Source organism: Ictalurus punctatus, chromosome 16, assembly GCF_001660625.3.
Source record: "Ictalurus punctatus breed USDA103 chromosome 16, Coco_2.0, whole genome shotgun sequence".
In the NCBI taxonomy this organism is placed as follows: Eukaryota; Metazoa; Chordata; class Actinopteri; order Siluriformes; family Ictaluridae; genus Ictalurus; species Ictalurus punctatus.
Window position 1 is genome coordinate 11,302,086 of NC_030431.2, and position 68,863 is coordinate 11,370,948.

General features: G+C 38.5%; 1 protein-coding gene and 1 pseudogene across 1 annotated transcript; one reads left to right on the forward strand and one right to left on the reverse strand.

Moving 5' to 3' along the window:
- Positions 1-4,156: 4,156 nt before the first annotated feature.
- Positions 4,157-19,808, reverse strand: ufm1 (ubiquitin-fold modifier 1). Its single transcript, NM_001200613.1, is given in 6 exon segments — positions 4,157-4,800; positions 8,434-8,466; positions 10,259-10,298; positions 11,960-12,017; positions 19,608-19,664; positions 19,761-19,808. Coding segments are annotated over 6 exon segments (273 nt in total). The 5' UTR covers positions 19,763-19,808; the 3' UTR covers positions 4,157-4,717.
- A 19,638-nt stretch (positions 19,809-39,446) lies between these two features.
- LOC108276654 (cytolytic toxin-alpha-like) lies at positions 39,447-42,721 on the forward strand (annotated as a pseudogene).
- The last annotated feature ends 26,142 nt before the right edge of the window (positions 42,722-68,863 follow it).

Here is a 68,863-nt window from a genome sequence, read left to right on the forward strand (position 1 = left end):
TGTGAACAATTTTAGACATATTGTTGAGTGTTACAAGCTGGAAGGGTGAAGAATGCCAAACAAAATTGTTACAGTGATACTTACACAAGCTGTAACCCTTTTACCCAGAAAAGAATAGAAGAGTACGTTTACAGAAGACTGTGCAGTAATTCAGTTATATTACGAAGACAAACATAGACTGTCGAGCCTACCACATTCAGATATACAGTATGGAGGAAAATGTTCTCATAGGAAAAGTGATCACACCAATGTGATTTCTTAATTCTACCCCAATACACTGAAAACTAATAACAAATTAGGCAGTGCCTTGCAATGTTTAGCAACAGAATTCTGCATTATTTCAGAGAGTTTGTCAGGCAGAGTAGCTAAACATAGCCAATCTGACTTTGCCTACAAACATAGCTGATAGAGGTAGAGATAGACATAGTCTCTTAGTTAAGAAAGTTAATACAGAAGAGCCTAGCATGAAAAAATAGGCCTCAAAGGGATGCACCCTACACAAGGAGGGCCTCACACCGAAAAAGATTGAGAACCACTGGGCTAGGGTGTTCAGTGCATATGACTAATGGCAGGAGAAACAGGAAAAGCCACTAAGGAAGAGTAAACCTTTTTGTAACACAGAATATGATCATGCATAATAAATTGTGCAGTTCTTGGTCACCTGCATTTTTCACATCCATTCATTTTGTCTATTACTTCTTTGGACAGATTCTGTTTATATTGCTTCATATTCTAGCCAATGAAGCTCATGCTTGCTCTCTCACATTTGCAAGTAAAACTCTGAGTCACAGAAGAGATAGACAGCCCATAGGCTTGAATTCTTGGCACTGAAGTGGAATGTCTGTGAAAAGTTCAGCCAGTAGTTAAAAGTATAGATATATAACAATCCATTGACATACCTTATGGTGTAATTGGATGCTTGTGAACAAAGCTGCATCACTAAATTGGCACCTTCCAGGGATCAAAAACTTTGTAGTACATACAATGAACAGAAACCCGTTTATCCACTCAGTGAGACTAGTCGGGGAGCAATAATTTAGTTTGCTTGATGAAACTGAAGGAATTGAGGAATATGTTATTCCAGGATGCTTTCCATCTAAAGGTTCAGTCACAACAGATTATTCTTAAGATTTATGAGTCAACACAAATTAATGAACAGTATTCTTTTAATCCTGATGCTGTCAAAGTGATTTGTAAATGAAACTGAAAAGTGCAACTGAGTTAGTCCATAGTGTACAACAGTTTACATCATCAGCACAGGCTGCACAACTGGCTTTAGGAAGAGGAACATCCTGTCATCTCTAATGAGACTCCTTTTTATCATCTATTTAAAAAAAAAAAAAAAAAAAAAAAAAAAAAAAACACTCCTGTGATGGAACAAATGCAAAATGGATTGAGAACACTGCAGTTAAACAGTTGAACTGATTCAAGTTGTAGGACAGAATGCTGGGATATCAATTAACAATATAAACAGCTGTAGTTTATAGAGAAAGCTTAAAGACTAGGTATGAATATGTGCTGATTGAAGACTGCAGGACCTGCTGCTTGAATTTCAGTGCAGAATCATAGGACAGTACATTATGGGTATATACAAAAAAGAACAATAAAAATTTGGTTCAAAATTACTGACTAATAAACTTTGGTTGGAGAACAGGTCTGCTCTCTCAAGCACACTGATACAATATGCTCTCATTACACTATGTAGAAACCTATTGTACCTGCACGATGAGGTGCTACATAAAAACAATGCATCTTTGCTGTTTGATTTTAATTTCTTTGGCTTCCTGTTTGTGGCTTGAGATAGGATTTGGTGACAACACAGATGGCTATCCAATACAGTTTGAAATGCTTTTTGTTTTCTGCAGACTGGCACCATTTGTCACACTTCTGAGTTTTCTAACAAACTGTGTAGCACTCACAAACAGAACATGATCTCACAAAAATTTTCAGATGCTGTATCATAATGTTCGCAATTAAATCAGTGTACAATCTCATAAATATTCAGCAGTTTTATGCTATTGATTTGCATGATTGAGCTCCTAGAGTGGACCTGAATTTTATGCAAATCACAGCATGCTTATGCACATACAGGACATTTGTGCCTGGCAATCATGTTTTTTTTTATTATTATTCTTTTTATTCTTGCACAAAGTAACAAGATAAATGTATTGATTACAAGCACTGAAGTATTGAAAAAAGAACTAAACACCATTGTGTGGCACACATTACTTCTAATATGCGTTCATCTAATCAGTGCAGTACAGCTGTTTTTTTTGGTTTTTTTTAAGTGTTCTATTTGTAGAGCACAACATTTGCAAACACCTTAGCCGTGTGAACGTCTCATTCCATGGCTAATGAAAGAGCCACAGCCAAAGCAAAGGCAGACTGAGTGAAGCGATGGCTTCTTAAACGCAACAGGAAGTACATTAGAATAATAGCAGTCCTGCAGAAGCTATAATGGCCCACTTTTTCTAAGTAATGAGTGGAAGGCAAAAGGCACTGCTCACATTCTGATTAAAACAAATGAAAGATCCATTATGACAGGCTATTGAATATCAGACCCAGCCATTAATGGAGGGTGACAGTGAACAAAAGGAAAAGAAATAGCAGGACATTGGCATTTACCAGACGACAGTGCACTTATACGCCTTCGTATGCCATACACCTTGAGCTGTAATGCATGCAGAAATGCTATGGAATAAAAAAATATTATATTTGGTCATTTATTTATTGAGGAAAATAATCCAATATTTTATATTTGAATGGTAAAAGCATGTGAACCTCTAGGATTAGCAGTCAATTTGAAGGTGAAATTAGGTGTTTTCAATTAATGTGATGACAATCAAGTGTGCATGCACCTGTTTTATTTAAAGAACAGGGATCCATCAAAGCCTGATCTTGTTTGGGGAAGTGTATCATGGTATGAACAAAGGAGATTTCTGAAGTCTTCAGAAAAAAAAGAGTTCTTGATGCTCATCAGGCTGGAAAAGGTTATAAAACCTGCTATATATAGTTTGGACTTCACCAATCCATAGTCAGACAGATTGTGTAGAAATGGAGGAAATTCAGGACCACTGTTACCCTCCCCATGAGTAACAAAGATCAACAAAGATCGCTCCAAGAGCAAGCTGTGTAATCGTCCACGAGGTCACAAAGGAACCCAGGGTAACTTCTAAGCAACTAAAGGCCTCTCTCACACTTGCTAATGTTTATGTTCATGAGTCCACCATCATGAGAACACTGAACAACAATGGTGTGCTTGGCAGGGCTGAAAAGCCACTGCTCTCCAAAAAGAACATTAGCAAACTGCAGACAGGCAGCAAAGATCACATGGCCAAGCTAGAAGGCTAATGGAAAAAATGTTTTGTGGATGGATGAGACCAAAATAGAACTTTTTGGTTTAAATGAGAAGCATTATGTTTGGAGAAAGGAAAACACTGCATTCCAGTATAAGAACCTTTTCCCATCTGTGAAACATGGTGGCGATAGTATCATGGTTTGGGCCTGTTTTGCTGCATCTGGGCCAGGACAGCTTGCCATCATTGATGGAACAGTGAATTCTGAATTATACCAGAAATTTCTACAGGAAAATGTCAGGACATCTGTCCGTAAACTGAATCTCAAAAGAAAGTGGTTCATGCAGCAAGACAACGACACTTAGCACACAACTCATTCTATCAAAGAATGGTTAAAGAAGAATAAAGTCAATGTCCTGACCTTAATCCAATAGAAATGTTGTAGAAGGACATGAAGCAATCAGTTCATGTGAAGAAACCCACTAACATCCCAGAGTTGAAGCTGTTCTGTACTGAGGAATGGGCTAAAATCCCTCCAAGCCGATGTGCAGGACTGATCAACAGTTACCGTAAATGTTTAGTTGCAGTTATTGCTGCACAAGGGAGGGAATATTACACATGTAATATTGGATAATTTTCCTCAATAAATAAATGACCAAGTATAATATGTTTCTCTCATTTGTTTGAGTTCTCTGTATCTACTTCGAGGACTTGTGTGGAAATCTGATGGTGCTTTAGGTCATATTTATGCAGTTATATAGAAAATTATAAAGGGTTTACAAACTTTCAAGCACCAGTGTACATACCTTTTAGACAATATACTGTGAAGCATAAAAACACAACGCTGTTTGATAATGGAATTAAACCATTTATAATATTTTTATTCCTCTCTTAAAACCTGTTAATTTGAGCAGAGAATGTTTCTGCAAGAGTGCTACAATTTTATTACAGCCAACATTTCATGTAGATTTGAGAACAAGTGGACCATTTACCAGGAGCTCTGAAAAATAATAAAACAAAAATAACAATTTTGATGTAATCTGACCAATGTTACAAACCTCAGACATAAAGCTACTGACTCAAAGCAGACATCAAGTCAGAAATACAGCTCACATACAGAATGTAGTATAAAATTAAGTGAATAATGTGCCAAAGCCAATGCTTTAGCTACTAAGTAGAACGAATGACTTGTGGTTATCTGAGTTAATGAACAAGCTGAACATTTACTGGAAGTCTTCTGTCCAATAAGCATGAATCACGGAAGGGGCAGTTGTGGTGGTGGGGTGTTATTCCAGATGGCTGGATGACTGAGATGGGTCTTTGCTGCTCCTGCTAAAAGGAGCTAATTTTAACACCTCAGGGCTGGATAATAAATACACAAGTATGTTTGTCATCCAAGATGAAGAATAATCCCTAATCGCTCAGACACTCGAACATCTACCAGATCCAACTCGATCTCGAGGAATGATTCGAAGCTCCGATCCATGTTTGAGGAAAACATTTCCTATCAAGTAGGAGACAAAAATAGAAAGATGATTAATGATCATTCATGAAAAGTTTCAAGTCAGAATATACAGACTAAAATAAACAAGAATAGATATTTTACCAAACTTTTAGTAATGTGGCTTTCATTAACCTTTTATTCAATATTATGAAAATTTTGTAAAAAGAGACCTTTTAATTAGAAAAAAAAAAGATCTTAAAATAGATTTATATGCTTAGCTAAGGTTAGAGAAAGATGATATGATGGAACTAGACATTTGCTTAAATTACATAATATAATGTGTGCGTTTCAGCCTTTAATTGATTTAGTGTTTATATGAATTTGATATCACAGTAAACTAAACTTATATCAGCTATAGCTCATTATCAGCACATGTCTATCTTCTCTGTTAAATATGTAAATACCTATTTTATATTACTGTATATATAAAAGATTTAATAGGCATATCAGTTCCAACATTTGATCTCTGTGACTTTCAGTATGGTGTGACAGGAAAAGGGAAAAAAGAAAAGAAGAAAAAAAACAAAAACAAAAAAAACCCCATGAGTGAGCGACTCACCCAAACTGGGCAAATGAAGTCTGTGCTCAGAGCCTACAGTATATTTTTTGTTTTTCGCACCATTCTGTGTAAACTCTATAGTTTGTTGTGTGTGAAAATCTCAGGTGATCAGCAGTTTATGTGGCTGGAATACTCAAACAGCCCATCTGGCACCAATGTCCATGCCACGTTTTAAAGTCTCAGAGTTCACAAGACATTTGGGTTTGAGATCAAAAGATGATTACAAGACAACAGTTTAAGATTTCAGGATTGGTACTTACACCTAGATGTGTTAAACAACAAACCACAGAACCTTTTGTATCAGACCACCCAATTTGTAGGTGAGCAAAAGTATAGGAACAGATAAGTCTTGAATTAAATTAAAGTAAACAACAGTTAATATTTCTTGCATATCATTTGCTTGCAATAACTGCATCAAACCAGTGACTCGCTGACATCGCCAAATTGTTGGTTTCAGTTGTGTTTTGGGCATTTCTCCCTTCAGTTCCTTGGGTTATGGTCTGGTGATTCACTTGGCCAGTCTAAAACCTTCCACTTTCCCCCGATGAAATCCTTTGTTGAGTTGGCAGTGTGTTTTGGGTCACTGTCTTGCTGAATGATGAAGCTCATCCCAATTAGATTGGATGCATTTCTCTTTAAATTGGCAAACAAAATGTTCATGTGAACTTCAATTCATTCTGCTGCTACCATCATGAGTTACATCATCAACGGGGTGGCCCATTAGGTGTCTGTTGCTCAGTACACCAGAGGTTTCTTTCTTTTTCAGGACATTCCAAATTGTTGTATTGGCTATGCCCATGTTTGTGAAATGGCTCTGATTGATTTTCCATCTTTTCTCAGCTTCAAAATTGCTTGCTTTTCTTCCATAGACGGCTCTTGGATCTTCACGATGGCTTATCCTTTTTAACAACAAATGCAATCTTCACAGCTGAAACTGAAGGCTACAGTCAAGAGTAGACGTGCAGAACTATTTATTGTTTAAACAAATCAATCTGACAGGATATACCTGAGTAACAAGAAACACTGGTCAGTCACATGTTCCAATATTTTTGCTCACTTAGAAATTGGGTGGCCTTACACAAAATGTGCTATGTTCTATGCTGTTTAACACATCTACATATAAATACCAGGAAATAAAAGCTGAAATTCTAAACCATATTTATTTTTTGATCTCAAACACAAATATCTTCAGTCTACAGCGACATATGTACTTCAACATACACTGATGTATTTTGTATCACAGTAATGATCTCAAAACATTCTTTTACACTGACAGAAATCGAGGGCACAACTTTCAAGCAAGAATGAGATGTGCGAAGAGCTTCCGGGGGGTGTCAGTTAATACTGGAGAGATCAAAGCACCTACACAACTGTCAATCATTCTAGAATGTCACGTACCCCAGTATTAAAATGTGGAGTTGATACACAAAATGTGTAAAGGCTGGCAACTCTGAATTAAATAATCCTTCATAAAGTGTTCTACAGTTGTACAACAGGTTTATTTACAAAGCCAATACTAGTGTAAGGTAACTAAAGCACTACATTTATTATGGATTAAGTGCTATTGGGCCCAATAAAACCTAAATATTAAAACATGTTTCACTGGCATATAAAACACATGGATACATGCTGGTGAATTTCATGAACTCAACCTTCTGATAAACAGTGCTCAGCTAATACAAGATGGGTTATTGTGCCTCTAACATGAGTAAAAGCTATGTCTTTTAGAGTCTGAGGTCAAAACAACCTAAATGACATAGCACCAGTACAGAGTTAATGGTCTCAATTTGAAGGATCTCTCTATGTTGTTATTCCCTAATTGCACTGTGCACATGGGTCAGAACACTGGAGAAAATTAAACCATCTTATCCAGAAAGAGCCAGTGTGGGTGCAGGTATTCATTCCAACCAGGCACAAGCCACAACTGAGTCAAGATCAAGTGATTAAACAGGTGGAATCTGGAGTGGCTCCTGCTTGATTTGAATGAAAACATGCACCCACACCAGCATTTTGCATATGGTAAATTTGGTAATTATTATAATAATAATTAGTATAATTATGTAGAAAAATTCTAGAACATTGACAGGACAAGAAGAGCTTGTAAAGATATTAAAGAGTAACAGTAAAGGAGTTACAAATAAGGGTTTTTATGTGAATTCATCAATAATTGTAGTGTCCCGCCCCCATTTAAGCGAATGTGAAATGTAGCCTTAAGCCAAGATGAATGCAGTGCTTCCAATCTTTTTGCTTTGTAATGCGCTACATGCACTTAGGGCTATGATGTATTTCTGTTTTTAAATACAGCAAATCTTGCATATTTGGTAGCATTGTTTACATTCGGTAATACAGTACCGCGAGACAGCACGTCTAGGATCCCCCCCCCCCAGTCTTACAATCAAATCATAGTGTTATCCTAATGTAAGCTTGGATGTTTGTTTCTATTAATAGGTATTTTCTTTTATTTTCTTTGTTTATGTATAATGAAGCATGCAGTGTGATATCTGATACAGACCTGCATGTATCTAAAGTATAGAATAGCAAAGAGACAGTAAAATTTGAAAAAGGCCCCAATTTTTCAGTCAAACCAATTGTTCAACAAAGACACCTACCAGCCTTTACTTCAAGCTTACACAGCTAACACTGCAAAAACACATTTTCTGGAGGGCCATTTTATGTGGGGGTCCCAACAAATCAGAATAGAAAAAATGTAATATATAATTCTGAGAGGGAAATGATCTCATAACATGAGGAAAAGGCACATTGCCTGCTCAGAGCACAGCATCAATATTCATTTGTAATATGTGAAATTTACATAACAATCCCTGTAGAGAAGCATTCTTTCAGAACATCATCTGGTCTTCCTAAATGACAGTAGGGAGCTAACAGAGGCCTGTACCCAACAGACTAAACAGAAAACCCCATCTGTTTGCATGAGCTAAATTTTAAAACAGATAAAAAAACAGACTTGAGAGGGAAAGAAATCCATTTCTATATTGGCTTTGCAGAAGAACTTGGTCTGCAATTAGAAAACATGGAAGGCTTCAGACTGTGCAACTCCACATGATGAGACAAACCTGCTGTTTGTGCTGGATTGATTCCGATGCCATCTGCAAAGAAAAGAAAAAAAGCAAATCATCATAATGGCATTTATGTGCAAAAAACTATCAGATTGGAAAGCAAACAATATGTCAGAGAAAGACAAATTGCTGAGTACCATTCAGACTAGGGCTGCATCAACTAATTGATAATTAAAATATATCGACAACGAATTTCATTATTGGATAGTTGGGTCTGTGACGTCACTGTGGATAACCCCTGTCAGGGACGTCACTTCACAATGGTGAAAAAAAAAGCACAATAAGTCTGACTAAAATATTCATTTTGATCAAATATGTTGTTTGACGCTATATTTAGAAACAAAAGTAACTGTGTATTTTTATCAGAGCAGTAACTGTAATGGTATTATAACATGTAATTATATATAAATGTAAGAAGTGTCAAACATTTACAGAATCAAGTAACACGTTACTGTGTTCAGATGAGTGAATGTGTGTTACTGCAGAACATTCAGCCTCTTACCAGTTAACACTTAGTTTGTGCTTTTGTTTTTCTTTTTTTTTAATTATTTTTTTTTTTATAGCATTTTTAATATAGTGATTTACCTTCTGCTTTAAAGCTTGTGGACAATCAGTTGTTTTTTGTTTTCAAAATACAATGATGAAGGACAACATTGGGCAGAATGCGAAATAACGTTATTTTTCGGGGGAAAAACCAGGAAATAGAAATCGGCCTTTCAATCCAACTAATCTATTAATTGAAGAAATAATCGACAGATTAATTGAATATCAAAATAAGAGTTAGTTGCAGCCCTAATTCAGACAACTGACTCAACCACCTCAAACATCATGGTCAAGCCATGTCAAATTAAATCAGGTATTATTACATCCATCCAGAGCCTGCGGCTCTGTGTACTCTACTACATAAAATGCCAGAAGTATAATAAGTATAAGACTGGGGTTATACCTGCTGTATAACTACTCTGCAGCTAAACAAGCATCACTGTGCTTGTTTATCTACCTCTTGTAGGATTAATAGCTCTTACCACTAGGGGACAGGTCAGAGTCAGACATACCTCACTAGCATTGGAATAGATTTTGCACAACAATGTAAACAGTGAAGATGCCAGGACTTGAGGAACTGTAACTTCATGTTTCCCACAAGTAAACCTGGGAGGAGCATTGGGTGTGGTGGTAACAGTAAAGGAGGTGAAGATGATGGTGGGGATAATGATGATGGTAGCCATGGTAGTGGTAATGGTGGTAATATTGATAATGTTGTGGTGATGATAATGAAGGGGGGAATGATGAATGTGGTAATGTTGATGGTGATAGCGTGGTAGTAATGATAAAGTTGGTGATAGTGGAGGGGTAAGGATGATGGTAGTCATAGTAGTGATAATGGTGGTGGTAAGGATGATGGTAGTGGAGCTAATAATGATGATGGAGGTGGTGATGGAGATAATGATATTGGTGGTAATGATGGTGGTGGTAAGGATGATGGTAGTGGTGGTGGAGGTAATGTTAATGGTGGCGAGTATGACAGTGGTGAGGGTGGGGGAGCAATTTTCAATATACAATCGCAACTAGACTAAACCTGGCAAATCTTCTCCATCCCTGCTAATGTTTGAGGTTGTCAGGTTGTTTTCTCTCCTTTTTGTTTCTATTAGGTTATTTCTGCTCTCCTTTTTCCTTTCCTTGACCCAAAATGTGAATAATTTTCAGAAAATACAAAATACACTAAAGTGTTTCTCTGAAGTATGACCTTGTGTCATTATTTCTGACCAGACTTGATACATCTTGAACTCTTAAGGCTACAATGAGGAAAAACATTTCTACTCACCATTTGTAATAATGGCACTGGTAGCGGCAGGCACTTTAAACTTTAAAGGGGAGATTGAGAAAGAGAGTGAGAGAGGGATGTGTGAGAAAATTGCTATACATTCCAACAACCACTCACAAAAAAGATAAATACTGCCAATAAGCACAGCATGGCATCTCGCAGACAGAGCAAAACAAATAATCTTTGGAGGTAATTTGAGGTCTCTGGTAAGACAACTGAATGAGAGACAGAAGGATACAAAAGATGTTCTCACGGTTTGATAGAGAGAGCAAGCAACAGAAAGGGAGCGAGAGAGAATGAGCGAGAACAGGAGGCAGTTGGAGAACGTGAACTCTCAGTCAGGGGTCTCAGAAAACACACCAGAAGTCACAATGACATTCTCATGTGAAGCTGCGGCAAAACGACAAAAAAGGGTGATGACTGCCTGCTGTCTGCCTCTCGCAGAATCTCAATTCAAACTAATGCATAATCATTCGCAAAACATTCCTGTTTATTTAGGGAAGTGTGTGTTTTAGTGTGCAGCAGGGAAAAAATATAGTCACATTGTGTTACTCCCTAGGGAGAAAGAGCTCCAAATACCGTGCAGAACTGTGGCACTGCAAGAAATCAAAAGAAGCCAGTATAGAACAGATCAAGTGCAGAAATGATAGCTGCAATCACGAGGCTTTGTGTCGTATCACAGCATCATAAAAATGTTTAAAAATCAGTGTGATGCTGGTCACCCACGATTGGCCCTTCATACTCTCAGTGAAGAGACAAACACTATACAGAGTAGTGTCAAAGAGACAGCAAGGAATTCAGAAAACTGTACAAAAAAAAAAAATACGAATGGAGAAAGCAACAAAGATGTGACACTACTGAGGAGTTAAAAGCAAAAGTGACAATTAGTGCTTGTACTAATTAGTTTGTGCATTTAAAATGTCATCAATAGATGCCAAACCGACTTTTTACACTTGTTCCAGAGAACACACATTTGCACATTTGACAAAGACTGCTTGCTAGCCATTATAAGAAGAGTACTTTTAGAAAGACTAAGGGGAATATAAGGGCAAATCAGTGAGTAAGGGATGAAAAGGAGAAAAGAGGCACAGCTCCACTTAATCAATAGACAAAAATGTTATTTAAAAAACAAAAACAAAAAACAACCCAAAAATAAAAGCAGAAGTGTACTGTTTGATTGTTGGAGGACAGCTCAAAGCTTCCTGTGTGTGGAAATGTTTATTGCATTTAAATGTAAGAAACTATTGTAAAAACGAAACACTGGATCATTAAGCTGAGAGGGATACAGTCAAGGCACCTACCAAGCTCAGCCGAAACAAATTAAATGAATTGAATTTCAGGATCAAAATAAATGGTAGGACTTTTAGGTTTTAAAACATACAAACAAAAAACATGACATTCCCACATCCCATTATTAGTTTTCATATTCAATTCTTTGGATAGAGTGATCCAAGCATACAGGAATTCATCAAAATAATTAAAAAAAAAAATATGTTTGGTCTTTAAGAAAGAAAAAAAAAAAGACACTTAAAAATATTGTAGTTTATCTCAAAATTGCTTGCTTGCAAGTTTCTACAGCATAATGGTACAAAAAAATTATTTTAAGGATACAAGTATTCCAGTGTATCATTGTACAGTTGTATCCTCACACCCAATAAAAATAAAGAAACTTAGACTGTAGTAATGAAACATGATTCTTACCTCTTCTGCTGCAAACTTCAACACAGCTGTGAACGGCGTGCTTTCAGGTACACTTAAACTGAAACAGAGAATGGGAGGAGTAATTATCAAACTGTATCTTCATAATGATCAGTGACCACTTCATGTAAAGAGACATTAAATGAGGGCAGCACGTAAAAGTACACATAAGAAAAATTAAAAGATTTAAAGTACATAAATCAACAGCTAGACCATGAGGACATTTTTTTTATTGAGCAAGACCCAGTTGTAGAGCATATCAATCAAGTGAGAAATTCTATGTAACAGCAACATACATGCATGCATACACATTTACCTTAAAGTAAAAACTATGTAAATAAATAATGGACTATGGCAAAAACAGGTTGCACACTTGACATCTACAAGTTTAGAGAGAGTGAAGTTATAGCTGGAGTAAACATTACTGTTAAAATGACAAAGCATATTTAACAATTTTGATTAGCTTAAATAACCACAACCAGCTCAAGCATAATAATCAGCTCGATCAATCACAACCAGTTCAAATAATCTCAGCCAGCTCCAATAAATCACAACTGACTTGAAAAATCACAACCATCTAGTGCAATCGCAACCATTTCATAATCACAACCAGCTCACAATCAGAACCGGCTCAACCATCTGCTCAAATGATAAACATCATCTCAAGTATTCACAATCAACTCAAATAATCCAGATCAGATCAAATAATAACTGACTAACTCAAATAAACATGATCATTTGGAATAATCTTGATCAGATCGAATAATTATGATTAAGCAATTATGCAACAGTGTAAGGGATTTTCATGATATGCAACAAAAACCTACTTTGATTTTTCATAATGTGATTAATTAGTTTCTGCTCCTATTGCCCATAGAAACAGATAAAAAAAATATGACCCTGCAATAAATGATAATATTGTAAACCAAAGTATTAATCATTATTAGATGTTCTACTACAATTGTGGGTAAATCTCCTGGGGTCCGGTGTTGAAAATGACAACTAATTACAAAAAAGCTTTACGAGTTACTCTTTTACTTTGTTTTAACTGTTTATAAAGAAAAGATTAGTAGAAAAGTTTCATTCTCAGGTTTCCATGATCTTGCACGTTTCAAGAAAAGTGAGGTACAAAATATTTTTTGGTGTGAGTTTTTTTTCAAGAAATGTGCATTGCTTGTGAAGGGTTCTTAAATTTTAATGATTGCACATGATGTGTAGCAGGAGAGATCAAAGCAGTGTTTTCTACATTTTTGCCATCGTAAGCGGACTCTGTCTCAAATAATAAGACTTCGGCAGATGAAATGTAGTTTGGAAGAAAAATATCAGCAGGAGCTTCTACAAGGTGTTTTGAGAATGCAAGAAGGCACTCTCACTCACACACCACAAATTGCTTAATTTCATTGTGTTTTATATATTCATTAGCAGTTGTTATGGGAGCAATGTAGTGAGGAAATGTACAGAGAAGTAGCTCATCTATACACTCTTTGAACGTTGGAAAACCATGGAATAAATATGCTTTCCACACACACAGTGCTGTGAAAAACTATTTGCTATATCCCCATTCGGATTTCTTCTGTTTTTGTGTACATCTCATACTAAATAGTTTTAAATCTTTAAACAAAATACAACATAAAACAAAAAGGCAACCAGAGTGAACACAAATGACAGTTTTTAGTTATTTATTTATTTTTTATTGAAGAAAAAAAAAAATCACTTAGAATGCAGTTTCACAGATTTGGGGAATTAGTAACTACAGGGGCAGATACATTTTCATATTTAAAAACTGGATTTAGTGTTTACTCAGGTTGCCCTTGTTTTATCTTAGATTTTGTTTTAATCTCTGAAACAATTTAGTATGAAACATACACAAAAACTGAAGAAATCAGGATGGGACAAATACTTTTTCCACAGCATTGTATACTCTGTGTGTGTCTCTGTGTGTGTGTGTGTGTATACACACACAGTATCTCACAAAAGTGAGTACACCCCTCACATTTTTGTAAATATTTGATTATGTGACACCACTGAAGAAATGACACTTTGCTACAATGTAAAGTAGCGAGTGTACAGCTTGTATAACAGTATACATTTTCTGTCCCCTCAAAATAATTCAACACAGAGCCATTAATATCTAAACCGCTGGCAACACAAGTGAGTACACCCCTAAGTGAAAATGTCCAAATTGGGCCCAATTAGCCATTTTCCCTCCTCGGTGTCATGTGATTGGTTAGTGTTACAAGGTCTCAGGTGTGAATGGGGAGCAGGTGTGTTAAATTTGGTGTCATCGCTCTCACACTCCCTCATACTGGTCACTGGGAGTTCAACACAGCACCTCATGGCAAAGAACTCTCTGAATATCTGAAAAAAAAAAAAAAAGAATTGTTGCTCTACATAAAGATGGCCTAGGCTATAAGAAGATTGCCAAGAGTCTGACACTGAGCTGCAGCACGGTGGCCAAGACCATACAGCGGTTTAACAGAACAGGTTCCACTCAGAACAGGCCTCACCATGGTCGACCAAAGAAGTTGAGTGCACATGCTCAGCGTCCTATCCAGAGGTTGTCTTTGGGAAATAGACGTATGAGTGCTGCCAGCATTGCTGCAGAGGTTGAAGGGGTGGGGGGTCAGCCTGTCAGTGCTCAGACCGTACGCCGCACACTGCATCAAATTGGTCTGCATGGCTCTCATTCCCTTTCAGTCAATTTGAAAACTACCAGTGATAAGCATATAAAATGCTGCTAATATAACAGAAAGGTTAGCAGAAGAGGTAGTGGTTTCAGCATACCTGTCTGCCTGTTGAAGCGAGACGTATCGCGATCGAGTCATGACAACGAGACTATCTGATGGCAGACTCGAGTCAGACAAATAAACAGGAACATTCTCTGACTTTCGTGTGATTGATTTGCTACTGTTTTGTGCACGCTCTCGTGTTAATTTGAATTCAAATGCTTTTTACATAATAAAACTGTTCATTAATTAATGTTGAGCGGGGCACTTTGTAAATGGCCTGAACTTATATAGCGCTTTTATCCAAAGCACTTTACACTGTGTCTCATTCACCCATTCACACACACACACACACACCAATGGTAGCAGAGCTGCCATGCAAGGCGCTAACTTGCCATCGGGAGCAACTTGGGGTTCAGTGTCTTGCCCAAGGACACTTCAGTATGTGGAGTCATGTGGGCCGGGAATTGAACCACCAACCCTACGATTAGTGGACCACCTGCTCTACCACCTGAGCCACAGCCCCCCACTTTTGCACATCCCTGGTAAATACTCTCCTTGTGTAACAAAGCAATAAAACACGGACAATGAATAATTAAAGCATACATAATTCACGATACTGTATTATAGTAGTGTACTCATTGTAATGTTATTTTCAGGAGATCAGGTTTTCACAACAAGGGCAGTGTTCACATGTTTTTGTTGATACAAGTTAATATATAAAATGTGTGAATATTTGGTTTAACTAAAATGCCATTGACTAATATTCAGTGCCATTTTATTAATGACAATGAAATATTGACTAAATTTAAAGAATATTTCTGACAGAAGACAAAAACTATGACTAAAAACAGTGTGAAAGTTAACACTGGAACTGGCCTGAGAGTCTAGATTAAATCTTTTGATTTAAAAATTTTATGCACTTTAGTTTAAAAATAAATGCTTTTGTTAACAGCCAGGTTAGGTCTTTGCAATAAACAAGACTTTACATTAAAAATCTGGTGTTTACTAGCATTTTCCCCCCTAAGTGAAATAATGTCCTTAGAATTCAAATTTAAATCGAATTTTGGAAATATTTACACGACAATTATATCAGTGGCATAAAATGTTCTTAAAATGACAATAATATTGTTTATTGCAATTATTTCTGGGACAACATACTGTCCAAAAAAAAAAAAATTATCGTGACAGCCCTACAGTTTCAGTCGGAAGTTTACATACCCCTTGCAGTATCTGCAAAATCTTAATACTTGTAACAAAATAAGGGGGATCATAAAAATTTCATTTTTTTATTTAGTACTGTCCTGAATAAACTTTCACATAACATGTTTACATATAGTCCAAAAGACAAGATAATAGCTCAATTTATGAAAATTACTCAGTTCAAAAGTTTACATAAATGAGTCTTCTCCTATAATGTCTGATGGGGTTGGAGAATACATGGCAAGGGACCAGAGACCATTCCTCCATACAGAATCTCTCTAGATCCTTCAAATGCTTATGGACTCTCCTCTTGAGTTCACCCCACAGGTTTTCTATGGGTTTCAAGTCAGGGGATTGGGATGGCCATGGTAGGACAGTAAACCATTTGTGTGTTGATTTTGACTTATGTTTTAGATCATTGTCCTGCTGGAAGATTCATCCACGGCCCATTTTAAGCTTTCTGGCAGAGGCAGTCAGGTTTTCATTTAATATCTGTTGATATTTGATAGAGTCCATGATGCCATGTATCCTAACAAAATGTCCAGGTCCTCTGGCAGAAAAACAGTCCCCAAACATTAAAGCGCCACTGCCATATTTAACCGTGGACATGAGGTACTTTTCCATATGGCTACCTCTCGGTGTGCGCCGAAACCACCTCTGGTCTTTATTGTCAAAAAGCCCTAATTTGGTTTCATCAGACCATAGAACCGGATCCAATTTGAAGTTCCAGTAGGGTCTGGCAAACTGAAGACGATTGAGTTTGTTTTGGAGGAGAGTTGAGGTTTTCATTTTGAAACCCTTCCAAAACAATGATGTAGGTGACTTCGGATTGTAGTTTTGGAGACTTTCTGACCCCAAGACGCAACTAACTTCTGCAATTCTCCAGCTGTGATCCTTGGAGATTTTTGACCACTCAAACCATCCTCTTCACAGTGCACTGAGACAATATAGACACATGTCCAATTCCAGGTTAATCCACAAAATGTCCAGTTGACTGGAACTTCTTAATTATTGCCCTGATGGTGGAAATTGGCATTTTCAATGCTTGTACTATTTTCTTATAGCCACTTCCAATTTTGTGAAGCTCAATAACCTTTTTGCCACACATCACAGCTATATTCCTTGGTCTTACCCATTTTTATGAATGACTAAGGGAATTTGGCCTGTGTGTTACCTCATATCTATACCAATGTGAAACAGGAAGTCATTGATGAACAATTTTCTGTTCCTAGTCACCCAGGTGTACTAAAGATTTTTTTAATATCAATGGGAATATACTTAAAAATATATAGGGGTTCCAATAATTGTTGTACACTTATTTTTAACAAAGATATTTTTTGGTGTGTGGATAAACCCCTGTTGTGTTTGAAAGCAGAGTATTTTTTTGTGAATTATTTGAACAAAAGATCAAAAAGTAAAAAAAAAAAAGACTATTTTTCACATCCTTCTTTGCTCATATTAACCAAGGGTGCCAATATTAGTGGAGGGCACTGTACACACTGTGCATTGTATTAGGAAAACCTGTACACCTGCAAATTCATGCAGTTATCTAATCAGCCATCATGTGGCAGCAGCATAACACAACGCATAACCTCATGCAGATACAGGGCAAGAGTTTCAGTTAACGTTCACATCAACCATTAGAATGGGGAAAAAAAAATTGATCTCCGTGACTTTTATCATCACATGGATGTTGGTATTAGATGCGTTGACTCTCGAGTTTACACAGAATGGCGTGAAAAACAAAACAAAAAACATTGAGTGAGCGACAGTTCTGTGGGTGGAAATGACTTGTCGATAAGAGAGGTCAGAGGAAAATGGCCAGATTGGTTCGAGCTGCCAGGAAGGATACATTAACTCATAATCACTCTTTACAACTGTGGTGAGGAGAAAAGCATCTCAACATGTAACTTTGAAGTGGATGGGCTACAACAGCAGAAGATCACAAACAAAAGTCACCTGGTCATTTTCCAGGCTTCAACTGTCCAATTTCAGTTTGACCCCATGGTAGCCTCAGATTCTTGTTCTTTGCTGACAGGAGTGAAACCTGATTTAACCCATCCACAGCAAGGTTTGATGTGTTGTGCATTCTGAGATGCTTTTGAGTTGCTATAGCTCAGACCAGTCTGCTCAATCTCCTCTAATGGGGGGTGGGGGTTGAGGGCTCAGAGAGATCGGAAGTGAGCTCAAATTTTTTTCAAGAAGAAAAAAAAAAAAAAAAAACTCAGACAGGGCATTATTTGGGTACTAGGTGTATTTTATTGCTTTTCAAATAGAATGTGCATAAATGAAAAACCCTGTGTTCTCTCTCTCCCTCTGTATTTTCTTTTTGCTGGGGAGGGTCCTGCAAGCGTGAGGTCTTGCTTTCCCGCTGCACTCACACCTCTCTGTGTCTGCTCTGTTCAGTGAGAGTCTGAGAGCCTGAGACTTAACAATGACTACGTTTACATGGACAGCAGTAATCTAATTATTGACCTTACTCTGATTAAGATAATAATGTGATTAAGGTGTTTACATGAGTCGCTTTTCGAATATTCCTTTCATGTACCCGTTTTACATGTGATAGAACATAATTAGATTAACAGCCCACGTCATTATGTCACCGCGCCACGCCGTCCCTCCAGAATTTCACGTATCAACATACAGGTCGTCTTCGTTATGGTACCATACACAGTTTTGGGTGTTTTTATATAAAAAAAAAAATACGAACGCTTTAAGTGCAGTTAATTATTTGTAATGCTATACGTGCTAATAGACAAATGCTTGAAGCCGTGGGCTGCGTCTCAAACCGCGTACTTACTGTCTATATAATAGCCGAGATACATGTATTTTTCCCCACTACAGGCCTATAGTAGGCAAGTATGCGGTTTGGGACACAGCCGAACTCTCTTGTTCGCCGTAAAATGTTGAGAACTGCCGTGTGTGATCGTGTCCTGTCACAAACTGCGGTGAAAACTCTCACACGACGTTCATAATGTGATTAAGGTGTTTACATGTCTGTAATACACGTCCATAATGCGACTAAAACAGGAATACTCCACCCGTCTTAGTTCGATTAGAGCTTAATTCGATTATGACCTTAATTAGTTTAAGGTAAGTAAAAATTGCTGTTTACATGGTAGTTTCTTAATCGGGTTAAGAGTGGATTATTGTTGTCCATGTAAACGCAGCTACTGTCATGGATAACGACGCGCCCTTCTTCCCAATTGACATAATTGGTATGTGAAGGAGTTTAGAATGCAAGACGAATATAATGCAACATGTTTTGCTCTGTGTTACGACATGCAGACCCTCTGTTCATAGGATGTTTTTTGTTTGTTTTTCGCACCATTATGTGTACCCTGGAAGGTAAAACACACACCATACTGGAGCAGAGCCGTTGTCCCTCATCACAAGTTACATTTCTATCTAGGACTGCAGAAGTGTTGGCCTAGTATTCAGATATTTGTATATCCCACCTCGCCATAATATTTAAACTAGAAACGCCAGTACAACATATAACACCTGTTTAGCTACACCTGGCGTGTTAGCTAGCTGCTTAGATCTGAGTAAAATCAAAGACCGGTACAAGCTGTCACATGTATCAGTTGATAGATCAATAACTGGTCGAGCAAATAAATATGTGACACCCGGAAAAAAGTTCGGACAGTAAGAAGTGTTCACCGATTGGTTTAAACTAATGAATTAGAATGAATTGAGCTGAATACTGAGCTCTCACTTACACTTTGTAGGGTAACCGAGGATCCGACGTCAGAGTAATTTTAAAAGTTACCTTAGACCTAAAACATAAACAGACACATATTCAGTTCTGTATAGTTTCCGCAAATCACAGAAATCCTTTAATCGCACCTATTAAATAATATAACTACACTTACATGATTTAAACTTAAGAGAGCAGGGCAATGTGTTTATGCCGAACCGGAAGTAGGGAGGTCCTGATGTAACACGTCAACCTACGACGAGGGTAATGATTTTTCTTCTTCTTTATTATTTCCCTCTTTTTTCTTCCTTCTCGACATATTATTTACTTACTTTGAGAACGGTTTAAGCGCACTAACACAGCACACAGCAAAATAAAATAAAAATAAAATAAAAATCTCCGCAGCTTTTGTAATTACAGTCAGGCAAATTCTGGAGATACCCTAATCATCTACCGTAAATATTATCTTATGAGTCGCCTTTAAGAGAAAATCAGAAGTACAGTCAGAACATTTTATACGAAATTAGCAGACCCTCCAAGGCAAACAGATATGTTTTAAAATTCAGCTCAGTTCAATTCAGTTGAACGCTTTAACAATAGACAGTTCTCACAAAGCATCTGTACAGAAATTCTGCTGTACATTAGATCCCCAGGGCTCTGAACACTTATTACATACGGATTTTTTAAATCATTATATATATATATATATATATATATATATATATATATATATATATATATATATATATATATATATATATATATAATGATAAAAAATATATATATATGACATTTATTTTTTAAATAGAAATTGATTACATTTCCTAGAAAGTGGTTTGGGGAAAATATGTTTTTAATAGTGTAGTTTTTTTTTTTTTTTTTAATAATAATATATATATAATTTTTTGTGGGGTTTTTTTTAGTTGTGGTGACATTTTGTGTATTCTGTGAGCAAAATGAATAACTATTTGCTTTTCTGTTATGATAATAAACCTTTTTTGGTTAGCCTTTCATGTTATTATTTTTTAATTCCTCCTGTGGTCTTAAATACAAGCCTATATGTTTCATTCTTAAGTGGTCATTCATAAAATTTTGCTTAGCATTTCATATATCTAAAAACAAAATGAAAAAAATTTTTTTCCAGTGACTAATGAATCATACAGATTTTAAGAAACGTAGGCTACATAACAAATAGCCTTCCTTGTTCGTCCATCATAGTCGATGAGGACCACACAGTATCATCAGTTTAAGTGGGAGTGGGTTCGGATATGGTTGATTAGTCCAATCCCAGCCCGGAATTGACGGCTGCAGTGGGGACATGGAAGATCAGACTGCCGACCCGGTGAAGAGGAGATACTGGCCTTGGACTTGAGAAGAAGACGTTTCTCTGCAGCATAACGCAATCTCTTTTGTTTGTAGGCTGTGCACCATCATGAACTCGTCTGTGCCACGCCGAGTGATCACCGGTGATGCTCTTCCAGTTTTCAGGATCTATGTTACAGTTCTTGAGAGAGGCCTTGAGGGTATCTTTGAATGTTTTCTTCTGACCCACAAGAGATCGCTTGCTGTGATGAAGTTCGCAATATGGTTTATTCTTTTTCATTTGGTGCAGATGCTGTTTCTCAGACAGCAAGCTTTCTTTTTCTTTCATTCATTCATTCATTCATTCATTCATTTATTTTGCAAACTTACACATTTGAAACTATTAAATGTGCTAAATTTAGGAAAAATATTACCGCCAAACTAATGAAAATTAGTTTAAGCCATAAAATCTTTTAATCACTCAACGTATAAAATAGATTTTACATAACTATATAAACTCACTTTTTTACTTGATCAATATTTTCTTGTATTAAAACATCACTGCGCCACCTATATATATATATATATATATATATATATATATATATATATATATATATATATATATATATGTGTGTGTGTGTGTGTGTGTGTGTGTGTGTGTGTGTGTGTGTGTGTGTGTATGTATGTATATATATGGAGTTGTTGCTTTCAGAACAGGGGATTAGAATTTCTATAATCAAAGTTAGTCAACCGTGACCCTAACCTATGTACAGTCACAGTGAGCATATAAATCCCTTACCAATTGAATGATCATGGAATTCTGATGGGTGTTTGAGACCCAAAAAACATATATATATATATATATATATATATATATGTGTGTGTATATGTATATATATGTATATATGTATGTTTTTTGGGTCTCAAACACCCATCAGAATTCCATGATCATTCAATTGGTGTATATATATATATATATATATATATATATATATATATATATATATATATATATATATATATATCTAGCTAGCTAGTTAAAATTTCAAATAAACCTGGATTTTATTAGCTTGCTTCATGCAATACCACCCTGTCTAATATAATAAAAATGGTAAATACTCTTAATATTATAGAAGAAAGATTTAAATATTTGCATTTACAAAGTATACTTTTCTTTAACAGTTTTCTGCTGACCCCTTTGCTGAATTTGGGAAGATGTTAAACAACAACAACAACAATAATAATAATAATAATAATAATAATAATAATAATAATAATAATATAACTATATTATATCATACTTATTTTCCTAGGTAGGTATTTACAGTTATTTGTGCACATGCAGTAACTTGGAATGTAACACACCTGCTATCTGTGAATAGAGCATGCCTGTCTGTAGGGAACATATTAATGCACCCTGAATTATATTTTCAATGAGGATGGCTTTAAATAATGTAACTAAGCAGTAGCAGTGGAAGTAATAAATTGTTTGGTTTTGGAAATTGCTAGGATACATTAGGATACAGCCTACAAATAGGCTGCATATTTTAAAGGACACATCACATATGGAGATACATATATGTATTATACTTTAATGATGTCACAATTTATGCCAATATAGCCTAACATTGATGCTATAACCATTTTATATTTCCTTATCATATAATACCAGTATATTTTCACTCCTATGAGCTGCTGTCATATTGCAGTGAAAAGAGCAAAAATGGGACTGTATATTTAGAGGCAGTGTAGAGATTGGCGGTAAGGGATTTTGGAAGCACAATCATAATGAGTCATACTTTGAAGGCAAGTGCCGCTGCCAGAAACATCAGGGCTCAGAGCCAGGAGCCTCCCTGGAGGCTGTTAAGAAACACATTTATAATAGTGATTCTAAACTCAGTTGTACTTGGCATTGAGAGTCATTAGTTTATTATGTACATGTTGTGTAAAATTTCACCAAATTGGCCATTAGAAATTAACCAAGAGTTGTATAAATCGTAAATGTAAATCCTTAAATGTACAGGTATTTCTATGCTCTTTTTAAGATCATAAGGTTTAAGAACATGCAAGAGCCAAGGTGGGTGCCATGGGGACTGAAAACAGCAGATGATTATGTGGAGCTCTGGTGACTGGATAAGGTGACTGCATATGAGGAGGACCAAGATGTCTGCTGACAAGATTAGTTTCTCAGATACTCTGAGTAATAGAATGAACTGTTTCTTCTGTTCCATTCCTTATGAGGTATGGCAATCATAGGAAATCTAAAATCTTGAGTACACACAACCTAGTAGTGCAGACTGAGGTCAGTCTAATACTGGCCTAGAACAGTAGATGAGAGAAGAGAGGAAGCTGATCCTGAAGGTGAGAGGCCTATGATCACGATTTGTCTAATCTCCACCAGCAGTTTAGGCTGAGGGGAGTTTGGCTTGCAATATGTGGGCAAATTATGGCCTCAAACTAGACACTTTCAGTGGTGGAAATAAGTATTGAACACATCAACATTTCCAATGAGGCTATTCATATGAAATTTTCACCAGACATCAGTATTAACTCGAGAAATCTGCACATATAAAGAAATCCAAACATTAAATTCCATAATTAAAATTTTATGTAATAAAGAGGAATGACACAGGAAAAAAGTATTGAACATGCTAACTGAAATTTATTTAATACTTAGTGGAGAAGCCTTTGTTTGCAATGACAGCTTCAAGACGCTTCCTGTATGAAGAAATTAATCGGCCACAGTATTCAGGTGTGATTTTGGCCCATTCTTCTAAACATATTGTCTTTAAATCTTGTTAAGTTGGATTCAAGTCAGGTGATTGATTGGGCCATTCTAACACCTTGATTTGTTTCTCTGAAACTAATTGAGAGTTTCCTTTGCTGTATGCTTTGGATCGTTGTCCTGCTGGAAGGTCACGTCTCATCTTCATCATCCTTGTGAATGGCAGCAGATTCTTCAAAAGAACCTCCTGGTAAAAGGCTTCATCCATCGTTCCTTCAATTATATAAAGTCTGCCAGTGCCATGCGGTGAAAAACAGCCCCACACCATGATGCTTCCACCTCCAAACTTCACTGTTGTTATAGTGTTTTTAGGGTGATGTGCAGTGCCATTTCTTCTACAAACATGGTGTGTAGTATGGCAGCCACAAACTTAAATTTTGCTCTCGTCTGACCAGACTACACTCTCCGAGTATTTCATAGGCTTGTCCAAATGAGTTGTAGCAAACTTTAAACAAGTTTCGACATGCCTTTTCTTTAGTAATGGAGTCTTGCGGGGTAAGAGTGCGGAGAAGCCTTGACAGTGGAATGCATTGCCTATTGTTTTCTCTGTGACGATGGTACCTGCTGCCTCCAAGTGTTTCTGGAGCTCTTCCTGAGTGATCCATGGCTCTTGGGCTACTCTTCTGACTATTCTTCTGACTCCCTGGTCAGAAATCTTACAAGGAGCTCCTGTCTGTGGCTGGTTGATGACGGAATGAAGTTACTTCTACTTGCGCATAATGGCCTCAGTGGTGCTTATGGGAGGATTCAGAAGTTTTGATATATGTCTGTATCCTATTTCATCAGTATGTTTCACAACAATAAGGTTGCAAAGGTCCTGGGAGAGCTCTTTGCTTAAACCTATCATGAGATGTTTCTTGCGTGACACCTTGGTAATGAAAAGCCTTTTTATAGACCATCAATTTACTAACCCAGCTGAATTTAATTTAATTGATTTACGTTGCCTGGGAGAACTGCTTTTTCTTAGCATGTTCGAATGCTTTTTCTTAGCATGTTCTTAACGTGTTTCTTCCTGTGTCATTACACATAATGTGAATTCTTTATATTTGTAGATTTCTTGAGTTAATACTGATGTCTGGTGAAAATTTCATGTGAATAAAAAATGTTGATATTGATATTGATATGTTCAATACTTATTTCCCCCACTGTACACTGGCCTGCTCCTGAATGTATTCAAAGGGAATCCCACCTACCCCAGCAGACACTGTTGGCCAATCAACAATGTTCCTGCAGAAGGTTTGAACAATCCAGGCCACTCCTGCACAAAGTCTGACCAATCCAGCCTACTCCTGCCGAAGGTTTGTCCAATCCAGCCTTCCCATGCAGAAATATTGTCCACTCCAGCATGCCCATGCAGAAAGTCTGACCAATCCATCCTGTTCCTGCAGGCCTAATGAATTTTGTTCTATATCCAAAATATAAAAAATAAGTTTAAATTCACAGCAGTCCTCGCTAGAATAAAGCAGCTACTGAAGATACTAAATGAATGAATGGGTAGCTCAATTTACACTGTACATGCCCAGATTAATCAGTGTTGCAAACTCAAGCTCCTGATTTGGAAAAGTTGTTCCATGCCTGCCTGAAACAAGACATTGAATTGACTTAAACAACCACAGATATAAGAATTCTAGATTCCCCTTTGATCTAAGATGATACATGTGCACCTCAATCCTCTTGATGAGTATCCCTATTGACACTCTCTTTATGAGTATTTGGTAATGCCTTATGGGCTCTCTAGCATCACCTTCATTTTCCAGTGCCTCATCAATGATGTTCTTAGAGACATGCTGGGAAGATTTGTTGTCGCCTACATAGCCAACATCCTGATTTACTCTCACTCTTTAGAGACCCATGTGCATAATGTTTGGCAGGTTCTTCAGTGACTCCTGCAACATCAACTTTACATCAAATGGGAGAACTGTGAATTTCTCTGGCACCATTTAATTTCTGGGGTACATCTTTAACCCTATAAAGGTCACCACAGACCAGGCCAAGGTGACTGCATTGACTAACTAGCCAACACCAAAGACAATAAAGGACCTACAGAGATTTTTAGGCTTTGACAATTTTTTATCAGTGCTTTATTTGAGGGTTCAGTACTATAACCCATACTTTGACATCACTGCTCAGTAAGGGAGCCAAACACCTGGCCTGTATCCCCTCAGCAGAGAACTCCTTCCAGCAACTCAAAACAGCTTTCATCACAGCACCAATACTTAAACACCACGTTCCTTTGTAGCTCTTTGTTTTCAAGGTGTATGCATCCAAGACAGGGGTAGGAGCAGTCCTCTCTCAGCAATTTGGTAAGAAGCCCAGGTTACTGTACACCCACTGGCTTTTTTCAAGGAAATTGTCCTCAGCAAAGCAAAATTATGACTTTGGTAAGCAAGAATTGCTTGCAGTCAAACTTGCCTTGGATCAGTGATGTCATTGGTTGGAGGGAGCTGAGCACCCATTCATCATCTTTACTGACCACAAGAACCTGGAGAAGCTCTGAAGTACAAAACAATGGAACCCCCATCAAGCACACTGCTCACTTTTCTATGCAAGAATGAGTTTCACTCTCCCGCAATCACACTTTCACCTATGCATGCTACCAAGCCGAGAGAGGGCAGTGAAGAGCCAGTTCTTCTACCATCTTGCTTTTTGGGTGCTGTGGACTGGAAGACTATCCAAGCCATTGCCTGCATAACCCAAGTGCTAAATTTCTTGTTCTTGTCCTCTGAACCGAATGTTTGTGCTGAACAATCATCTGGCAAATCAGGAGGTCAGGTGATTCCTGAGAACCAGGGAGATTGGTTCCAGTTTCTACCATTGGTGGTGTATGCTAAGAACTCCCTACGGTACTCTTCCACTCAGATAACACCATTCCAGTGTGTTCTTGGGGTACCAGCCTCCCCTGTTCCACTGAAACACTAACCAGACAGATTCACCAGCAGTGGATGGCTGAATTCATAGGAGTGAGCAGGTATGCGAGTATGCACACAAACAACTTGAACAGATAGCCGAAATCCACATAGCCAAAGCCGATCGACACTGAGGGCAGAACCCTTGCTATCAGCCAGGAGATTGGGTTTGGCTGGCAAGCCAAATACATCAGACACCCCCAACCTTTCAGAAAACTAAACAACAGGTACATTGGTCCATACAAGATCCGCAAGCAGATCAACCACATCACCTAAAAGCTTGATCTCCCACTACACTGTTGTATTTCACCCACTTTCCATGTCTACCAATTAAAACCAGTCATTCCAGGACCATTAGCCACTAACTGTGCTCTCAGCTCTGTCAGGACCACAAACTCACTCAAGAACACACTGCGGCCAACAAATATGGCCGCTCTGGAATACACTTCCCAGAAACCATGGCAGCTAACTCACTCCCAATCACCAGACTTTTGATCACACACCTGATTTCAATCAAACACACTCATACACACACACTATATACAGTAAGATACTCTCATTCACTATATTCTCCTCAAAGTGAACATTCAGTTTTACTGTATCTCATATCTGACTTTACCAAGCCGTTTTGCCTGTGTATGTTCTTATAGCTTTTTGATATATTGCCTTTCTCTCGATCCATTTGTTTTGTTTTGCCTGGTTTATCCTGTTTAGACATCGCTTGACCCACACCTGTGTTTTGACTTTGACCTTCCTTACGTTTTGGACATCTCTGCCTTTGTCCTTATTAAAGTGTTTAAACTGCACTTGCATCCATCCCTGCTCGCAGTTCCTGACACTAGAGAGGTGAATTTATTTATTTTTAATATTTGGTAGTGCATGTGCATTTTAGTTTTGCAACTGGACTGGCCATTGTCTTAAATAGTCAGAGAGGTTATGCTTATCATTGTCATGGATATCCCGGAAGGGACTCCAGACTACAATTCCCAGCAGCCACTGCACCACACCTTCATGTCACATGACCACCTGGACCGGACCTTCATTCTTGTTAACGAGCACTTACGGGTATTTATAGCCACAGTTTGCACTAAACTGGTTGCCTTATGTTTGTCTTTCTCTGCCATCGTTTCTGTCATAGAGTTCATGGTCTTTGTTTGATGTTTTTTCTTTGCCTTAGTGCAGTGGTTTTCAAAGTGGGGGCCGCCAGAGGGCACGAAAAATAAATAAATACATGATTTATATATATATATATATATATATATATATATATATATATATATATATATATATATATATATATATATATAATTCCTAATGTAATATAATGTAAAGATGTAATTATTCATAAAAAAAGGGGGGATATATTCAGAAGTATGTATTTTTAATGTGTTTTAAAGACATCTTACAAAAGGGGGGGCTTGGTCAAATGATAATTCCATTTGGGGGGCCTTGTCTTGCCCTGGAAAAGTTTGGGAATCCCTGCCTTAGTGTTTTTCCACATGTTCATAGCTTCTTTTGTGTTTGTTTTCATTGTTATTAAACTCTTTATTTGCACTTGCATCTGTCTCCGCCTCCAAATCATGACAATCATGATGTAAATAAGATGAGGCTTACATTATGTTACTTGTTCAATTTATGGTGACTATGTTGCTGTAAAGGGATTTTTACATGAAGCTTAAATTTTCTGATTTGTCATCATGTTATTGCTGTTTCCAGCTATATAAAAAATCATCTTTGAATATCTGGTCTGATTTATTATTGTCTATTTTTAATACATTTACATTAGCCTACATCCTATGTTTCTGCCCAAATTCCCAGCAGTTAGACTCAATGAAATTATTCGCAGTGTGTGTGTATTTTCATTTAATCAAGAAATGTATGTCTCTGTAACGATATATGAAATTAGTTAAGATAACCCTAGGGAGCGAGGTAAGTTCACGTGCTGGACCCTGGTCTTAGCAAGGATTTTTACCTCTACCCTGTCCCAAACCAACAAACTACCAGCCCCACCTTTTTATTAGGGGCACCTATGTTCCTTTATGTTTGTTAGCCTATTTTTGTATGTTGCTTTTTATATTGTGGACTTTGTCTTCTTAAAAGAAATAGGTATAGGCATTTTTGTCCTGAGTCTGTGCATTTAAAATAAATAAATAAATAAATAAATTGCCCGTCCTTTCTATAAACTGCTCTCCAAAGATTGTGCCAGGCTTTGCTATTTAGAACTTGCCTGTCGCTGTCATAAATACACCCATTTAACAATAAACTTATAGTGAAAAATTATTTTAATGAAGTTAACTCCCTGTATCTAATGTATGTAGGCTAGCATAACACTATTAATTAACTCATATGATATATAGCCAAGAACAAATGAGTTATTCTTCACATATTTTTTATTAGAAACTGGGCTGAATGGATCATTAAACTACCCTAATAATGAGTTTGAAGTCTCCCTCCCCACCGTTCCCTAACCATCTTTCTCAGGCTTGTTGCTGTAGTGATTGGGAAGGTGGTGGAGACAAACATAAATATAAAAGGCAAACAGCTGTGACATGACTCAGCTACCTACCAAATAAGGGGCCATACTTCAGCTGTGCATGCTGAGCTTCTCTAAAAATAAGCTCCTTCAAACCTACACATTTTATTCCTAGCTTTCATTTTATGTTTTTTATTGTTGTGTGTCTTGAAGCTGCACCCTTCATGTGTATTTTAAGCAAAAAGGTAGAACAGTATAGCGTTTTGAAATGCATGAGAACTCTGAGTTTAATTCATTACAAACTCTATTTTAGTATCTGGAGGCACTGCACAAATATAGGAATTGTGCAATAAAATCGGATAAACTGCCCCATTCATCTACCTCCGCTAAACAAACTAGCATTGTGTCACAAATCTAGTACACAGTTATGTGCTAAACCATTATTGAGTACAAACAGTAACCAGTTTTCCTGTTATAGTCTTCTGGATATTATAGAGTAGTAAATACTTTGAATGTAAGGTCAGAGTTTTCAGTTTGAAATTGAATGACAACAGTCAAGACCATGGCGGAAAGTTTTTATGGGAGACACAGAGCTCTTACATCTCTGTGCATGAAATCACTATATTTTATAGTTTGACATGGAAACCTGACACACAGAATGTTTTGGCTTTGACGTGCCATCTAGTGAATGCTACATTAAATCCCCTCTCTCTCTCTCTCTCTCTCTCTCTCTCTCTCTCTCTCTCTCTCTCTCTCTCTCATATATATATATATATATATATATATATATATATATATATATATATATATATATATATATATATATATATATATGTATATATATATATATATATATATATATGTATATATATATATATATATATATATATATATATATATATATGTATATATATATGTATATATACATATTATGCAGGTGATTGTGTGAACAATGCTACTTGCCCTGCTTGCTGCTGTTTCTGCATGGTGTAAACCAGTATAAACCAGGCTCCTCTGCACCTGGCCATATTACACCACCCCAGTGTGGATTATTTTACTATAACACCTTCCCACAACTATAACACCTCCCACTAGTTTGGTAAATCAGTGCAAGGAATATTCCTTTGGTTTTGATCCAGAATTAATTTTATGCCAAATGTTTCAAATAAAATAATAGAATCCACAAGCAAAATAAATATAATACATGCAAATAGAAGTAATGAGAATCAAATCAAAATTCATTTTTCAGAAACATTACCTCTGATTCATACTCTCATTTTGCTTTAATGTTTTTTTCTGATGCAGTTTTTATGTTTCTGGAATCTTTCTTTGGATACAGGCAAATTTACACTTTCTGCATTCCTACACCTTTATCTCATTATTGTAATAATTCTTTATACTTATGAAATGGTCCCAAATGCCAAGTTCACAGGCCATTATTTTTAAAACTGCTAAAATAAATTTTCATAGTAAGATTTTTTTTTATATACACTGATCATAACATTAAACCACCTGCCTAGTATTGTGTTTGTTCCCCTTGTAGCACACCAAAACAGCTCTGACCCTTCAATGCATGGACTCCACAAGACCTCTGATGGTATGCTGTGGTATCTGGAACCAAGACATTAGCAGCAGATCCTTTAAATCCTGTAAGTTGCGAGGTGGGGCCTCCATGGATCAGACTTGTTTGCACAGCACATCCCACAGATGCTCAACTGAATTGAGATCTAGGGAATTTGGAGGCCAAGTCAGCATCTTGAAGTCTTTGTCATGTTCCTCAAACCATTCCTGAACAATTTTTGCAGTTTTCTCTGGTCTGACAGGAAAAAGAGAAGAGCTCCTAGAGCAGCTTGACGTACTGAAGAGTGATGCTTCTGCAAACACTAAAACACTCAAATGCTCCGCCTACTGTCCCCAGAAGAGGTACACACCATTGCTCATTTTAAACAGTTTATCATCCATTAAAAATATCGAAGCAATTGCAGTTAGCATCTTTATAAGGCTGTGAACACATGCACCTGCCTACCTTGTTCCAAAGATCTGTGTGGTCATATATGTAGGGAGATATTGCATACCTTCTTAGGTAAAAAAAAAAAGCAAAAAACAAAATGTTTTGACAGTGTTCTGCACATGAGGATCAAATGTCAGACTGGCATCAAAAATAACTCCAAGGTTCTTCAATTTACTTTTAAACTCCAAAACTAAGCCATCAATGGACGGAATTGGGATAGTTGCACAGGGTAAATTATATTAGAAAGTAAAATGAGATATTCTAGGTGTAGAATGCAATATTGAATTGCTTAACAATATTTATGTATAACATACCTAACATTTTAATCTATGTTGTATTGCAAATAAACTGTATTTTCCATGAACTGATGTGTTGCTGGTCTTTACTGCAAAGTTCTTGGGAATCTACACAATGAGAAATCTAACAGATCACTTCCAAAGAAATCTGGACAGATGACACAAGAACAGAAATGGTTTATCCAAAGTCACAATATTAAAACAGAATAACACCCAAGAGACTCTTTTCCTTTATACTGGGAAATTTCACAGGACACATGCTTACATGGAAATATGTAAAATAATTATTCCTTCTAGTTTCAGACATAAAAAACAGGTAAATGGCTGAACAAGGGTGATATAGTTTTATACTTATAGGGTTTATAGATATAATCATTTTCACTGATAGTTCAGATGCTCATGATTATCCTTGATATAGTTCGTGCTATTCTTTATTGTTTTTGCAGATTGTTATGGGCATGGTTACACAGCCTGTCAAGATTTATTGTTTTGTTTTTTGCTATATAAACTATATTGCCAAAAATTTGTGGACACCTGACAATCACACCCATATGTGGTTCTTCCCAAAACTGTTGCCACAAAGTTGTACGCATAGAATTGTATAGAATAGCTTTGTACACTGCAGCATTATAATTTCTTTTCACTGGAACTAAGGGGCCCAAACATGTTCCAGAATAACAATGCCCTGTGCACAAACCCTGTCCATAAAGACATGGGTTGCAAAGGTTGGAATGGAAGAACTCAAGTGCACGGAAAATCATGTGCAAACAGCACAAGACAGTACAATAACTACTAAAACAGGACAATAGTTACAGTACAGTGTAATGCTGGCCAGTACACAGCTTTAGTGTGTAAATGTCAGATATAACAGGTAGTGCAAAAGATTAACTGTATAATAAAAATGATGTGAATGCAAATATAACATACTATATTATTCAGCAGATAAACTTAAACCATATATGGACATAGCAGTTTTTGCGGTGGCAGCCAGGAAGAGATCATAATAGTGACAAGAAATTAAATATTGTAAATATCGTTATAAATACAGTAGCAGCAAAAAATGCAGGTAGTCAATACAGACATGTGCAAAAACTGCGAAGGGAGTGATGGTGTTTAGTTGAGTGTGTGTGTGTGTGTGTGTGTGTGTGTGTGTGTGTGTGTGTGTGTTGTCAGTCCAGTCTCTGAGTATTGAGGAGTCTGATGGCCTGGGGGAAGAAACTGTACACAGTCTGGCCGTTAGGTATCTTTTGCCAGACAGCATGAGGGTGAAGAGTTTGTGTGGGGACATCTGCAATGCTGGTGGTTTTGTGGATGCAGCGTGTGGTGTAAGTGTCTATCAGCTGTCTTCACTATCCACTACAGGGTCTTGCAATCCCAGAAGGTGAAATTTCCAAACCAGGCAGTAATGCAGCTGCTCTGGATGCTCTCGATAGTCCCTCTGTAGGATGTGGTGAGAATAGGGGGTGGGGGATGGTCTTTTCTCAGCCTTCACAGTAGAGTCTACTAGAGTCTACTTCAAAGTAGAGACACTGTTGGCTTTCTTTGTTATGGAGCTGGTGTTGAGGGACCAGGTGAGGTTCTCTGCCAGGTAAACACCAAGGAAGTTGGTGCTCTTGACAATCTCCACAGAGGAGCTGTTGATGTTCAGCGGAGAGCGGTCACTCCATGCTCCTAGGTTGTGAGCCTGTGTATTAATTTATAGCAACACAAAACAAAACAAAACAAAACACAAAAAAACATAATATTAATTATTATAATTATTAAAAAACAAAAAACAAGTATTACTAATAAATAAGCTCAAGATCAAGTTTAGCCTGACCTGGCTGGTTCCTTGAGTACCTTCATTATTATTATGAATGATTTAGTCTGCAGAACACAATATGCTGTAAAGGTGTGTGAAATGTACATGTGAACATGGCCACAGTGGATTTAAGGAGTTAAACTGGATTATTACTTTCCATTATTTTTTATAAAATATTATCATGATGCACTCAAAAAAAACATTTTTGTGTTGTATTGTAAAATTCTTGAAAATTTCATATTCACTAGAGTCATGATCCTTTTTTAACACCCAAAGTCTAAGTCAAATTTGTATCTCTCTAACTGTCTGTCTGCAGTTCCTTTTCATTCAATTCACAGCTCTGGAGCCTGAAGAGGAATACACTTAAAAAACTATTTAAAGTTATTATAGTTTTGGTCTATAGTGAAAGAACAGATGGCTTTATTCAGCTTTATTCAGTGGGTCTTAGAACAAAGCATTCTCCTTAAATCTCTGCTGGTCAACTGATTTTGGATTAGGAAAGTTAGCCACACCCACACCATTAAAGGTGGGCGCATCCTCTGACATGGAAGAGGAGATGGAGCAGAATTCAGCAGGAAAACTGTATTATATTTTCATTAAAAAAGCTGACAAAATATAATAATATGGGTATGATATGATAATGGTATAGAATTAGGTAGAAAGTGGAAAAAATGATAAGAATAAGAAGCTGTTGAATAAGAAGATGGTGAATAAGAAGCCAGCTTCCACCTCGTCACCTAGTTAGCTTTTTAAACTACTACTTAACTGGATGTAATGAAGACACTTGTATGATAAAGAAATTTGTGCAAAAACAATTCAGTAGCTACCCATTATTTTTGTCACATTTTTTAATGCAACTACAATACAGTTTCCCTGCTGCTGAGCACTCAACTCCATTCGTTCCACCATGTCAGAAGATGCTCCATCGTTAATGGGGTAGGAGTTGTAATGGTCAGTTAGTGTAACTGTAGCTAGGCTTTAAGACACTTCTCTTTTATGCTGTGTGTGACAACCTGCACTGCGTGTGGGTAAGGAAAAGTAACTGCGTCTTATTTCCTTATGTTTATTGTAACTCTTCAGAGTGTTTTCCTTTGTACTCTCCCTTACTCTCATTCATGTATGGACAGAGTGTACTGTTTGTGGACCATTTGTTAAGTGTGTGTATACCAATGCTGCTGCTTTCTGGCTCACTGTTTTCCCCAAGCTCGGCCATTTCACTCTTATTTTTCAGTCTCTGGGCAACCCTAAAACACTCAAGCGTTACAGCATGGCTAACCCACAGAGCACCTCCCATTCCAAAATCAGATGACCAAAAGAGATTTAAGGTGAACGCCTTATTCTAAGACCCACCCCCTTTAAAAAATGTGCAAAATGAGAGTATGAATCAGAAGTAATCTTTTTAAAAAATTTATTTAGATTTGTTTGCATTGCTTGCATTTGCAAAATATTTAACCATTTTGATCATTAATATTTTGCTTGTGGATTTTATTTATTTATTTTACTTTTGGTACAAGATTAACTCCATATTTTTAGTTACTTATGTTAAAAATAAATGCTGTATGCTACTAACATAATAAAATGTTCAAATGTTACTGTCCTAAATTATAGCTCTGGAGTTTAAAAAAATATTAGGGTGGTCAAATCTTAGGGCCACAAAAAATTCATATTGTCCATTTGGGGTCATTTGCCCAAAAGGTTTAGGACCCCTGCCCTAGCCCCTAAGCCTATAGGTAAAATACATTGGAAAAGTTTTCAATAGCTTACACGAAGTCCAAATAAAAGACATTTGGCTTTCAAATGTATTTGCATTTGTATCTGCTCAAAACCAGTTTTGAGTTTTCCATTGTTTCATTCAGGAACCATAGAGGACAGGTTGCATCCCACACAAGTGGAAAGTTACAAATGTAGTCACAATGTATAAAAGCAAAGGTGACAAATCACAATGTGGCAACATTAGAGTGATCTCCATCATGTCAATAGTAGGTAAAGTGCTAACCAAGATAAGACTGAAAAATGCATATAACATCCAAATCTGTTCATTTCCTTATAGATTTATCTATGAATACAGTGAATAGAAAACTTTAGTGAAACTATGACTGCCAACAAAGACCTTCAGGATCCTGTAGCAGTTCCATGAGGAAATGATGACTTTTGCCTGACATATGACCCACAAGGATATAGAGATACTTGTCACTGTATTATACAACATCTTTGTGTTACAGTGTGTTATCACATTTGATCAAAAACCTGCAGAGTGACTATGGCATTTACAGTGCATCCGGAAAGTATTCACAGTGCTTCACTTTTTCCACATTTTGTTATGTTACAGCCTTATTCCAAAATGTATTAAATTCGTTATTTTCCTCAAAATTATACAAACAATACCCCATAATGACAATATGAAAGAAGTTTGTTTGAAATCTTTGCAAATTTATTAAAAATAAAAAACAAAAAAAGCACATGTACATAAGTATTCACAGCCTTTGCCATGACACTCAAAATTGAGCTCAGGTGCATCCTGTTTGAACTGATCATCCTTGAGATGTTTCTACCACTTGATTGGAGTCCACCTGTGGTAAATTCAGTTGATTGGACATGATTTGGAAAGGCACACATCTGTCTATATAAGATCCCACAGTTAAGAATGCATGTCTGAGTACAAACCAAACCAAGAAGCTCAAGGAATTGTCTGTAGACTTCCGAGACAGGATTGTATCGAGGCACAGATCTGGGGAAGGGTACAGAAACATTTCTGCAGCACTGAAGGTCCCAATGAGCACAGTGGCCTCCATCATCCCTAAATGGAAGAAGTTTGGAACCACCAGGACTCTTCCTAGAGCTGGCTGCCCAGCCAAATTGAGCGATCAGGGGAGAAGGGCCTTAGTCAGGGAGGTCACCAAAAACCCGATGGTCACTCTGAGAGAGCTCCAGCGTGTCTCTGTGGAGAGAGGAGAACCGTCCAGAAAAACAACCATCTCGGCAGCACTCCACCCATCAGGCCTGTATGGTAGAGTGGCCAGACAGGAGCCACTCCTCAGTAAAAGGCACATGACAGCCCACCTGGAGTTTTCCAGAAGGCACCTGAAGGACTCTCAGACCATGATGAAACAAAGATTAAACTCTTTGGCTTGAATGGCAAGCGTCAGGTCTGGAGTAAACCAGGCACCACTCATCACCTGGCCTATACCATCCCTACAGCGAAGCATGGTGGTGGAAGCATCATGCTGTGGGGATGTTTTTCAGCAGCAGGAACTGGGAGACTAGTCAGGATCGAGGGAAAGATGAATGCAGCAATGTACAGAGATATCCTTGATGAAAACCTGCTCCAGAGTGATCTGGACCTCAGACTGGGGCAAAGGTTCATCTTCCAACAAGACAATGACCCTAAGCACACAGCCAAGATAACAAAGGAGTGGAGTAGCTACAGGACAACTCTGTGAATGTCCTTGAGTGGCCCAGCCAGAGCCCAGACTTGAAGCCCATTGAACATCTCTGGAGAGATCTGAGAATGGCTGTGCACCAACACTCCCCATCCAACCTGATGGAGCTTGAGAGGTCCTGCAAAGAAGAATGGGAGAAACTACCCAAAAATAGGTGTGCCAAGCTTGTAGCATCATACTCAAAAAGACTTGAGGCTGTAATTGGTGCCAAAGGTGCTTCAACAAAGTATTGAGCAAAGGCTGTGAATACTTATGTACATGTGCTTTTTTGTTTTTTATTTTTAATAAATTTGCAAAGATTTCAAACAAACGTCTTTCACATTGTCATTATGGGGTATTGTTTGTAGAATTTTGAGGAAAATAATGAATTTAATCCATTTTGGAATAAGGATATAACATAACAAAATGTGGAAAAAGTGAAGCGCTGTGAATACTTTCCGGATGCACTGATTGTTGACTTCAAACCAGATAGCAACTTCTTTAACATTAAAAAATTACAGACAACAACTAAACTACATACTTGTCACCAGAGGTGGCACTCCTTGGCAAGACCGTGCTACGTCTACTGCTAATAAAGGAGGAAACCAGAGTACCCAGCGGAAACCCCCACAGCACAGGGAGAACATGCAAACTCCGCACACACAGAGCCACAGGAATCAAACCCCAACCCTGGCGGTGTGAGGCAAACATGCTAACCACTAAGCCACCATGCACCCAAAAACAGAATACAATGATTTGCAAATCGCATAAACCCATATGTTATTCACAATAGTACATAGTGTCACAATGGAAGCTGAGACAGAAGCAAGTGCAGGTTAGGTAGTTTAATACAAGAAGTACAAGTCCAAAGGATCAGGCAGAAATCAATAAACAAAGACAGGCAGAAGTCAGGCAATCAGACAAACAGTCCAAACAAGGCAAGGCATGGACGAGGTCGAAAACAAGAACAAAGTCAAAACCAGAATTTTCCATTTATTCACACACACACACACACACACACACACACACACACACACACACACACACACACACACACACACACTTTTCAGCTTATTTATCAGAATGTTGGGAGGACCTGTGTGTGTGTAAATAAATGGAGAAAAATGTTCTAGGTATTTCAGAGTTGCTATAACACAAACATGTGGGTGATTTGGAATTACTGAACGATAGTGTAAAATAAATGTAACAAGATTTGCTTACAAAAGTTTCTTATTTTGTATTTTTATTTTATTTATTTTATTTGTATTAAGACAGTAATAAACTATTGTCCTCTGAGGCTCTCTGGCAAGACTGCTCATTTACTTAAAATCATCGATGGTTGCTAATTTTTAAAAAAATTATTATTATAAATGATATTATTATAAAGTACATCAAACAAGTGCTTTCCCATGAGAACACCTATACACTTATAACTGATGTTTAAAAATAGGGCAATATGAAATCACAGGACAGTGGGTGAGAGTGCCTATATGTTATTATAATATATATATATATATATATATATATATATATATATATATATATTATAATTAACTTTTTAAAATGCCCAGTGAATTATCAGAGGGTATGTACTTGAACATAGTGAAATAATGATGAATTTGACTGATAGAGATAAATTCCTTCACTTTACATAGCCCTTTTATAGACACTCAAAATGCTTTACATGGAAGGGAGAGGTATCTACTCAAACCACCAACAGTGTGTAGCATCCCCCTGGACGATGCAAGGGCAGCCATAGTGTGCCTGAACGCCCACCATACACCAGCTGTTAGTGGGGAGGAGAGTGATGTAGCCAATTCGGGGATGGATTATTAGGGAGCCATGATAGATAAGGGCCAATGGGGGAATTTCACCAATACACCAGGATTATACTCCTACTCTTTTATGAGAAGTGTCCTGGGATTTTTAATGACCACAGAGAGTCTCATCCAAAAGACCTAGGTGTTTTTACAGTATAGTGTCCCCTTCAATTTACTGGGGCATTAGGATCCACACAGACTACAGGGTGAGCACCACCTGCTGGCTTCACTACTACCACTAATACCACTTCCAGCAGCAACCTTAGTTTTCCCCAGTAGGTCTCCCATCCAGGTACTGGCCAGGGTTGACCCTGCTTAGCCTCAGTGGGAAACCAGGCAAAAGCTGCAGGGTGATATGGGTCTGGCATATGTGGAATTATGGCTAATATACTATTCAATTCAATTAAATCTTATTCATACAGCACCTTTAACAGTAGGTATAAATAGTGACAAGGCAGCTTTATATTAGATTCACAGTATATTCATATGTAGATCCTAATAAACAAGCCAGAGGCCACAGAGCCAAGGGAAAACTCCCTGAGATAAAATGAAGAAGCAACCAACCATATATTAAAAGACTGTAATAAAATGTGGAGTTCCTCTAGGCTCTGTGTTGAGACTGCTCATTTACTTACATATTTTGTTTTCAAATATCCCTAATCAAGTGCTTTCTCAAGAGAACTTCTATACACTTATAACCCATATCAAATACTTTTCTATGTAAAGACAATCTGTTTTAATACTATCTTGGTAAATGTACAGTAAATTATTATATAAACAACTGAAGCACTGAGTTGTAATAAATTTTTTATAAAATCCAATTAAGCTTAACTTACTATGAGTGTCATATCCATGGCTAGATATTAAAAAAAAAACTAAAATAATTCAGTGGTTTGTATGAGATAGCTAATAGTTCTTAAAAGTTCATGCAATGTACAAAATGCTTAACCATGTTGCAACTAATCAACATCCTTTAGTCAGGAAGCAAGTGTTAAAATGAGGAATTGGATCTCAGGATTTCAGCAAAGCATGATAGCATGTTAGCATGAATCTGCTTGAAAAACACAGTCTGTCTATTGGAACTAATACTCTGGTGATTCAACTTGGGAAGGACATGGAAGCTGTGAATCCTGAGGTGCAAAATCAGTGAACATGTGTCCTCCATCATTATCAGCATGTTAACCGCAGCCACCTTGTACCCAATTATATTCTGGACTGTAAGCCTCCCAGTGTATGGGAAGTAACCCCATTTCCTCCCGAAGTCCAGAATGGTTCTCACTGCATAAGCAATGGAGGAAACAATGCTTATTTTGCTTGAGAATTGACATCTGCAGATTGCAAACTGTGGCATACACAAGCTCAAAATTCCTCATTAGACTCAAATTAATCTATCACCTCGGGCCACTTCCAATGGTTTGGGTTTAATGGAAACAGTCTGGGGATGATACTCACTAACAGAAGTTGTAGGATTTGCAGTCTTAAAGTGGGTGGATCAGAATCAGGCTTAAAATAGGTTATTTGCTGTAATTGGTAGTGATTTTTTTTTTAACTGAGTTAAAAAAGTTATCAAGACTATAAATGTCTGACAAACCACAGATAAAATATAAGGAAGCTGGTTAAGATGGTGAGACTGGAAAAATAATTTAAATTATTTCTCTGTGAGAAAAAACAGACTTGGTGAGATAACTCTACTACTCTAGTAGTAATAGTACTCTACTACTATCACTGCTTCTAATATTATTAATTTTAGTGTGTTTTATATTATTAATGTTATAGTTATTATTATGCTGCTACAGACATTGTTTCTCTGACACAGTCATAGACTCTCTCTCTGCACTTTAGTACTGGTTTTAAATAGAAACAATGTGAATGATCTTATGCCATGAAACTTTTAGTAGTTGTATTCTTAACAGTTATGGACCCAAAGATCATTGAGATACCTGCCACTTTGTATGACTGCCACAGTAACACCTTCATTGCTGGTAAATGTCCTGTAGTCTCTAACATACGATTATACAAGTGTTATTTTACTGTTAAATAAATGTTATCTCAATGGCCACATAGTAATTTACCTGTTCCAAATGTTCCATTTCAACATTACTAAAGCATTTATTAAAAATAAGCCACCCAAATAATTGATAAAAGCAAGGTTGCCTTCAATCCTGTCAAGTATTAATAAGATACATAACTGTAAATCATATTACTAAGTGATTAACAACATGAGCTTTAAATTATTGCTTTATATTTGTTTGCTTACCTGCATTTATTACATTTAGCATATGATTTGATTTTGAATAATTTGATTTCAAAGTGATTTATAAATGAGAGGATACAATCCAAGCAATTGAAGGTTTATGATCTTGCCCCTGGGGCCGAACAGTTGTTTTGTGGCAGCCCTGGTCCTGCAGTATTCTTATTTGCCCACATATATTCAAGGTGCTGAGCATCATAGTAACATTTATTCTTCAGCATGTTACAATGCTGCTGAAGCTAGTTATGAAACAAACTTTGTGGTGAACACAGTACATTCATTGTGGAACAAGTATTGTGCCAGAAGTGGCGTATAATATGAATAATTTGCTAACTTAGTTTAGTGTATGCTTTAATTCTCCACTCTTTTGCATGAGAACTTCTTTTACAATTATACTTCCAGTTTAAACAAAGGCTTAAAAGTGAGAACATGAAAAGAAAAAGAATCATGCATGACAGTGTATAGAGAAAGAAGTCAGAACCCAGTCACTTTCAAAAACAATTTTGATCTGACAATTCATTTTAAAACATAGCTAATAGTTTGACTGTTGCAGTTTGTGATAGACGTATCATTTCCAATCTTTTGTTCATTTCAGGTATTACGTTATGGGATAAAGAATCACTACATAATTGTGTGGATTCATGTCGATAGCCCAAGGCACATCTGAATGTTGCCAAACTCCTAGATGTGAATGCCTCACTTAAAGCTAGCATCCTGGGTGATTTGGTGGATGTTGATGGCTAAGCCTGGGACACGATAACAAATCCTCAGCACATCAAAGCTGGGTTTCTCTGCAGTACAGCCAGACAGCAAAATGACAATGAACCAGTTGCGCAACATCACTTACCCAAAAGTGTTTGAGGATGGAACTGCCACCCATGTTGTTACAGCTGTAACTGTATGGAGCTCAGGCTTTCATGGTGTTCGATCTAACAGCCAATGAGAATGAGGGAAATGAAGAAATCGAGGGAAACCTAAATGTAATGGTCACTAAGATTCCTTCACTTTCCGTCGAGGTAGGTGGAGCTCTAAGCATGAATGATAAAGAAAAAAATTGTCTGACAATATCAAATGTACATTTTATGGTGACTATGAGCTTGAGCTAAACCCCACTACATACATGGAGGCTCTGCAGGTGTACAAGACACTTCTGTCTTTGCTCAGGGAGAGGGAAGAAAATGATGCTGTTCCAATGAAGGTTTGGCTTTATCCACTGGCACTATTAGATAATAAAGCAGCTATACTTGAGCGGGAGATTCATAAGCTATTGATTTCAAAAATAGAAGTATTGGAAGAACTGGGTAATGCAGAGAATCTATGCAATGACCTAATTACAAATACAAACGTAAATGATTTCCAGGAGGTCAGACTGAGGCTGAAGACATTTCAGGACATGCTAGTAGACTACAATGCAGTGTTTCTAAAAGCCATGCGTAAGCTCATTCTTGCTGTTTGGTGTGGAAAGGAGAAGGAGCAGGCACGGGCAGCCATCTTAACTATCCATCAGATGTACCCCTTTAGAGCTGAGAAGCTGACTCAGTGGTTAGAATATAATCAGGGTGAACAAAAGTTGCTGACTCTCTACACCCAGCAAGTGAGTGGTGCCCCAGTTGTAAAATACTCAGCCCTGTTTGGCAACGTTCTCATTTATCCCAATGTTGATACTGTGGTGTGCTTTTGCTTCACCTCTCTAAAGAATGAAGACCCATATTTGTCAACTCTGACTAAATTTCTGAAAGTAGATGATTTTAAAAACTTGTCAGCCATTCCTGAGTCAGTTGACCAAGATTTCCATGTTTGGTTTCAAAATCATGAAGTAGTTGAGAAGATAAAAGATAAGCATTCTCTTTTCAGAAGTTTAGGCTAATAAAGTTGAGATGCGAATCAGGTTTATCATTGTCCCACTCTCAGACCCCTCCAATCCTGGAACCTCTATCTGCCTATATAGAAACGGGAGAATGGTGGATAGCATACTTCAAACTGTGTCCAAACCACCTGCACCCAAGTTGGAGATCCAGTACAAAAATTTAATCATGAAGCTCCAGAAGTCCCCAACTGGATCACAGTAAGATTCAGAGTGGAATATAGGATAATACAAGCCACTTATTCAGATGCTGATGAGGAACACTGGGAAGCCATAGAGACTTCAGATGCTCACCAAAACTTTACACTAACTGGGTTTGAGTTTACAAGTCAATACTGGAGCCGGTACAGAGCAATTAGTGAAGTAGGAGTGAGTGAAGTCAGCGATTTTGCCCTCTATTCCAACCCCCAATCCCCCAAGGAAAATTCTAATTGAATTTGGCCCAGATTTGGGCCAGTTAACTTTCTTCCTTTCTTTTCATGCATTTATGATTTTAGACCACTCATTTTCATGTCTTAGCAAGTGAAAATATCTTGAATGTAGTCAAATTTACCTTGTATTTTTTTATAAGATCACTATTATTAAATATTATATTTTTAAGTCTACATCTAGCCATTTTTTCAAGCTTTAAAATGTTCTTATTTTATTCGCAGAAAATTTTGCTTCTTTCTAGGAAAAAAAGTCCTTATATTTAGCAAGAAATAGATTCACTAATCTTATATTTGGTTCATTGTAATCTTATAATAGGAAATACTAGGCAAATTTGACTATCTTCAAGATATGTTCAATTGCTAAGATGTTTTTTTTCTTCAATGTAGAAAAATGTAAGAAAATCATGCTTTGGTGCATGTAAAAACCTACCGAATCTAGGTAAGTTTTAATTATAGATACTGAATTCTCTTCTGCATGGTGCAAGTAAGCTGATATGAAGGATTTTCTATTTGGCACATTTGACTAATTGTGGGTATAGATAAAACATACAAGTGAATAATATAATATAAAAAATATGTGTGGAACATATAAGAATGAGTTTTAAAAATGTTGATAAATCGCATAATTTTGTTCTCTAAAGAATTGGAGTACTATATCCCTTGGTCATGAGATAATGACCCATATGTTGGACAACTTGGACAACTCATGGTTTAATCCTTCAACCATCCAGTCAGAGGTTAAAAATCTAGTGAATAATCCTGTAAGTAGCAACATGCATTGTGCAACATGTATTAATTATAAAGTAATCAATTATTATTGTTATTATTGTTATTGGAGCAGGTGGATGGAGATCTTCATTATAAGTGTCCCTGTGCGGTTTTAAAGAACAAAAATTTATAACAAATACAACATAATGGGTACAAATTAGATTAGCTTATTTATTGCTGTGTTTGAATATACAGTATGTAAATTATAAGGAAATTTGTCTAAGATATGTTAAATAAATATCAATTTTATATCAGCTAAAAGGGCAAAATAATTCTTAGTAATGACCTACAGCAGGGGTTTTTGTTAAACTGTAATAAAAATGTTAATTCCCATTAGTGGTACAATTTGTTAATAAATGTAAAAAAGGACATAAAATAAAAGCATATTTGGTGAAACCATTGTTCTCAGATCATTTCTGGCCTTCATACTAGGGCTGTCAACCTCGGGCTTTCATATGATACAATTTGACCAACTTTGTTCATAATCTGAGATAGGCCTGCTTTTAATTCTTGAAAGATGATGATGTAGAGAAAGTCTATTTAATTTATTTTAGTATTTTATTTTATTTTATTTTCCATTACAGCCAAAGCATCTTGCTGCCCTACTTATTTATCAGTTTTAAAATATTAATTATTATTTATACAATAAGATGTCTGTACTTTTTTTTATAATAAACAATTTATAATCCAATACAAACAATAATAATCAATAATGATCTATTTATGACTTTTGCCTCCATTCATTTAAATCATTGCATTTTCATTGCACAGGTAGATGTTAGCCTGCTATGGCATTGCTGTGTGTCGCACCACCTCTGTTGCCCATATGATTACCGCTCTTCCTTGCCACCATGCCTAAGACAATCAAAACCATACAGGCCTTCCCAGTGACTAGGGCTGTATCAAGCCCCATAAGCACTGTTAATGCATGCTCGGTGCCACTGGTTCCATATGGTTTCCTCCTGTTGCACCTATTACCACACAGGCACACCTGCCTAACACAACCAGAGCCATACAGACCTTCCCAGTGCCTAAGGCTGTAATAAGCCCCACTGGCACCGTTAATGCATGCTCAGTGCCACTGGTTCCATATATAGGTCAGCTGCAGGGTCATCAGTCGGGTACCACCGCCCAACAAAGTTTTGTTCATTTAACCCCGGAACGTGTCCTGGCGGGGGAGCAGCCTGCATCTATACCTTGGGCTACTACCCCAACACTTCTCCTTTCTCTTCACCCAGAGCCAAAAGTTGCTTCTCTTGGCCGCTTTAGCCAGGTCTTTCAGGGCCTTCTGCTGGTTTGCTCCAGTTACTCCCATATCCCTCAAAGCCACGGCATCTGACATTATCAATAATAATGGATTATGATCAAATTATGACTTTTGTCTCCATTCATTTAAATGATTACATTTTAAATTGATGAACTGATGACTAAATTGTTAGATCACTACACACCAACTTTCTGAACTCGGGGGCTGATGCTGATAAGGTCATTTAAAGCCTTAGGCCAAGGCCAGCCAAAATGACTTTGACTCTTGCTTTTATCTAGTTTTAAGTATGGATTTAGAACCATTTTCTGAAATTATTGTACACATAGTGAAAGAGGATTGTTCTCCACAAAAATATCAATAATGTTTCATGATTATGTTGATTACTATGGTGAATCAAAAGGCTTTCAATATATATTTGAAAATTAGGAGATTAATATTCACAAGATTATTTAATCTAATATTGAGGCATTTTAGGTTTAACAGTTTTAGGTTGTCAATGGCTATCTGCCCTGAGTAAGGTCCAGTCTTTAAATACTGCATACCTTAATGCAAATGCCTAATCCAGAGATCTGAGTTCATCTGGTCTAACAGATGTGTACAACTTGGTGGCATCAGTATAGCATCATAAGTTATAAAGTCATATGTACAAAAAAGTAATGGTCCTAGGACAGATCTTTGTGGCACCCCTTAATTTAGTTGTCAAAAAATTGTCTGTTTACACCTACATAATTATAACAAACTGTTAGTTAAGTAAGAGATAAACGAGCTTCTCCACAAATCTGAGTGAATATTAGCTATATGGTGTCAAATCTGTTACTAAGATTCTGTAGCAAGATGATACATCTACAATCAGATTTCTACTTGTACAATCAGATTTGTTATTTGTAATATGGAAAACTATGTTTCTGTAGTATGCCAGGGTCTTCTCATATGTTCTATTTTTTTAGTCTTTTGGAATTCATGACTTCCTAACTGTGGTGCTTTGCTTATTCATCACAGAAAATTCCCTATTCAGGTGCAATCCCTGGTGGGGTGACACAAGGAATGGCTTTGTACTTCAAAGGGGTTGTGCTTTAAGATGAAGGCAAGTAAGTGTTCCTGGTATTTACAAAATTAATCCATCGAATCTTTATATGGGCTTGTTAGATAACATATTTTTATCCTTTATATTTTCTAACATATATTTTACTTTTCTTTGCAGAACTTAATTTAATCTTATGACTTCGCAAAAAGCTTATGATGGCATTGCTTTTCAGTTATCACTTATGCCCAGTTATAGTAAATGGTCGGCACTTATATAGAGCTTTTATAACCTTAGTGGTTCTACAAAGCACTTTAAACTGTGTCTCATTCACCCATACACACATACACCAATGGTAGCAGAGCTGCCATGCAAGGCACTAGCTTGCCATCGGGAGCAACTTGGGGTTCATTGTCTTGCCCAAGGACACTTCAGGAATTGAACCACCAACCCTACAATTAGTGGACAACCTTTTCTACCACATGAGTCTCAGCCACCCACAGTAATGACTGTTACACTTTTACGAATGGAAAGTGGGCAGATAGGCAACATTACTTGGGGTGTTCTTTATTCAAAGGTTCAACCTTTGTTAAATTTATTGTCGTCAAAAAGAAGTCTATGAGGTATGCAGATTAAATGAACAAATAGACAATTTAAAATAAACAATATAAGTAATATCCTGACAATTGTTTTCTTTTCAGGTATATTTGAATGGCTGGAGATTTTGCATGTTCAAACACCAAATGCCAGTGGGGAGAGTGACTGAACTTTACCTTTGTGGAGATGTCATTATAAGTACCATTGGTGTTGTTCCAGTAAGTCTCAAAGGTTATTTGTTTTTTTTATTGTATGTGTATAGCAAATTTGAATACAGTAAAGCAGAATGTTCAGAAAAGTCCAGTGTTTTGGATCATTTTATGGACATTTTAAATTAATAGATTTTCTTATTTTAATTCACAAGCACCACAAAAAATGTTATCTTAGCAAGTGAAGATTTGTTTAATAACATATTTCTAGACATATTTAACAATTTCAAGCTTAAATCATCTTATTCTATTGGCAGATTATTTTGCTTCTTTCTAGAAATAAATGCTATATCAAGCTTATACAAATATCTAGAAATAGGCTTAATAACCATATGATCATTTAAAAATCTAATCTAAAAAATAGAAATATTAGTTGAAAATTCAAGATATACTTGGTAAGATGTAATTTTTTTGCAATGAGCTTTCTTAATTCATTTGTTCTCCAAGAACTGTAGTGCATCTACCTTCATTAAAGAACAAAGCTCTGGCATTTCACACTGGGAGCTTTCTAACATCCTGTCAGATATAAAATGTCCAATCTGTACACACATGAGTAACAAAGCACTTCCGATGTGGTTTAAAAATGGAAAATGCTCTTTATCATGTAAAGAATGTTTAAATAATCTGTGAAGCAGTGCAGCAATGGCAATGACTTATAAAATATTACAATTAGAGATATTGTATGACCTTCACAAATATTCATGATCCTAACAGGAAAAGCCCTATTTAGGCCCAATCCCTGGAGGATTAAAAACTGGAATGGCTTTTTTTCCCCCGAGGGGTGGTCTCGTTAGGTTCCCAAAGGTATGCTCTTATAATATTGTACACAACATGCCTTAAGTGTAACACAGAAGCAAAAAACTGTTTACTGTTTACTGCTTCATTCAGGTCCAGCAATTAACAGAAATATCAGTTTTCTTTCACATAACAGATTTTGTATTTCCTTTGTAGCTTTAAAATAAATTACCAGACCAGGCCACAGGATGATGGTGACATTGTTTTCCACTTCAGGGCCTACCTAGACTCTGTGGACTGTGACAGCCACACTAATGGGAAATGACAGAATAAACAAAGGATTGAGGACGTGATATTTGCTGAAGGGGAACCCTACAATATATTCATGCTTTTTAGACCAGCAGTCTGTGATGTAAGAAGTTTTAAGAAGCAAAATGAGAGGATAAATAATTAACATTAAGTCATTAATATTTTCACTCAAATGTTTCATCTTATCTGTTTAGGCAGTTATAAATGGATGGCTATTCTGTAAGTTTAATGCACATATACAGTGAGGGAAAAAAGTATTTGATCCCCTGCTGATTTTGTACGTTTGCCCACTGACAAAGATATGATCAGTCTATAATTTTAATGGTAGATTTATTTGAACAGTGAGAGACAGAATAACAACAAAAAAATCCAGAAAAACGCACGTCAAAAATGTTATAAATTGATTTGCATTTTAATGAGGGAAATAAGTATTTGACCCCTCTGCAAAACATGACTTAATACTTGGCGGCAAAACCCTTGTTGGCAATCACAGAGGTCAGACATTTCCTGTAGTTGGCCACCAGGTTTGCTCACATCTCAGGAGGGATTTTGTCCCACTCCTCTTTGCAGATCTTCTCCAAGTCATTAAGGTTTCGAGGCTGACGTTTGGCAACTCGAACCTTCAGCTCTCTCCACAGATTTTCTATGGGATTTAGGTCTGGAGACTGCCTAGGTCACTCCAGGACCTTAATGTGCTTCTTCTTGAGCCACTCCTTTGTTGCCTTGGCCGTGTGTTTTGGGTCATTGTCATGCTGGAATATCCATCCACGACCCATTTTCAATGCCCTGTCTGAGGGAAGGAGGTTTTCACCCAAGATTTGACCGTACATGGCCCCGTCCATCGTCCCTTTGATGCGGTGAAGTTGTCCTGTCCCCTTAGCAGAGAAACACCCCCAAAGCATAATGTTTCCACCTCCATGTTTGACGGTGGGGATGGTGTTCCAGGGGTCATAGGCAGCATTCCTCCTCCTCCAAACACGGCGAGTTGAGTTGATGCCAAAGAGCTCCATTTTGGTCTCATCTGACCTCAACACTTTCACCCAGTTGTCCTCTGAATCATTCAGATGTTCATTGGCAAACTTCAGACGGGCATGTATATGTGCTTTCTTGAGAAGCGGACCTTGCGCGCGCTGCAGGATTTCAGTCCTTCACGGCGTAGTGTGTTACCAATTGTTTTCTTGGTGACTATGGTCCCAGCTGCCTTGAGATCATTGACAAGGTCCTCCCGTGTAGTTCTGGGCTGATTCCTCACTGTTCTCATGATCAATGCAACTCCACGAGGTGAGATCTTGCATGGAGCCCCAGGCCGAGGGAGATTGACAGTTCTTTTGTGCTTCTTCCATTTGCGAATAATCGCACCAACTGTTGTCCCCTTCTCACCAAGCTGCTTGGCAATGGTCTTGTAGCCCATTCCAGACTTGTGTAGGTCTACAATCCTGTCCCTGACATCCTTGGAGAGCTCTTTGGTCTTGGCCATGGTGGAGAGTTTGGAATCTGATTGATTGATTGCTTCTGTGGACAGGTGTCTTTTATACAGGTAACAAACTGATATTAGGAGCACTCCCTTTAAGAGTGTGCTCCTAATCTCAGCTCGTTACCTGTATAAAAGACACCTGGGAGCCAGAAATCTTTCTGATTGAGAAAGACTTTTTTCCCTCATTAAAATGCAAATTAATTTATAAAATTTTTGACATCCGTTTTTCTGATTTTTTTGTTGTTATTCTGTCTCTCACTGTTCAAATACAACTACCATTAAAATTATAGACTGATCATTTCTTTGTCAGTGGGCAAACATACAAAATCAGCAGGGGATCAAATACTTTTTTCCCTCACTGTACCAATCAGCAAAGTGTCCACACTTCAGATCGCTGGAGATGTCCTCAAGAATACATTTGTCCTTATGCACGTAAGTTGCTGTCATGTTAACTGTCAGACAGCTGTAAAATTATTGCTTGCTAATATTTATCTATTAGTAAGAAAGATGAGTATGCATCATTTTGCCCATTTCCCCATCTACCCTTTAATGTTTATTTTGAAATATATGATTACTATATTGATATGTGAAATATACAAAATGTTAAATACTTATTCAATATATGTATTATTAACTAATTTACCAAGTTTAACAGAGTTCTCAGATCTAAAATTAGTGCAGACAACTAATATAATTATGTTTGCTATTAGGTGGATAATGCTAATATGATGCTTGAAATTTCTTCCCTGAATTGAGGACATATAGTACTGTAACAAACCCATTACATGACAATGTAGCAATATCAGATCAATGTTTAGAGTGTTTTGCTCCGCTTAGAGAGACCGAACTAGCTACATTAATCTCTTCAGCCAATTCATCAACTTGCGTACTAGATCCCATACCTACATGTTTTTTTAAACAGATTTGTCCAGGAGTAATTGAACCACTTCTAAATATAATCAATTCTTCCCTAAGCACTGGCTATGTACCTAAATCACTTAAATTAGCAGTTATTAAAGCCTTGATTAAAAAACCTGACCTTGACCCCTCTCAACTGTCCAGCTATTGACCTATACCAAATCTCCCCTTCCTCTCTAAGATTTTAGAAAAGGTTGTAGCAAAGCAGTTATGCTCATACTTAGATAGGAATAACATTCATGAAATGTATCAGTCAGGATTTAGACCTCATCATAGCACAGAGACAGCGTTAGTTAAAGTAGTAAATGACCTACTGACTTACGATCAGGGTTGTGTCTCGCTGCTTGTGTTACTCGACCTTAGTGCAGCTTTTGATACTATAGATCACACTATTCTACTTGATAGATTAGAAAATGTTGTTGGTATTAAGGGAACAGTCCTCTCCTGGCTCAGGTCTTATCTGACCGATCGTTATCAGTTCGTAGATGTAAATGGTGATTTCTCCATGCGTACTGAGGTTACTTTTGGAGTTCCACAGGGTTCTGTTTTAGGCCCACTGCTCTTTACTTTATATATGCTACCCCTAGGTCAAATTATTCATAAACATGGAATTAGCTTCCACTGTTATGCTGATGATACACAGTTGTATGTTTCAGCGAAGCCAGAGGACAGACAGAAGCTTAGTAAAGTTGAGGATTGTGTAAAGGACATTAGACATTGGATGTTAATTAACTTCCTTCTACTTAATTCTGATAAAACAGAAATAATTTTATTAGGCCCACGTGTAGCTAGAAGTAATCTTTCTGATCACATGGTTACTCTGGATGGTCTTTCTGTTTCATCATGTACAGCAGTTAAAGACCTTGGAGTGATTATTGACTCCAGCCTATCATTTGATGCTCATGTAGATAATATTACTAGGATAGCCGTCTTTCATCTCAGAAATATTTCTAAAATAAGAAACATATTGTCACTACATGATGCGGAAATACTAGTTCATGCATTCGTCACCTCTAGATTAGATTACTGTAATGCCATACTGTCTGGATGTTCCAGTAGGAATATAAATAAGCTCCAGTTAATCCAGAATGCAGCTGCTAGAGTCCTAACTAGAACTAGAAGATACGACCATATCACACCGATATTATCAATACTGCATTGGCTCCCAGTAAAATCTCGCATTAATTATAAAATACTTTTATTAACCTATAAAGCACTAAACGGTCTCGCGCCACAATATCTAAGCGACCTTTTGGTTTTATATGATCCGCCACACCTACTTAGGTCAAAAGATGCAGGCTATTTGACGGCACCTCGAATAGTGAAGGCTACAGCAGGGGGAAGAGCTTTCTCTTATAGAGCCCCACAGTTATGGAACAGTCTTCCTATTAGTGTTCGGGACTCAGACACAGTCTCAGTGTTTAAGTCTAAGCTTAAAATGTATTTGTTTACTCAAGCCTACCCTGACTAGATTCTGTTCTACTACTTCGCAGTCATAATTATCTTTTTTCTCCCTCTCTCCTTTCGCCGAGCCCCACACGAATTTATGGAGATACTAGAGATCCAGATCCTTTCTGCCTCTGGATGGAGCTCAAATCTTCTTTAATTCCAGACTGCTTGGACTACGGCTGCTCCTAACGCCATACAGACTTCATATAAATCCATAATGAACTTTTTCACACTAACTGTTGTTACCCAGATGAGGATGGGTTCCCTTCTGAGTCGGGTTCCTCTCAAGGTTTCTTCCTCTTAAAACATCTTAGGGGGTTTTTCCTTGCCACCGTCGCCATTCAGTGGCTTGCTCAGTTGGGATAAATTCGCACCTTTAATATCTGTATACCATGTTGATATTTCTGTAAAGCTGCTTTGAGACAATGTCTATTGTAAAAAGCGCTATACAAATAAAATTTAATTGAAATTGAATTGAATCTGTCACCTGGGGCCTTGAGCTTGACCTTGTTTTTTCTTGTTTAATATTATGAAATAACCTCATTAGTGCCTAAGAATTCATTTGAATATTTTGGCTTATCAATGTCAGATATTAGGGAATGTAAATGCTTTGCTATTATTTTAAATACTAATGATAAACGAATGAATGTATGACTTGTATTATTCTTTACGAAAGTGTCTATGAAGAAGGAAATACGCTATGTATTTGAGTTAGTGAAGAGTGTGAAGGAGAGCAGCAGCGTACTCCGTCTGAACAGTTGCTACTCTTGATTATGATTGGTGAGGAATTTTTTAATAAAGAAGTTTGAATTAAACCAACCTTGTAGCGTTAGCATTATTATTAATTTACTCCGCCCGATGCTGTGTCTACACGAGCAGGTGAAAGTTCAGGTCATTTTGCATGATCAATAAAAGATGGCGGTTGTGAGGTCAGAGAGTTGACAGAAGCAGATCATGTACAGTTACTCGTCATCATAATGGCTTCTCTGCAGTATTTACACACTTGTTCAGTTGACTGAGGAGATGAAAAGCAGGGTGAAAGTAACTGTTGCGCGGTGTAGATGCATTTTGGACTTCCTGTAGTTTTTAATCTGATCGTATTATCGGAAAGTACTTCAGTCGCAAATGCGAATGAAATGGTCGCACTGTACAGCCCTGATCGTTCGGCGTGATGAGGTTTAATGTCCCCGACAACCCCTGTAGTGCTATTTAGCATCGTGATAGTACTGTCATGATTCCCCCTCGTGCAAGCACTGGAGCTCGCAGAGAAACTGACAGCTCGAGCGCTAAAATGCTAAACCGTTTCCGGGTTTTGGCACATCAAAATGATGTCAGCCCTCCGCCGCTCTATGTGTTTGGCTGTAAGTGTAGGAAGCGCTTGATTTCAGTGGAGAAAACAGCGGAGTTTTCTATGAGCGGCGGACGAACTTTAAACATCAATATCGCAGTTGATCATGTTCACTTAATCGTGCGCAGTCAAAATCATAATCGCGATTGATATCTGATTAATTGTGCAGCCCTAAATAAGAGTTATAGCTACATTTATATATTGTTATATTTACTTATAAGTGATGCACTTGCTTTTTCAATGCCCATGCATTATACACCAATTTACATGTATTAATTAGTCATTCTTATGGTTCCACTTATGTACTCATAAAAATATAGCCTGCATTTTTATAATGTTGTTGTAGTATAGTTATAATGATCCAATGGTCCAACAAGTGAATTATTTTATATTGTTGTTGATAGTTGTGTTGTGCTGCCTTATAAATACTTATTGTTAGTTATAATACAATTAATAACCTTAATAAATGCATCATTGGTGGCTTTAAGTAAAGTGAAAGCATAGGATGCAGTTTCCATAATACAAATGTTAAGAATTCATGAAGATGTGCTTATTAAGCATTATAAATGCCTTTAAAATGGTTTATTTGTAAATGTAACTACTGAACAATAATGGTTATAATAAAGTAATAAAAAAACAGAAATCATATTAATGCAAACAGTTGCAATTTAAAAAAAAAAAAATGTTACATAACATCAAAATGTTGTAACATTAATTTTTGAAGCATAATGTCAAATCGGAATATGCATTTCCATGTCGCTGAGGAGCTAGAGCTTGTTATGTGTAATAAAGTGGACTGACAGGAAAAAAGTATGACATTTGCCAGTACTATGCCATGAAAAACAGCCCCACACCATGATGCTTCCACCTCCAAACTTCACTGTTGGTATAGTGTTTTTAGGGTGATGTGCAGTGCCATTTCTTCTCCAAACATGGTGTGTAGTATGACAGCCAAAAAGTTCAATTTTGCTCGTCTGACCAGACCACACTCTCCTAGTATTTCATAGGCTTGTCCAAATGAGTTGTAGCAAACTTTAAACGAGCTTTGACATGCCTTTTCTTTAGTAATGGAGTCTTGCAGGGTGAGCGTGAGCAGTGGAGTGTATTGCCTATTGTTTTCTCTGTGACGATGGCACAAGTGGTCAGAAATCTTGCGAGGAGCTCCTGTGCGTGGCTGGTTGATGACAGAGTGAAGTTGCATCCACTTGTGGATAATGACCCGAATGGTGATTACTGGAAGATTCAGAAGTTTTGAAATACGTCTGTATCCGATTCCATCGGTATGTTTCGCAACAATAAGGTTGCAAAGGTCTTGGGAGAGCTCTTTGCTTTTACCCATCATGAAATGTTTCTTGGGTGACACCTCGGTAATGAAAAGCTTTTATGTAGACCATCAATTTAATAACCCAGCTGATATTAATTTGCACAGATAGGGGGTATAATTACTTACGGAGTTCAGAGGGTTCCTTGCCTTACCTTGAGTTGGAGAACTGCTTTTTCTTAGCGTGTTCAATGCTTTTTTCCTGTGTCATTCAACTTTATTACACAAATGTTTATTTATGGACTTTAATGTTGTGAATTCTTTATATGTCTGGATTTCTTGAGTTAATACTGAACTCTGGTGAAATGTGAATGGCCTCATTATAAATATTTTTACTGAAAAAAAAATGTTGGTGTGTTCAATACTTATTTCCCGTGCTGAATACTCTCTCTCTCTCTCTCAAGTTCATTTTTAATCACAGAAATGTAGGCCTATTTTATTTCCCTACATTCGGTGGCATTCCTCTTAAACAGTGTTACTGTTAATTATGCAGTTTTTGTAATTAGTTTTATCACATATAAGGAGTGTCACACATCGTGACGGAACAGAGATAAGGCGGATGCAAGTGCAGGATAACAGTTGTTTATTTGTAGAGACAGGCAGGCAGACAAATCCAAAACGTGATCCAAAACGTAATCCATAAACATGCAAGAGGTCAGGCGATTGGCAAACAGGCATACACGGGGCTAGGCAGGAATCTAGGTCGATAACCAAAACAAGACACGAACTAGAACGAGGGACTGGAAGCGGAGAATCCAGCGCGAACTAACTTATGACTATGACTATGACGCAAACTAAACTAACTAACATTTACGTACGACTTATTAATCTTCCGCCTTGTGTGCTGGGAAGCGCGCGGTATACATGCGGACATGATTAGCATGTAAACTGCTAACAGCTGGGAGCAATACAGACCCACATGAATTCCCAGCCAATGATGGAACAGGGAGGAGACATGACAAACATAAACAAAACACACGTGTCCCAATGTCACTACGGTCGACAGCGGAAAAACAGGTGCTCGCGCATTTGCGCTTAGGGCACACTGCATCAAGGGGGAATTGTGACAGAACCCCCCCCCAAGGGTGCCATGAGTCATCCCACTTCATTGGCGGCCCCGGCCCCCTGGGCTGAATGTCCCGAGCAGAGACATGAAACTGCATGGTGCTCTTGGCGGCATAGGGAAGCAGAGCGACGACCCTCAGCTGGACAGGGGGGCTGAGCGACAACCTCAGCTGGACAGGGGGGCAGAGCGACGTCCTCGGCGGAGCAGGGAAACAGAGTACTGTACTCGGCGGAGCAGGGAAACAGAGCACTGTACTCGACAGAGCAAGGAAGCAGGGCGACGTCCTCATCGGAGCATGAAAGCGGAGTGACGTCCCCAGCTGAACTGGGAGGCAGAGCGAAGTCCCCTGTAAGGCCAGGGAGGGGAGCGTGGGTCTCCGTGCGGCCAGGGAGAGGAGCGTGGGTCTCCTCGAAGCAGAAGGGGGGAACGCTATTTGCCATGGAGCAGGGGGGCTGAGCGACGACCTCAGCTGAACAGGCGGGCTGAGCGACGACCTCAGCTGAACAGGCGGGCTGAGCGACGACCTCAGCTGAACAGGCGGGCTGAGCGACGACCTCAGCTGAACAGGCGGGCTGAGCGACGACCTCAGCTGAACAGGCGGGCTGAGCGACGACCTCAGCTGAACAGGCGGGCTGAGCGACGACCTCAGCTGAACAGGCGGGCTGAGCGACGACCTCAGCTGAACAGGCGGGCTGAGCGACGACCTCAGCTGAACAGGCGGGCTGAGCGACGACCTCAGCTGAACAGGCGGGCTGAGGCTCTGAGGTCACTAGGTGAACCTTGGGCATGGGCGGAGCTTGGCTGTGCGTGTCGGCGGACTGGGGCGTGAGCGGAGCTTGGCGGTGCATGTCAGTGGGTTGAACTGGGGCAACCGGGTCGGTAGACTTGGGCGTGAGCAGCATTTGGTCCTTAGGCTGAGATATTAGCAGAGCTTGGGCCTCAGAGCCTGGAGGCTTGGCTTGGGCGTCAGAGCCTGGAGGCTTGGCTTGGGCGTCAGGGACGTGAGACTTGACCTGGACCTTCCTGACTGGAGGCTGGACCTGGAGCTCAGGGACTGGAGGCTGGACCTGGAGCTCAGGGACTGGAGGCTGGACCTGGAGCTCAGGGACTGGAGGCTGGACCTGGAGCTCAGGGACTGGAGGCTGGACCTGGAGCTCAGGGACTGGAGGCTGGACCTGGAGCTCAGGGACTGGAGGCTGGACCTGGAGCTCAGGGACTGGAGGCTGGACCTGGAGCTCAGGGACTGGAGGCTGGACCTGGAGCTCAGGGACTGGAGGCTGGACCTGGAGCTCAGGGGCTGGAGGCTTGGCTTGGAGCTCAGGGACTGGAGGCTGGACCTGGAGCTCAGGGACTGGAGGCTGGACCTGGAGCTCAGGGACTGGAGGCTGGACCTGGAGCTCAGGGACTGGAGGCTGGACCTGGAGCTCAGGGACTGGAGGCTGGACCTGGAGCTCAGGGACTGGAGGCTGGACCTGGAGCTCAGGGACTGGAGGCTGGACCTGGAGCTCAGGGGCTGGAGGCTGGACCTGGAGCTCAGGGGCTGGAGGCTGGACCTGGAGCTCAGGGGCTGGAGGCTGGACCTGGAGCTCAGGGGCTGGAGGCTGGACCTGGAGCTCAGGGACGTGAGACTTGACTTGGACCTTTTGTTGGAGCTCGGCGGGTGAGCCCACCTCGTGGGGCTCAGGTTCGAGCTCTGAGGTCACCCGGTCGGTCCCGGGCTGGGTCTCTGCACGGGCTCTCCGGTGGAGTTTATGCTCCCGCCAGCTGCTCTTGAAGCATTCCTGAGAGCAGAAGAAAGCTTCCTGGAGGCCCAGCTTCCTGCAAGTGGGACATTGAAGCCGAGTCTCTCTCCCGCAGTCCTCGGTCATACATCTTGGGGATTTTGCCCCCATGTTGGCCGGAAACTGAAGTGGATCGCTGGTTACTGCCCTGTCCATCTCCTCATAATAGAGGTTGAATGGTGGGTCCACCTGGGGTGGTCCATTGACTCTCCACCCCAGTAAATCAAGACCACGAAGTTATCCAGGCTGTGAAAACTCCTCCATAAACAGCTCTGTAAACTGAGTGACATCATGGAGGGCTGGCGACCCAGCACTCACCAGCTGCTCCGCCCAGTCACGGGCCGGGCCGCAAAACCTGGACACCAGGAACCCGATCCACTCTCTCTTAGTAGGCTTGGGAACCGCCAAGCTGCAGAAATACTCCTGGCAGCTGAAGAGAAACTCCAGCGGGTAGCTCCCCAATCCCGCTGTCTCTGGCGGCAATTCAATGGCGTACCTTTGGGGAAATTGCACGGATGAAAAATGCGGCCAGTAATCCGAGCGTTCCCCGATGCGGTATTGTCCTACGATTTTCCTGGTTGCTGTGGCGTGCCTTCTTTCTAGTCCTCCTGCTGCATCCATGTACAGGCGGAAGATTCTGTCACACATCGTGACGGAGCAGAGATAAGGCGGATGCAAGTGCAGGATAACAGTTGTTTATTTGTAGAGACAGGCAGGCAGACAAATCCAAAACGTGATCCAAAACGTAATCCATAAACATGCAAGAGGTCAGGCGATTGGCAAACAGGCATACACGGGGCTAGGCAGGAATCTAGGTCGATAACCAAAACAAGACACGAACTAGAACGAGGGACTAGAAGCGGAGAATCCAGCGCGAACTGACTATGACTATGACTATGACTATGACTATGACTATGACTATGACTATGACTATGACTATGACTATGACTATGACTATGACTAACTCTAGCATTTACTTACGATTTATTAATCTTCCGCCTTGTGTGCTGGGAAGCGCGCGGTATACATGCGGACATGATTAGCGTGTAAACTGCTATCAGCTGGGAGCAATACAGACCCACGTGAATTCCCAGCCAATGACGGAACAGGGAGGAGACATGACAAACATAAACAAAACACACGTGTCCCAATGTCACTACGGTCGACAGCGGAAAAGCAGGTGCTCGCGCATTTGCGCTTAGAGCACACTGCTTCAAGGGGGAATCGTGACAATGAGGATGTGAGTCTCGCAATGCATCCACAATAACCGCTTACTGTTTTAGCAACTCAGTCCTGGAAGATCATGGCCGAAGAGGGGGAAAAAGTGAGAGTTTCGATGGAGGCAGGACCCACACATCCAGACCCACACACACTCACACACACACACACACTAACATACTAACACACGAACACTCAGTCGCTCTATACACACTTTCTCTTCTGTTCTTATCCAGTAGTTGTTTAAATTCAAATGCTGACAAGTTTCTGTTGTCAACATGTTGTGAAAATAAAGAGAGTCAACCGCTGGAAAAATGTTTGTTTTTTGGGTGTGTGTGTGAGATTTTGTGCGGAAAGTGACAGGTTTTCTGTTATTGTACCCATCACAGGATTGGGATTTGAAGTTTCATCTTGAACCCAGATTTTATATGATATAAACAGAACAGACAAACTTTCAAGGAGAGATGTGACTTACAGTTCTCCAAGTAGTCTGAGATTCAGGATTTTCCCTTTATTTTAATCAGATCCAAAGTAACTAGTAACTTGCTACTTGAGTAGTCTTCTCATTGGATAATTTATTACTCTTACTAAAGTAATTATTAACATCATTACTTTTACTGTTAATTGAGTATATTATGTTTATAAGTAGTTTTACTTGTACTTGAGTAAAATATTTGGCTACTCTACCCAGCTCTGTCCAGAATTCATATCATATAAAGCTAAATTCAGTATAAAATAGGGGTCACTAGACAGTGCTTTCTTTATTGTTTCATTAATGTCAATACAGACATGACTGGACCAATATTTCAGCATATTACCAGACACCCAATATCCAGCCAGCATTAGCACTGGTAGAAGACACTCATTCAGTCTGGTAATGGATGATAAAAACAAAATTATGTATTAATTGATGCTGTGCAACTAGGAGTAGCAGACAACTTACTATGGGATTTTTCATATATAAACATGAGAAAAAAGGACTAAATATAATTTTAGTTTAATAAAAAGTGAAATTATTTGTCACAACATTGTTAATATGAGGACATATGAAGCAGCACATTTTGGGTCATTGAGCAAATTATGTCATGGTAACTTGGAATAACACTGCAAACTGTATATATACTTTTCAGAAAAATACACATATTTATTTCCCCAAAAATTTGTTTTTAAATCATTAGGCTTTTTCATTTTATTTTATTTTTTTTTAGAATCAAGGTTCAATAGAGCAAAAAGGTATAATGTATAAATTACAAAGTCTTATGGAGAGTAAATAATCTTTGAATTAAGCTCAAAAGTAAGGGAAAGATGATCTTAGAGTCAGAGCAATTTCTGTCCAGAGACAGTGCAGTGGCTGTGCTCTCTGGTGAGCCCTTGTGCAATGTGCTAATATGTTACAGTGCTACATATCTCAGCATTTCATTAAAGTAGTGACTGCAAATGGTCTCTCTAATGACAGTTAATCATGTGTTTCTGTGTATGTTTCCTGTTTTGACATACAGTATGTTCAAAGCATGTATATGATAATACCATGTATATGGTATAGTACATACAGTATAATAGCATCTATGCCAGTGTTCAGACTAGGCATAACACATCTGAATGCTGCTTTGTGACAATGTCTATGACCTGAACACGTTAATGATTTAATGTAAACTGCTGAATATCTATAAACTAAAACATGCATACTGCAATTATTAATTGCTGATAACCATTACCAAGTGTATTTTCATTTACTTTCACCTAGTACCCAGTTATCCCAGTTATACAAGTGAATAAGCACCCTGAAAATATTGTTGTTGCCAGAAGATTTGTACTGCAATCACAGATTTTCTAATTAGCACCTTGTGCTTCATTTAGTGAGTGGGCTGTGATGCACTGAAAATTATTTTTTAAAATAGTATAATTAGACCATTTTACATACAGTAGATTGCAAAGGTTGCATTTGTTTTAAAATTAGGTTTCAAAGAAGATGACTGAAAATGCTTGACTTTGAGCCCTTTTTTGGAACCAAGATATAGTCATAATAATTTGACATCTTAGATAATTACACCCCCAAATCCAAGTTACTGCCATTTGCCATTCCTATCATATTTTCAACCTTTGGCCTGCACAGTGCGTACACCTACATCCTAATTGCCTGCCTTGTCACAATTTGTCTCACAAGCTAGAGCCTGGCCCATTAACTAATATTAAAGGCTTGTGGAGCAAAGAAGACAGTATGTACCGTGGGTTTAGTTTCGGGAACACACTAACTCTGAATTAATATCGTATTCTGAGATCCTCCTTGTCTGTGTCTAATTATATGAATATGTTCTTGATAAAGACCTTTTATTGATTTAAGATTCAAAATACACAGGAATAAAGGACAACACCAAAGATTAGACAAGATATGCAATTACAATATGACAGGTCTAAATTACAAAGTAAATATTACAGTTACAAATGTCATCTTTCCAGTTTTCCACCAGAAAGCACCATCCTCAGAGTACTGATCTGTTGCCTTGCCCAATTATTAACCTAACCTGTCACTAATCACCTCTCATTAGTGTTACTTTGCTGTCTTGTCTTGTCCTCAGTGTAACACATAACTTTGAATACTGATGACTGTGGGCTGTTTGTTTTTGGCTCTTATAACTGTTTTTGACCCTGCATCATTTCTTGCTCCTGTTTTTTGAATACCCCTGTGTATTGATCTCTGATACTAGATTTACTTAGCTACTGGAGGTTTTTCATTGTTTTTCTGTTGTACACCTCTGTGAAAATACAGTACAGCATTACATATATAAAAAAAGAAAAAATATATTGCATATAATATATTGCATATAATCGTTTTACATGAAAATTTGGATTACAACATAATGCCAAAGCTGCACTCAAATCTATTAATTAAATCTATCTTAAAACCTTATCTTATAATCTTCCATTAAATCTGCCTGTTCACAGCAAATAGTGATTGAGCACCTAGATTCCAATCAATAGTCATTTCTCTCATTACACCCTTCCTTGGCAAGCAATGACCAAGTTATGAAACACAATATTCTCAACTCCATGTATTTCTCTTGATGCCAAGCCCTTCAGCAATAAATGTAGAGGCTGTAAAAAAAAAATGCGAAAACATCGTGGACATAATTGCTTCATCTGTTGTGAGTAACATGGTGGAGAATTTGTAGTGGCCTTGCCTACTCGCCTATGATGATTATGTCTTTTATGTATGTATTTTATGCATTTTATGTATTTTGAAATTTTAACAGCTTAAATTTCATCCATCCATTTTCTATACCGATTATCCTACAGGATCGCAGGGAACCTGGAGCCTCTCCCATGGAGCATTGAGCACAAGGTGGGATCCACCCTGGACAGGGTGACAATCCATAGCAGGGCACAATCACATACACATTCATACACCCATTCTATGGACACTTTGGACATGTCAGTCAGCCTACCATGCATGTCTTTTGTGCTAACCACTAAGCCACCGTGCACCCCAGCTTAAATTTATCAAAACAAAATCACTTTACTTTTACTTTTAATCAATAAAGGGGTATAAAATACGCTAAGTTTTTAATATTGTGATGTATAATGAAGTTAACTATTAATAAAAAAAAATAGATAAATGGTAGACACCTTCAGAGAAATAACAAGATCAATATCTATGGTGCTCTACTTAGAATTACCATCCAAATACCCATTTACCCAAATACCCAAGTGGCCGCACCAGAAATGTTTCAAATACAGTATAGGTAATTTAGCCATTACTTAATCTTCTCGTAATATCTGTAAGCTGGGTGATGTCAGTATACTTACAACACCTCAAGGGACAAAGCAAGTATTGTAGAGGATGTTCATGTTTATTAGATGCCATGATCAATAGGGGTCAGAGGAAAAATTTTACTGATATTAAAATACAGTACACAAAGTGTTTTTTTTTTTTTTTTTTTTTTTTTTTTTTAACAAATGATCTAAGATCTTGTCAAAAATTGTGAAGTCAATGAAACAGCAGGGGTTAAATGAAGTGCACTACCAAGAGGAATATTATTGTAACCTAGCATGGTGTGGCCCTTGAGCATGACCTACATGCTATGACATGTCCTCAAGGCATACACTATACACCCTGATCAGAATATCTGAAAAGAGACATATAACTCCATTTAGAATTACAGATACAAAAGCAACTTAAAAAGCATGACGGACAAACAAAGGAATACATATACACCCACATACATCTGTGAAGGTTTATAGTCTTCTAGGTTAGTTCTGAATGTGTCACACAAGCTAAAAAGACAAAATAAGACTACAAATGAGACATCAGTGATGGCAGTATTCATAGGACCAGTGTCAAAGCTGGCACAGAGGAAAACAGTAAAGAAGGCTTAAACAGCATGATTTAACAGCCATTGTTCTGGTTTTTAGCCAAACAATATAGAGTTCAAATTTCTCTTTTCCAAAAGATCAAGTGAATCACAGAGCCATTTTTGCTTTGTGCAGGGCCTCTTTGAATGTAGAAATGTACTGACTGCGAACACACTCTCACTACCCCCACTTTCACTGACAGCCACTTATGCACAGGCATGCAAATATCTAAACAAAAATAAAACATCAATCCAAATTCAGACACCAAAAACAAAAATTTGAGCAAAGAGCACAAATTAGAACGAAAACTTTCACTAATCTCTACTCTTGATGTGTCAAAATAAGACAAGAGAGATTATTACTTAATATTGGAAAAATGCTCAAATTATTACTTCTGCAAATAAGATACACACACACACACACACACACACACACACACACACACACACATATATATATATATATATATATATATATATATATATATATATATATATATATATATATATATATATATATATATACACATATATATATATACATATATCCACCTGCTGCTTTGTATACCTGTTGGGAAATGTCTGCCTAGAAATCACTTTAACTGCAGTAGAATAAATAGCATATAAATGTGAAATTCCCCTTTCATAGGTTCAGTCGATGCTGTCAGTATGCCAATCCATTGGCTAATGGCACTAGTGCTGGCCCTCCAAGGCATCGTGTCATTTGTGCCTTAAAAGAATGCCTGCACCATCTCACTCAGATTTCTTTCACTTCAGGTGAACGATTAATCTGCCTGTGTTAGGAGTTTGTGTTCCAGCGACTCATTTGTGCGAAGATATTGTCTTCCCTCCAAGTGGTCACAATTTCTTTTTGCAGGTGTGAAACCGCACTAAAGGGTTTATCTAGCTGCATGCACTGTGATAATTTTAAAATGAAAGTGCTTTGCTCTCGGCTCACTTTTTTCTTGAGGGAAGAAAGCAGCTCAGTTTTCCCCTGCCACTCAGGTTCTGCTGCTGCTGTGGCATTGCATGAGTCCATTTCCCGATGATCCGAGGTAGAGCTCGAAGCTATGGAACGCGAGGAGACAGATTTCATGCTGGCTCTCTCGCTTTCCCAGGAGCGTGCACGTGACTTGACTGTAGATTTTGTGCATGCAGATTTATGTCCAAGCCTGGAATCTCGTGAAATGATCCTTTGGCTTGGATGAGGATAAAGATGTGATGTTGACTGCTGCTTTCGGACTCTGAGGAGTTCGATAGCAGGCAGATGAGCTCTCTTCCTCTGAGTGGTCAGGAGGCTCACCCCTCTCTCAGTTATTTGGAGCTGTTGGATGTTCTGTCCCATGTTTTCAATAAGCTGAATTTAGAGTGGAGTGATACGGCTCGGCCAGAAACGTGATCCAAGCTGGATAACTTCTTTTTAGCCGGCCATAGCACATGTCCACCTCTTAAACCGTGCCCTTTTTCCCCTAGGATCTCCAACTCGAGATTTTGAAATCCTGGGAATAGACATCCCAGATGGGCCTATTCGATGAAGCAGTATTGCAGCTTTTGGAGTACACGAGCTATATCACGGCCGGTGGGTGTTTTATACGTCCATCCGGGGCCAAGAATCCCCTACTGGGCACAGTCTGGACCTCAGTCCCAGGTTTTGGCCGTGAAACACATGATGCCTTTTTCTGCTCATTTGGCAGTGTGGCAACTTCTGCCAAATGTCTCCCGATGGGTTCTTTGAACCATACAGGGCAGATATGTCATTCAGTTTCAGCAGTGTCTGCCCCTTTTCATGGAATACTCCCCTCAGTGGTCAGCTGTCAGGAGGCCCCGTTATTGCGGAGAAAAATCTGCCCCCTGCTGTAAAACTCGGCCATAGAGGAGGTCCCCCCTCTGCAGGTGGATTCATGCTTCTATAGCCATTATTTTCTAGTGCTGACAAAGGACGGCAGCCTGTATCCGATTCTAGACCTGCGTCTATTGAACTTCAGTATCAGAAAGTGCAGCTTCAGGATGTTGACGCTGAAACACATTATGACCCAGGTTTGTCTGTGGGATTGGTTTGTTACCATAGATCTCAAAGATGCTATTTTATGATTAAACATTCAGATTGGATGGAAGCACAGGAAGTTCCTCGGGTTAACCTTTGGGGGAAAGGTTTATCAGTTTCGGGTTCTTTCCTTTGGCCTGGCTTTAGCTCCTCAAACATTCACAAAGTGCATAGATGCAGCTCTGGCCCAGCTGCAGCTGCCAGGCATCCGTGTGAATAATTATCTTGATGATTGGCCGATATTGGCGCAATTGGAGACCTTGGTGCCTCGGCATCAAGATATCGTCCTCAGCCACATACAGCTGCAATCAAATTTATTCAACCCCCATTTCAAATCAGGTTTATTATTCATTTCAAGTGGTTTCACCAAAATCAACTGAAAATGCAACTTATAATGATTTCTCCAGTTTCAAAATTGTTCAACCCCAGAATAGAATTCCTCACAACAGCACAAATATGCAAAACAGGTGTTGTCTCAAGCACACCTGATACAACTAACCAAGGGCTTCATTAATTGGCGTGCTTGAGCTGGAACACATGAAATACCTGAATTGGCTAGGGGTGCAAAATACATCAAATACTTGGATGGGGCAGAAAAAGGACTCTATCAACCAGATTTCTGAGAAAGCAGGTTGTGAAAAACCCTCGAGTGACTGCAAAAGGCCTGCAGCAAGACTTGATGGCAACAGGCACTGAGATTTCATTGAGAACAGTATGGTGCATACTAAACGCAGAAGGTTTCCATGCCAGAACTAAGATGTACACCACTACTGACCCAAAATAAGCCACATAAGTTTTGGGATTCTGTTCTGTGGAGCACTGAAAACAAAACTGGAAATTTTTGGCATGATGGATCAGCGGTATGTCTGGAGGAAGAAGAATGAAGAAAGAACACTCGTCCACAGTCAAGCATGGTGGTGGGTCGGTGATGCTCTGGGGCTGCTTTGCATTCTCTGGCACTGGAAACCTGCAGCATGTGGAAGACAAGATGGATTCATTGAAGTATCAGGAAATCCTAGGAGAAAACATCAAGCTGTCTGTGAGGAAACTGAAGCTTGGTCGTCATTGGACCTTCCAAGCAAGGATGCATGCCTGTCTTCTGCTTATGTTCAGTCACTTTGCCACTGTCTTAATCAGTTCACGATGGGTCAAGACATCTCTGTGAGCCTGTTTCGCAGGCTATTGGGTCTCATGGCTGCAGCCTCACTGGTCGTTCCACTGGGCTTGGTCCACATGAGGCCATTTCAGCTGTGGGTCAACAGCCACGGTGTGCGACCCTTTTGGCAAACTTACCACACAATCAGATTGATGCATCGGTGTTAAGGAATTCTGGCACCCTGGAAGCAACCCCACTTCTTGACTCAGGGAGTTCTTCTGGGTGAGATGTAATCGCAAAATGATCGCAACAGATACCTCCGTGACAGTTTGAGTTGCGGTTTGTGAAGGTTGCCCAGCATGCAGAGATTGCTCATCTCATGTGGCACATAAATTGCCTGGAGATTTTTGTGGTTTTTCTAGCATTGAAACATTTCCTTCCAGACCTGCGAGGCCATGTGGTCATCAGAACTGACAAGATGTCTGTGGTCTCATACATGATGAAGTTAGTGTGACACATCCTTCTCTGGGTAAAAGACAGTTTCCTATATGTCAGAGTGGTGCACATCCCAGAGTGTGGATCATCTATCGAGGCATGGGCTGAGGAACCAGGGAGTGGAGGTTGCATCCTCAGGCTGTAGGTCTAATTTTGCAGAGGTTTAGCAGGGTGGAGGTGGACCTGTTCACCTTGAGTGAGACAGCCCAGTGCCCCCTGTTGTTCTCTCTTTCTCCTCCAGTGCCTCTGGGAATTGATGCTTTGACCCATGTATGGATCCTGTATGGATTTTGCTCCCAGCCTAATCAACGTATTGTTGCATCCGAGGCTAGGCTATCTACGCAAAGTTGCTTTTATGTTGTTTTGCTCTCAGATTATTACTTTTCAGTCATTCTCTCCTCCTCCCTTTAATTTGAGGGAGAGTGAGTGGTTGCATGGACTTTGATCTGTGAGGGCGGTGTGAATTTATGGTGACCACATGGGTCAGTGGCGTAAGACTGATCAGTTGTTTGTTTGCTGTGGTGACCGCTGATAAGGTTTTGCTGCCATGAAGCAGAGAATGTCTCATTGGGTGAAGGATGCGATTTCTCTTGCTTATGAGGCACATGGGTTATCTTCGCCTTTCAGCATCCAACCTCACTCTACAAGAGATGTTAATCCATCTCAGGTGCTGTTATAAATGGGTGCAATTGAAGGAGATTGTGGCATGCCAGGATGGGCCTCTACGTACACTTTCATCCAGTTTTATAATCCGGACATGGATAAGACTCCTGGTTCCCAGGTTCTATCTGCTTGAGTGGGTGTCAACCATGTCCTCCCTCCTTTTAGTTGATGTATGTTCACGGGCTGATATACTGGCAGTCACTTAGTAGTATGGCATTGTGTTATAGTATTCCCATAGTGTCAGCTACTGATGCAGCGTTGAGTGAAATTTTGAAAGAGTAATGGTATACGTATATATGGTATACGTGTGTAACCATGGTTCCCTGAATAGGGATTGAGATGCTGCGTGGCATGCCATGCTCCTGCATGACTGCGTACAATTTCCGTTTCAGAAATCTAAATGAGATGGTGCAGGTGCGTCCCTTTTAAAACACCAATGACGTGATACCTCAGAAGGGCGGCGCTAGCACCATCAGTCAATGGATTGGCATGATTCAATATGGGCTTCAGACATCATCACACCTGGAGGGAGTTCCCATAGCGTCAACTACTGATGCAACATCTTGTTCCCTATTCAGGGAATCATGATAACATATCTAACTGAGACGTTGTCCAACATCATGAAAGTGTATATTAACAATTCACAATAGACAGATTTTTCATTCTGTTTAATTCAATGCAGCGAAAAAAAGCAAAATTGTTAGTCATGCTTGGCTAAGTTACCTAAGCTGTACACATCTGTGGAATGCATATCAGAAAATCAATTAGACACAGGCCTGCAAGTGAGCACATAATCCTGAATTTGCATTTAAATCAAATTCTGGGTTAAGAGACATAGTCCATCATTAAGGTTAAATGTAAGTGGTATATGCAGAAATTGTAATCAGTTGTACTCATGGCACTAAAGGTCTGATGTCCTAGAATAATGTCACCCCCATCATTTCCTCTTTTGACCTCAGTTGACAACAGCTCTTGAAAACACAACCAATTTCAGAGTTGTGAAAATGACTCCCCAGCTAGATAGCTAGAGATCACAGAACCCAAGGATGTGATACACTTCTTATTTAATCACATGAAAGTGTGTGTGTGTGTGTGTGTGTGTGTGTGTGTGTGTGTGTGTGTGTGTGTATGTATGTGTATGTATGTGTGTGTTAGAAGGTGTAAGAGACAGAATATTAGAAAAAGTATGGTAAAAATACTCAAATGTTGTCATTTTATAAAATTTTCTAAATATGCATCCAGTTTGCGCAAGTAGAATGTAAGCTAAATCGTAGCTCAATCTGAATGTAAATGGACTACTTAAAAACGACTAGTTCCATCAAGTTACATCGTTTAAATGCAGGCTTAAGTTATGACTTAAAACTTAAACCTACCTTCTAGTACATATACCAAATCTATAATCTGTTTTTGATAGATAGATAGATAGATAGATAGATAGATAGATAGATAGATAGATGGATAGAGAGAGAGATTTTTTTTGATTTTGTGTTTTTGTACTTTTTAAATTACTTTTCATAACATTTATGATTTTTGAAAATAACTTTTGTGACTTGTATAAAAGTATATAATGGACAGGTATGGAACATGAATTATGAAAAATGTTTCTGAACACTATAACTACTTTGAACAAGAGAACTAGGCTGTAATAACGTGGACTATTTTACATGTAAAACATGTTGCATTCCATTCGGCCTGTGTTCTAAAAAGATTCACATACGAATTATGTAAATTGGGATGAAGGGCGCGTCTCGTTAGGCATGACATTAAATCTTATGTTAAATCTCCGGC